This window comes from Vulpes vulpes, chromosome 8 (assembly GCF_048418805.1).
Source record: "Vulpes vulpes isolate BD-2025 chromosome 8, VulVul3, whole genome shotgun sequence".
NCBI classification, from domain to species: domain Eukaryota; kingdom Metazoa; phylum Chordata; class Mammalia; order Carnivora; family Canidae; genus Vulpes; species Vulpes vulpes.
The window spans coordinates 64,972,867-65,044,955 of record NC_132787.1 but is presented as its reverse complement, the minus strand read 5'-3'; positions in this window follow the sequence as shown (position 1 = coordinate 65,044,955).

Here is a 72,089-nt window from a genome sequence, read left to right as displayed (position 1 = left end):
TTAAGCTTCAAGCTTCCACATTTTCATCGATCTTTTCTAGAGAAGACTTTTGCAATATAACCATTTGGCCATTGAATTCTGTAAAATTTACAGAAGAAATATATTTTAACTGTGGCTGATTAAATCACTATATTGTTCTATTATGACTTCCTCTCTGTTATCCTTTCTCTTCTTCTAGTGTCTTCGGAGTAGCCATGGATGATTTGGATCTGTCATGAGGTCTTAACATAACAAATAAATAGATTGAACTCAGGACGTACAGGTGAATTGGGGTGAAAAAGTACATTTTTATGTTCACTGACTTAGCATTTTCCTTACCTATGAATTGAAGCATTGAACCACAGTAAATTGGTAATATCTGTGATTATATTCCCCTGATATCACATATATTTTATATAACTATAGAGTTGTAATAGTTAACTCAGCATATCAATTGTTTATCACTATTTGAAATCACAGGGGTAGGTCTTTTTATGTAATAATAAAGGCACAATATGTCAATATATAATCACTTTATTATTTTATATTTGCATTTCAATATAACTGGTTTGTTTTATAATATTATTATTTTATGCACTTATTCTGAAAAGCCAATAGGCTTCAGATTGCCAAAGAAGTCTATGATATCAAAAAGATTAAGAAGCCTTAGGCAAAGAAGAATTTTTTGTTTTAAAGATTTTATTTATTTATTCATGAAAGATGCAGTGAGAGAGAGAGAGAGAGGCAGAGACACAGTCAGAGGGAGAAGCAGGCCCCATGCAGGGAGCCTGATGTGGGACTTGATCGCAGGTCCCCAGATCAGGCCCTGGGCTAAAGGCAGAACTAAACCACTGAGCCACCGGGGCTGCCCAAGAAGAAATTTTTTTAATGAATACGCATAGTTTGGGTCTAGATGGATATATTTGTGTTTTTCCCAGTCACATAAGTTATAGCTCTCTACTCAAGAGTAGGAATAGCCTCCAGCATACTCCTGCTACCCATTGTGCTGACTCATAAGTATAGGGCTTGCAGGTCAAATCACAGAATGAACACATATTATAGCACTTGGCCTTAGAAATGCGTGGTTAGTGAATATGGAGGCAGATGCTAATCTGTACAAATTCTTCTAATCAGATTTGTAAAACTGTGTTGCTCAGAACTGAGGTCCCATGGAGCCTAATTTAAAAATATGTTTGATTCTGTCTGAAAATGCATTATCTATAATTATAGATATACTTTTATTTCTTTCATATGGGAATTAACAAATAAAACTGATTGCAATTGGGAATCCCTGGATCCCTGGGTGGCTCAGCAGTTTAGCACTTGCTTTCAGCCCAGGGCATGATCCTGGAGTCCCAGGATCGAGTCCTGCATGGAGCCTGCTTCTCCCTCTGCCTGTGTCTCTGCTCCTATCTCTCTCTCTCTCTCTCTCTCTCTCTCTGTGTGTGTCTTTCATGAATAAATAAATAAAATCTTTTTAAAAAATTGATTGCAATTACTTTATCTATAGAGCACAATTCTGTAGCAATAACACAAATAGGGAGATGCATGTGTTTATATACAAATGGTGTTAGAATCTATCTCTCCCACATCTTGACCTGGTGAAGGCTAGGATTCCACCTGTGTTACAAAAGAGCTTGAAGAAATAAATGTTTCTTTGAGAAATCTCTTATGTCTATTCATCAGTAAGTCAATACAGTCAATGGATACAGTTTAAGAGTAATTTGATTATGCAATTATGTTGCTCAGTACAACAGAGTGCCAATTTTAAAATGCATTTGGACTATTCCTGTGCATGTGTTAGTTTTAACTAATGTTAATTATTATTTCTAGATTTATTGATCACACCAGAATTCACACACAGTAAGAAAGAAGAATCTTAGTGAAAGTTAGACATGTGAATTGAAAGAAGGTTAGCAGAAGTTATAATACAGGAAACTAATGACATATTCTGTAGTCAATGAAAAGAATAGCATAGTTGTATATGAATAGATAGAGAATATATATAGTCATTAGGCTAAGTAAAATACATCTGGGGAAAACTGAAAAATATGCTATAATTTTTTGACAAAAAAACATGTACAAATGTGTGTAAGTTTGTGGACCATCTTGTCCAGATATACACCTGGTTTGAGTTAATAATGTCACCTCTGAGAACATCAAATGGGTAACTAGGAGGCAGGGGACAGACACAGATTTATTTAGTTTTTCATCTATACCAATGTATACCTTTTGAATTTTGCAATATCCAGAAGAGTTAACTATTTAATAAATACATGTGTGAGTAAATTTTTATTAAAATATAATTCTGAAAAAGGGGGTCAAACACAAAATGAATCTATATGGTAATTATGAGACAATCCACCCCAAAATAACTATAAACAGATTAGCAAAACTATATCAGGTAAACCATATTACCAAATCAATATTAATGGGCAAGTTAATAATCCAGGTGAAAAACTTAGATAAAGAGGATTATGTTATTTTGATTAAAATTTCACTACAGAGTGAAGATGCTTTGTCATAGGCATTCATACAATTCGATATATAGCATTCAAAAGCAAGAAGTTATTGCCCAAACACCAATTTTAATGGAAAAATTTGACTTAGTTCTATTAGGCTTGACAAATTCAAAACAGAAAAAGTAATTTTGAAAAACCAATGATGGAATTTTGTCTTTAATAATAATGTTTTAATAGTTTCATATTAAATGTTATATCCTACAGAAAATATATACCATTTTTGAATTTCTGTGAATGTTTTTAAACAGTGAGGTAACAAAGAATAAAGAATATCTTATTACCTTATCTGACTTCTAGTGGATGATTCCAGAAAGTAATAATGAAATTAACTGAAATAATCAAAGTACTTGGAAACTAAAAGCACTATTTTTAATAACTTTTGATTCAAAGAGAAATCAAAACTGCAATTACAGGCTTTAAAGAAAAAAGGAAGATGGCAAGACCATATATCAAACCATATGAGATGCAACTCAGGGTAAAATCAGATGAAAAATAGTAGCAACAAATACTTTCATTATGAAACAAGAAGCACTAACTAATAAATTCCACATTTAATTAAATAAGTAATAAGAAAGAACAAGATCTAGATTCCAAAAGACTGTAACTAAGAATATAGAGGAAAAAAGCTTTAAAAATATAAAGAGTAATAATAACACAATGAATACATTGGTAAACATAAACACTTAAGACAATGAAGAAATGTTGTCACTGGTTATTTGAAAAGATCAGTATGATGGACCATGATCTGATGGGGCAAGTCAGAAAACAGCAGTAAACAAAATGAATAATTAGAAATGTTATATAACTGCAGAGCACTGCAACTTGACATGACATGTGATAATTGGATTTTTCTTTTTTTTAAGACAGCAGAAGCTGGAGCACCTGGGCGCTAAGTCAGCGAAGGGGCTGCCTTCTGTTGGTCATGATCCTGGGGTCCTGGAATGAAGTCCCTGGTTGAGTTGCCTGCTCAGCAGGGAGTCAGCTTCTCCTTCTGCCCCTCCCCCACTCATTCTGTCTCTCTTTCTCTCAAATAAATAAATAGAATCTTAAAAAAAAAACTGGAAAATTTTTGAAGGAGAGATCCAAAGGAAAGAAATTTATTAAAGAAATACAAGAGGGGGAAATCAACAAGACAAGGTCTTCAAGAAATACAAGAGCATATGATGAGAAATAAGCTATAAAAGGAGGGATGACTCAGTTATAATAAATGAAAGAAAAAGTCGGTGGTTGCAGATTCAGGTAATTGGATAGGTGACATGGTAAGAAGTTAAGGGAATTAAGAGTTAAGAAAGCTCTCTTTCTTTGTGAAGAAGGTATCAGGTCATCTGCTGAGAGTGAGAGAAATCCAAAATGGGAGGTTTGAGAACAAAGGTGGAGGTTATAAATAGCTACTGTGAAGACTTTGGATGCTGGGCTCTCTAGAGGAACAGCACCTAATTGCTGGGTGGTGACAAGAGAAGGAGACAGCAAGCCTGTGCAGTGTGTTAGCAAGACTCCCCCCACACACACTGGGCCATTGTCTTTGCCAGTTGTACAGGTTAGAGTCCCCTGAGAGGTGAAACTATGGGGAGGCAGAGAATGAGTCTGCTGAATTCCTCTAAAGCCTATTGCCTGGGGAAGGCAGTTTGGTTCCCACCAGGATAACTAGGAAACACTGCTTTGCCTCAGACTTGATTTGGTACAGGCAATTAGGGGTCCTTCCAGTGGTACTACCTGGAAAGAGATTATCAGGGTGAGATGAGAGGATGCAACTTATAAAATACCTAGGAATTTACCTCACTATAAATGTATGATCCATGCATGAGCACTGGTCTACACATATCTTGCAGTACAGGAAACTTCAATAAAAAGGGAAGCGTTGGAGGTTACTAAAACTTGAAAATCCCAGAAACAGACCTAACAGAATACTGTAAGTGTATATAAATGATTATGCAAATATATATATATATGTATATGCATGTACATATATAATTCAATACTCTACAAAGTTGTCTTTTTCAAATTGGAGAAGTATATGTGTCATTCAACTATTTATATTGGGAAAATTGTGTCAACAACAACAAAATAAAATTAGAGTTTCTTCTTTACAACATGGAAAAAAAGAACCAAAGTGAAGATATTTAAATGTGAAATTTTAAATGATTTAACAAATGTAAAAATATACCAGTTAAGAGCACAAGAATAATATAAATGATTGATATTAGGAAAACTCTAAAGTCAGCACCATAAATTATCTATTTAATAAATATAACACTATAAAAGGAATATCTCAAAATTTAAAATAATCCTTTAAAAGAACATGCAACATAAAGAAATAATTGCAAGTGTATAATAACTTTAATATACAGAGTCCTAAAATGACAAATTAGAGGTTTTATTTATGTAACATCATTGAGATGGCAAAATTATAGGAATGGAGAAGAGATTAGACACCACTAATCCCTTAAGGGTAAGAGATGTTGAAGAGAGAGGGGTGGGTGTGATAATAAAGGGAGGGCATGAGAGGAAACTTTGCGGTGATAAAATGGTTGTGTATCCTGATTGTACAGTGGGTACACAGAATGATAAAAATGACCGTTAACTATAAACACACATTGTACCATTAATTTCCTGGTTTTGATATTGATTATTGTTATGTATATTTGGAAAACAAAGTGAAGTTTACATAAGAACTTTGTGTTATTTTTGCAACTTCTCATGAGTCTGTAATTACTTTATGAATCTGTAAAAATTTTAAAAACTAAATTACATAGAAAAATATGAAAATGATGGTCAGAGTTTTTTAAACACCCATTTCACATGCATATTCACATACGAATATACACACAAGAAATAAAAATGCCCAATAAACATGTTTTATCCATCAGTAATCAAATCAAGTCTAAAGCAAACAGAAAAGGTAATCTTGTTTTTTTCTTTATTTATTAAGTTGTCAAAGAAAAAATACCCTTTGGTGTGAGAGAATGGAAATTCTTACCCTACTAGTAGAACTCTAAATTCTGAGAAGTTAAACAGTAGATATGAAAAAAGTCTAAAATTGTATATCCTTCATTCTAATAATTCCTTTTGTCATTTATCATAAAAAAATAATAAATGTATCTTCATACATGTAATCTCAGCGTTAAATGTTAAAGTATATTTTATAAGTTTAAAATGACATAAACTCCAATAATATAATAATACAGAATTGGTGAAATGAATACTAAATATCCATTAGAGTAATAATGCATAATAAAATGTATGTGTGTTTTTATACATCTGAAAAGATATATATCAAGACTTATTTTATGATGGAATTATTAGTAATTTGTATTTTCTTCATTATATCAATTATCATCTTGTTTCCAGACTGTCTTACATAAATAACATATGTATTATTTTTATAGTTAGAAAAATAAGTAATTTTTTAGCTTAAAATATATAAAATAAAGAGACTAGAAAGACAAATAGCCACATCAAGTGGCTACTAAAAGCTCCTACTTTTAAAATGTATTCATGGCCCCCGCTCCAGGAGTTAAAATAACTTGACTTGATGTATATCAACATAATATATTATTAGCAATTTCATATTGATCAATGCATAAATGTGACATTGGACATTGTCATTTATTTTCATCTTAAATATCTGCTCGAAAGACTTGTTAGCTTTCCGCTTATATAATTTACCTGAAATGTTGTGTCTTTCTAGGAAGAAAGTGAAACCTTTCCTTCCTTTTCCTTACTTGTCTGAAACAACATCGTCAATCTAGTTAATGGTGAATAAGAATATTAGAGACATGTGTGACAATTGATGTGGAAAAATTAGGTTCCTGCTGGCAATTACCTATCAGGAGCAGGTTGACTGATTGCCAGAGTTAAAACACATGCAAACTGTCAGCCATCATACAGGGCAAATATCCCAGGACCCTGGTGCCACGTCAGGTAGAAATTCCATTTTCACTGCTGGGAGCCTGCCCTCCATGCCACACATTCATAATCTTCTCCCATCTAGCCAGGTCTACACATTCAGAGACGTCCATCATTCCAGCAGTCAAATATATGTCCTGTCAGATACATTCAATGGCTTTCATGATAAGTTGGACGAGAAGTGACATGCTACACATGATTGAGTAGAAGGGCATATCATATACAATTCCTGCTGTCACACTTTGTCATTCTATTTCTATATCTAGGTAAGATACTTAACCTTGACACCTAAGTTCAAATATCATGCCAATTAATAGACAAGACAAATCTAGAAAGTTTTTAATAAGTTCCATAGAAAACATGGCTATGATGATAAGGTGGGTAAGTCAAATATTTAATAAAATTAACTTGATTTTCAATTTTGAAAACATAATTCAATAACAAAATTTTGAAAATAGGAAGCACAGTGATAGTCACCTTCAAATTTTACCTCAATTACCACAGGCATTCTAAGGATTGACCACTGTCCTAATGTGTTGATAGATACCATCTCCTTTACTGTGCTAATAGGTTCCTCATTACACACATGAAATACCTCTAAATCAGCATTGTATTCAAAAAGTATTCCCTGAAACCCGACTTTGCGCCAAATCCTGGGCTAGAGAAAACAACCTATTCATCTGTGGCAGATAATACATTCTAAAATTAACCAAGTACTGGCCATGATGAATAGGTGGGTAGACACTTTCTTCACCTGAGATTTTTCCTGAACTTTCTATCAATGGAATTTAGTTGATATGATCTCACTTCTCCAGCTAAACTGTCTTTTTCCCTCTAGCTCAGGGACACAGGATAGGAGAAAGCATACGCTCATCATCTCTCTGCACCTCCTTTACAGTTGTTTTATAATCTTCCCTTTAAAAAAGTGTTGTGCCCAAGATTGCGAATCCAAGAAACCGCCAAGGAGCCGACACCGATGCAAGCCACGAGGGTTTATTAGCAAGCTCAAGTTTGGGTCCAAGTATACCCGACACAGCGGAGCAGGGACTTGGACCCCAAAGTGGGTTACAGCTGGGTTTTTTATGGGCTGGTCTAGGGGATTTTCAGAAGGGGTGGAGGAATTTCTCAAGTCCTGTTTACATTCTGATATGGGGCTTTCAAGGGCATTGAGCTCTGTTCTCATTCTAATATGGGACTTTCTACCACGTGGGCTCTGTTGTCTTTCTGATATGGGATTCCCTGCCAAGGACATTCTGCAGTTTTTCCTGTAAAGTTCAGCTCTTATTTACAGGGACCTAAGATGGTTGTACTTGTGCTAATGCTAAACTTCAGGTGGAATGGCCTTGATTTTTCTCGGCCTCCACAAAAGGAAGAAAAAAAAGGAAAAGAAGGAAAATAACTTAATCTCCTTTTGAGACCATTTAGTTATTATCCTGGCAGTTGTTACCTGTAAAATCCCACATCTATTGAGGTCTTCTTTAAGATCATGTCTAGGACTTAAACCTATATGTTAGTCATATAAAAACCTATATAGTTTTTAATATGATCTTCTGCCAAACACCCAGGGGCATTATCACTATGTGATCACCTTAATCCAGTCTCCTATATTGAGACAATTTTGAACTAGAGTACTCAGCATGGGATGTTAATTTCCAGTTCCTTCTTATACCTGCTATGAGCCCCTGCAGATCCTCAACCTAAATGGACCACTTTCCCACGCAGGTGAACTCAAAATTCCCATTCCTGTCTCCCTTGTTGCATGAGGGTCTCAGTAAGTTTCTGAAGTAAGTACTCTTTATTTGCTCCAATTTCTTTTTTTTTTTCTTAAGATTTTATTTATTTATTCATGAGAGCTACAGAGAGAGAGAGAGAGAGAGAGAGAGAGAGAGAGGCAGAGACACAGGCAGAGGGAGAAGCAGGCTCTATGCAGGGACCCCGAGTGGGACTTGATCCCGGGTCTCCAGGATCACACCCTGGGCTGACAGCGGCGCTAAACAGCTGAGCCACCGGGGCTGCCCTATTTGCTCCATTTTCTTTTTTTTTTTATTATTATTATTTTTTAAATTTTTATTTATTTATGATAGTCACAGAGAGAGAGAGAGAGAGAGGCAGAGACACAGGCAGAGGGAGAAGCAGGCTCCATGCACTGGGAGCCTGATGTGGGATTCGATCCCGGGTCTCCAGGATCGCGCCCTGGGCCAAAGGCAGGCGCCAAACCGCTGCGCCACCCAGGGATCCCTATTTGCTCCATTTTCACATGAACAACTGAGTCACAGAGAGGATTAGTATCTTCTCCTATGTCAAAGTTAACAAATGGCCAGTGGAACTGAGCCTGGAAATGAAGACTTCATGTCAGCTTAAAAATCTTTAGTAGGTGCAAAGTGACTTGGAGGTTGGTAGATTACAGTTTCTTTAAGGAAAGTTAATGCTTCGTGGTCCAGAACCTTTGGAAGTACATATTTTACAGATTCCTTAAAGAGAATTTGTGGAGGACAAATCAGGACAGTAGTGGCAGCCTAGACCACACCCATGCTATAGTACAGTTTTGTTATTTAAAGTACCTGTAGTAGAATATTATCTCTCACACTGAATGAGTAAACAAAGAAAACAATCCATTTTTAAAAAGTCCCTCGGGGCTACCTGGGTGGCTCAGTGGTTGAGCATTTGCTTTCAGCTCAGGTTGAGATTCCCGGGTCATGGAATGGAGTCCCACATCAGGCTCCCTTTGGGGAATCTGCTTCTCCCTCTGCCTGTGTCTCTGCCTCTTTCTCTCTCTGTGTCTCTCATGAATAAATAAATTAAATCTTTAAATAATTTTTTAAAAGTCTCTAAAAGTACTTTTCTTCAAATATAATTTTATTATTACAAATAATATTTAGTGGACCAAACTTTGAGTTAAATCAGACTGGCTATTCCCACTTTCTATTTCTGTGAAGAAGGAGGAAAAGAAGAAGGAACAAAGGTTTTTTATTTGTGTGAGTATGTGTGCATTTGTTGTCACTGATTTTACTAGTGTATGTTTGTCTTCCAAAGTTTGAAGCCAGAAAAATAAAATTGAAATCAACACTATGACTCAAAACATACAGAAATACTGAAAGAAGAGTGACCAAACAGTGAATTCAAAAAACTGAACGGAAAAAGAAAAAGATGAAAAGAAGAGAGAAGATGGGACAAAAAAGAAATGAGGGGATAACAAAAGAAGGGCAGGAAGGGGAGAGTAGTAAAATCAGGGCACAGAGCCAGGATGAGCTAAAAATAGGTGTGAACAGAGCCCACAGAGGAAAAATAATGATGGACGGAATAAGTTGACAAAAGGGAAATTGGGATAATATGTGTTTCATTTGTCCAAATTAAAAGTTTGAAGCAAGATCATAGATAAAGATGAAAGAAAAACTCTACAAAGGGAGGAAGATACAAAGATCTACCTTCTAGGTTTGGAGGTATGAGAAGCCCAAAGACACGTGGTCAGTGATCAGACTCTGGGTGTAAGATAAGAACTTTTTTTTTTTTCGTAATTTTGTTTGTAATATTCATTTTAGAATTGGAGGTGGAAGGGTATTGGGCTGCTGAAATAGATGGGCTTATGGCAGTATCTTCATGTCTTGTTATATAAACAACTGAGAAATATTTAAAAACAAAAACTTGAAGGTGATATTTTCAATTTCTGTGACTTACAGAATAACTGTAAGAAGGTATCAGAAATGGGATGCAGAGGTTGTACTGAATAATCCTTAAAGATGTTATTTTCAGTTCTAAGTTTTCTTATTTTTGTGACTATTGCTATACTGCTTCTTTGTCTTTTAAATATTAACTTGGTAGCGTCAAAAGAACAATTAGGTAGCAAGCAATTAAATAGGCTTTAAACAGCTGGATCAAAACGCTGTACTATTTGGGTTGTCTGACATTGCTCAAGCAGTCATCTCAAAAGATGCTAAAAGGAAAAAATAAAAATATAAGAAGGCTGGTCTTCTGAATCCAGGCTGCCTAACTGCTATGTTAAAATAATGCTGAAAACAGTATTATTTTAATTAAAAGGTAAGGACTGGCCTATAATATACTCTACTTTCCACTATTCCAGTGTTAGCAAATAATGCTTAACCGTTGGTGTCTCAGCCCATTAGCTTCTCCATCTGGTTATCTTATTATATTGGCTCAATAAATTAGTCAATGTTCTTATAACCTCCAGGAAACCCAGAACAGGTCATGTCTTTTGCTAGATTGACTGGAAATTGCTATCATTAGGTGGTGTGTCTGTATTCTCTCCAAGAGTTAATGGGCACAACTGTAAAATGCGTCTGGGCCTGCAGCCTGGTTGTTTTTCCATCTCTCCATGTAGACCCTGGAGCAATGCAAAGATGTATGACCAAAGCTTTTGCAGGTTTATTCCTGAAAATACTCCATTAGCCTCAACAGTTCAAACTTTATCTTAACACTGAATTGCACTTGTCTGTTAATATAAAACCTTGACTGTCTTGGTTCTGGGTTGTTGTGCTACGTGTAAATGCCTAGCAGAGAGCTTTTAAAAGTTTTTATCACTAGGTGCTGCCGTGTGGACTGCAGGTGATGTCATTTGGGACCAGATTACTAATAGCCTTTAAAATGTTCTGTGGCTTTTCTTCTTCATTTTTTTTTTTTTTTAAGATTTTATTTATTCATTCACTAGACACAGAGAAGGAGAGGCAGAGACACAAGCAGAAGGAGAAGCAGGCTCCATGCAGGGAGCCTGATTCAGGACTCAATCCCGGGACTCCAGGATCACGCCCTGAGCGGAAGGCAGGCACTCAACCACTGAGCCATCCAGGCGTCCCTCTTCTTCACTTCTGAATGAACATTGATCATAGTATTGCCAATAACTACAGTTATTGTGATTTTCTATAATAATGCTTCCTTTACTTTTAATATCCCTACCCTGTGTGCTAACAACATAAAGGTGGAAAATTCTAAAATTCCCAGGATATGTTATAAATTGTGAAGTATGAGAGACATGCTATAGTGTATACAAAAATTTGGAGAAATTTGAGTTGAAATTTAAGATTCAAAGGTGTACTTTGGAGACTTTTTATTGTGATAATCTATGTAAAATACCTAGTTCAGTGGTTAAAACACACAGAGGCAAAACAAGGTAAAAGACCATGGGGGAGAAGTTGGGCGTGATGGGCATGTGTTGCTGGATAAGAAGACACAACTAAGGGGTGAAAAGTCCTTGTGGCTAAGGAGTTTGGGATTATTGCTTTAATTTTGGGAAGCAAAAGGATTAAATCAGTGCCTTGGGAAGAATGAACTGGCAATCTAGAGGGAATTAGAGGTTTTTTTCTTCTTTGGAATTCAGGAAATGTAACATTACATTTGTTATACAAAGCAGTGGGAGATGGAACTGTAAAAACTTAAAATATAATTCACCTTGAAAACAAATAATAAAGTACTGAGGATGGTGTCCTTACTTGAATATCAATCACATTTGAAATTACAGTGTACCTTTTATTTCTCATATTGGTGTCTGACACAACAGGGAACTCTTAGAATGGAAAATATATACAAGGTCTAAACTCTCTTCTAATGTACCATTTCCTCCCATAATATCACTGTCTTTACCCAGTAGTGGTGAAAAGCTTATTATTTAACAAAATAGCGAGTCTTAGTGTGGATACATCTATTGGTGTTGGAGGGGGCCTCTTTGAAATGTTAAACAGCCACCTGTTAATTCTGTTTCTTTGCAACAGAATTTGCATTTATTTCAACTGCATTCTGTAACAGAGATGCTTTCCTGTGTTTGAATGGATACAAATATATATATTTTATTGATATGAATATACTTACCTAGATGTGTATGATAATGTATACATCAATCTTTTACAATATGAACAGAAACTTGGAAAATGAACACATAGTGGAATAAGTCATCCTGTTTAAAACCTACCTAGTTTCACTTCCTGAAATGTTGTGAAAAGGAACAGTGTGCTTTGTTTTACCAAATTGTGTCAAGTAGTTTTACTTCTCCAAACCTGCCACTCCGGTGTGAAGGATAGCAGCAGGCTAATGCACCAAAACAGCACGGAAGAAGCCCAGGGTTGGCTAAACCCAGTAACAATGCCAGCAGGGAAAGAAAACTTACCTCCACTCAAGGAGAATTCATTTGGCTGTAGCTATAGCTGTGCTTTAGGTGTAATTTCTGATTCTGCTGCATTGGGACATTTCCTCTGAGTTTTATTTTTTGGCATGTTTTGTTTTTATCCTTAATACTGATCACATGTGTTGTGCTTCATCTGATCACCTCATTCCATTTACCCATGACCGTGCCGCTGAGTACCCGAGCAGGAGGGCTGGGTGGAATAGAAGACTGCAGTAAAGAGCTGCATATCCCATGAACACACGTTCTCATTATGCTCCTAAAATGAGTGTAGAGCGAAATCGGGGTCAGTAAGGACAAACCGAAGCACTCTGCAGCGAACAGAGTTCTCCTACATTCACTATCTATTCTTTAGAACCTTGTATATATATTCTCTATGTTCTCCAGTCTCTCCTGCTCTGGAGATTTCTGAACTGAGTGCAATACCACTCACTGAGCAATGGCGGGAGGGCAGTGGGTAGGACTTCTGCTCTCGGAATGCATGCACCTTCATTCTTGTAGCGGAGTCTATCATGTCTCATTTGTGGTCAGAAATGTACTCATGGATCAGAAATGTACTCACAGCATAGATTTTTACACTGGTAATGACATGTTGATTAATTTTGCTTTTCTTGTACATAACAAACCAAAAGTAATAATAATAATAGCTACAAAAACTGAGTATCTCAAATGTCACCCTATCTTCTAGTACTTTCCTCAGACTTTTACATTCATTTCTGTTTTAATCCACAAAACAATGATAAGAGGTAAAGTCCATTACCCCTATGTTACAAAGGAGGGGACCAAAGGAAGAAATGAACTCTCTCAACCTCTAACAATGATTAAAGGAAGGAAGCAGTTGAATTGCATGATTATTCAAAGGCCAGGTAATAGTCTTAAGCTCTTATATGAGTGCCCTACGCCCATTTTTCATGGTGATTTTCCATTTGTGAGGTTTTTTTCTTTTATAAAAACTTTCTGTATGTTCAGTTTTATATATTTACACCAGATATAACATACATTGGCATAGAGATATAAATATATTTGTATATTATATATATATTAGAATAGAAAATTTCCTCCCTTCACAGCCTCCTCCAATTTTCTGTTTCCTCTTTGGGCCTCCAAATTTCACCTCAGACGTTTTCCTCGTATGCTATTAATCCTCGTTTTGTTTCTATCTAGAAAGCTCATGGAAGTGCTCTCACTATGGACTGAGATATGAGTTTCTCTGAAAGATCATCTCTCTGGGCTGTTTTGTTAAAGCCTATCTGCTAGCAGGGTCCTTGGGTTCTTCTTCTGGGGCTACTCTGATTCCTCAGGAGGACCTTCCTAATATCCTGCCAGACGGGTGCTGACCTGGTGAAGAATACTGGGGATGAGACCGGGAGAGGCCTGCTTGGCTCACCATTTGATGTATGTTCACGTAATTCTTTTCGTTTGTTGTGTGTATATATCTTCAGCCAACTGTGTCTTGTGCTAAGTTTTCCCTCTTCTGCCAGGATGAGAAAGGGGCAGTCTGGCACCTGCTGGCAATCTTATTTATCTATTATTTAGAGAAGCCCCTGTTTATAGCAGCCAACCTCCATTACCTGCCCTAATGTCTTGTCTTACTTGCAGCTCTGCTCGAGATTGGGACCCTTCTGTTTTTAGTCTCATTTTCACTCTGACTTCCAGAGAACCTATTGCTGACAATTTCTGAGGCTTTTTGGTGATTTCTGGCTTTTTGCACTTTGGCTCTTCTACCAAGTCAGGTAGCACTAATCCTTCTGCGTTTAGCTTCTAAAATATTAAGTCCTTTCCTTTTGTTTTAGGAGATTATGCCTTAAAAATCCTTTATTGATCTCATATGGGTATTCAAGAGGGATTCAAAGTTAATATGACTGTTTCATCTATCATTTTCACAAACAAGTACAAACGATCTTTTTTGGAATTCTGCAATAATTTTCATAAAGCTCCAATTCTGTAATGGAATACTAATAGTGTTAAATATAATAGGCCATAATATTATAATTAATTATATTTTCAGCTTCAGTTGTAACACAATTATCTCCCCAGCCAAACACGGTCTTGCATGGCTCAGCAGATTAAGAAAATATGCAATGAACTGGGACCTGGGGGGCTATGTCCTACCTGAATAACTGGTAATACCATTTCCATCTGCTGACATAGCATTTTTTCCTTCCAATGTATCCTACATGTCTCTAAAAGGAGCTCGCTCTGATGAGGATGAGATACTTGCTTTGAGGCTGGGGAAGTTTCTTCTAGAATTCAAACTGCTGTTGCAGCTAACTGCATTTCTTGCAGACACGATATCACATGGAGTGGAAAAAAGTAGAAGTTAGAGTCTGATGAGCAGGAAGAAGATTTCATCTTGGGATTTGGGGCAGTCTCATATTGTAAGACAGCTGAATCCATTCAGGCCAAGTCCTACATAGATATAAATACAGGTGCTACATAGTCCTTGATGAAGCTAGGGCTTTATTTCCAGGAACAGGAAAACATGACCTGCAGAACTTTAGTGGAACAATCTAGCTTAGTGGGTCCAAGCAGTGGGCAGCACTGAGTTTAGAATTCAAAGTTTTCTTTTTCTTTTGGGATAAGTGACTGACATGGTTACTAAGAACAAATAGAAGGGTATGCTACAGGAGAAAAATGGGATTTGAATAATATGTTGTACTGTCTTTGTACTAGCAAATTTCCAAAGCCAAAGATAGACACAGTTTTTAGAAGAGCACTTGATTAAAAGTCACAGCTTGAGGACGAACCCTCAGAAACAGCCCTAGGATACAAAAGTCTAGGGACTATTCCAAGTTCTCAAGAATATTGGAGCCAGGGAGGTTGCCTATTTAAATTCTGGGGATCTCTGACAATAAAAGGATTAAGACAGTTTCCTTTATACAGAGTCCACATCAATCTAGCACTGAAATGACAGAAAGACAGAAGCCGAAGGGGAAATAAAAGCTTTTAAATAAGGGAGATGAATACAATAATGAATGATATTTCCTCAAGAGGGCTGTTCAGAAACTAGTCTGAGATTTGATCATATTTAAGAATTCCGGTGAGTTTACAGGGCTGATGCGTTGATAGTCATACATGACATGGGTCATGCTGATTCACTGGAACATCAGAAATGTGGAAGACATGAGCAATTTGGTGTTCAAATGATCACTCATTACTGAAGGAGCAACAGTAGTCCCACTGAGCATGGCCCAAACAAAAGTGAGCAGAAGGGGAATTGGCAATATATATATATATATATATACATATATTTTATATTATATATATATATTATATATATATTATATATATATATATAAAAGAGAGTAGAGGGTTAATTTGGACATGATTATAATTTTAATTTACCTGCAGAAACAGAAGATTATTTATTTATTTGCTTGATAAAATAAAAGCCAATGTGGACATTTTTAGTGTATTTATTATAATATTTGGGACATCTGGCTTTTATTGGTTGATAAGCTTAGATATTTTAGCTCAGCATTTTTTGAGATGGCAGAAAGAGATGTGATTTCTTATCTTTGAATATAATTTGGGATATTATATCTTCAGTTACATTGACTGAAGACAGAATAGCATGGTGTTTTTGAGTACATACTCCAATGGTTAAAACCTAGGCTTCAATCCCAACTCCAGGGATATCAACTGATTTAAATATCTGTGCCTCAATATTCTAATCTGTAAAGTGGGAATAACCATTGTATTTGTATATAGGATTTATTATAAAAGTTATTGGAAATAATATACATTAAAATATTAACTCATTTAGGGGATCCCTGGGTGGCTCAGCGGTTTGGTGCCTGCCTTTGGCCCAGGGTGCCATCCTGGAGTCCCGGGATCGAGTCCCACGTCAGCCTCCCGTCATGGAGCCTGCTTCTCTCTCTTTCTGTGTCTCTGCCTCTCTCTCTCTGTCTATCATAAATAAATAAATAAATCTTTAAAAAAATATTAACTCATTTAATCACATAAGAGAGAGTTCTCCAAAGTTTTTGTACACAGGAATCACTTCTGGAACTTTCTTTTTAAAATTTACTGATATGCTAAATGGATTTCATGAGACATTTTAAAGGCCATACTGATCCTTGTTTTCTGTGAGTGAGCGGGGCTTGAAAGAGGTTTTATCAATACCATTGTAATAGTAAGAAACAAATGGCCTAAGGAGAATCTACCTCATTTATGGTTGCCAAATTTAGCAAAAAACAGAGTAAAAACAAACCCAAACCACTGAATGCCCAATTAAATTTAAACTTTAGATAAACAATAAGATAAATATCTCCCATGGCCAACAAGCACATGAGAAAATGCTCTGCATCACTTGCCATCAGCGAAATACAAATCAAAACCACAATGAGATACCACCTCACACCAGTGAGAATGGGGAAAATGAACAAGGCAGGAAACCACAAATGTTGGAGAGGATGTGGAGAAAGGGGAACCCTCTTACACTGTTGGTGGGAATGTGAACTGGTGCAGCCACTCTGGAAAACTGTGTGGAGGTTCCTCAAAGAGTTAAAAATAGATCTGCCCTACGACCCAGCAATTGCACTGCTGGGGATTTACCCCAAAGATACAGATGCAGTGAAATGCTGGGACACCTGCACCCCGATGTTTCTAGCAGCAATGTCCACAATAGCCAAACTGTGGAAGAAGCCTTGGTGTCCATCGAAAGATGAATGGATAAAGAAGCTGTGGTCTATGTATACAATGGAATATTACTCAGCCATTAGAAACGACAAATACCCACCATTTGCTTCCATGTGGATGGAGCTGGAGGGTATTATGCTGAGTGCAGTAAGTCAATCGGAGAAGGAAAAACATTATATGGTCTCATTCATTTGGGGGATATAAAAAATAGTGAAAGGGAATAAAGGGGAAAGGAGAAAAAATGAGTGGGAAATATCAGGGAGGGAGATAGAACATGAAAGACTCCTAACTCTGGGAAACAAACCAGGGGTGGTGGAAGGGGAGGTGGGCGGGGGTTGGGGGTGACTGGGTGACGGGCACTGAGGGGGGCACTTGATGGGATGAGCACTGGGTGTTATTGTATATGTTGGCAAATTGAACCCCAATAAAAAATAAATTTGTAAAAACATAATAAATATCTCCAGTGCAATATTTGAGATAAATTTGAGACCAGTAAAATATTTTTCATTGCTTAGATGAAATTCAAATTTACCTGGAATTCTATATTTCATCGAACAAATACCACCCTCACAGTATGAAAAGAAACATTTTTGGAAGAGGGTCTGATGTGTCAGTTGAGTAAAGGGGCTGCCATTAGCATTAAGCAGTTACTGATTTTCTCTGCTTAATACTTGATGAGTCAAAAGCGGTTTAATTAAAGTACATTTGATACCCAACATCCATACTGGCCCTGAACCTGAACACAGTGACCCCACAGTTACAGAGATTTCTTTCCATATATCATCTCAACAAAGGCCAGGTTGCATTGCATGGAACAGCTACATGAGCAAAGGCTCCGTTTAATTAATTGGTTGGTTTACCCTCCGTGTCTTACCTAACACCCTTCTGTCTAACGTGAGCCATACTTGGCATGAACATTACGCCCTCAGCTGTCTTTGGCTCTTCAATTTTATAACTTCGCCCACTCTTTGTAAGGAAGGATGTTTTCTGAATTTCCTAGGGATCCTTTTCTGAATCTTCACACTGGGAAGCTTGTGTTATTATTTCCTCTCTGTTCCTCCACTGACCCTTGGCACTCTAACCTTGTGCCTGCCACAGGAGTGATAACAAAACTAAGAGTTCAGAAACTAGTACATGTGCCACACACACACTCTGTGCCCAGCACTAGTGAGATGATTTTACAGACCTGTCTCATTTGATCTTAAAAAGATGAAAACACTGAGATTTAGAAATGATAATTTCCTTCGTGGACATGCAGCCATTGCACATCAGAGTCTGAATGTGACCTCAGGTTTGTCTGAATCTGAAAGTTGTAATGTACAGTGCTGTAGTATATTGTCCTTCAATGACAAAGAGACGAGCTATTTTATTTACCTGCTGCTTTGGTGCTCTAAGGATATTCCACACACATATAATAGATATTGTTTGTATGCTGAGCAGGGTATTAGGCTCTGTGAACACAAGATGAACATGACTTGGTGGTGTCTTCCATTTGTGCCTAGCATAAAGTTGGTATGTACTGGGTGTTCAAGAAATATTGCTAGAATGAACAAGTGAGTGCATTTCAATAACTTTATACTTAATGGATTTGATATTAAAATATTACATTAGGTTTATAAAATGCACATATATGATCAGATGATCATTATTGCAGATGTTATTATAATAAAATTAATAGAGATGCTCACTTAACATAATGAGCTTTTCTTTTTTGATGATACCTGACCTTGTAATGTCATTTTCCAAAGCTGGGTGATACATTTTCAGGACTAAGAATAGTTCTGGGATGAAAAGGACAGGTATGCAAACTATTCTGCTAGCCATGCTGTTGGGCCAGAGAAGCAGAGAAATCTGAAATTAGAAAAGAATTATGCAGCAATCAGGCTGTAGAGAAAGGCACCTAGCAGTGGAGAAAGGAGCCAATGAAAGAAGCATAAAGGACACACTCTTTTAATAAGTTACACCTGTGCCCAGGAGGAAAGGGGAGCAGTTTCCAATGAGGTGGAAAGGGAGCTGTGAAGAGTTTTCTCTTTGAAAATCGAAAGGGCAATAGCATGCATACAGTTCCTCTTTTGTAGCAGAATTGTGAAGAGACGAAGGAGAAAACATTTACTGGAACATCTGCTGTGCAAACCACTTTGAGAAAATAAGCATGAGGCAGAAGACACACATCTGCCTGACGTTGGGCACGTGTAGTGAGGATGTGAGGAGAGAGCAGTGAAGACATGGCGTAGTCAGGAAGGGCTTGGAAGGCACGTGTGTCCTTCAGGCTTCCCCCGAGCTCTGAAGGGAGGCAGTGAAGAAGGGTTAATCATCCAGAGAGGCTTTAAGATAGGGTTACACTCCTTCCAATCTGGCTGCCAAATGGAAAGGTGCCTGTGTAGAAAATGTAATCACAGCAAATAAAACAGGAGGTAGACTAAAGAGTCTGTTGATCATTGATCATTATATGTCCAGAAAGCACTGCACCCAATAGGGGACCTGGGGAAGCTCCCAGGACCTCTTCTGCCTAAGGGAGTAAGTCTGTCTAAAGGAACATGAGATGCTCAACCACATCAGAGTCCACCCAACATGGCTGAGGTCTTATGTCACCTGGTGGAACAAATATTTATATGGAATTTTAAACATCAATGTTCCTCCTACTGAGTGATGCACCGTTTTAAATATCAACAAATTTGGGGGGCTTGTCAAGAAGCAGAATTGTCTACAAAATAAATGACCTAGAATATTCTATGGGTTTACTGGGAGAGATGTTATCTGTGATCAAAGGCCCTGCCTTTTCCTACTTAGAAGACCATAAGTTTCCATAAACTACAAGTTAATACTTTGTCTCAGAAAATGATCTGAAATCCATTTATAATGGTCTAAAAAACAGATTGATCAAGAGACTTATAAGAGTTTTTTTTTTCTTTTTAATACTATTTTTGTAAAACTTCATACTTGGTCAATATCCTAATCCCTGGAATCTGTGAATATGTTACATGTATGACTATGTGTTACATGACAAAAGGGACTTTGCAGATGTGATTAATTTAAGGACCTGGCAATGGGGACAGTAGGCTAGATCATCCAGGTGGGCCCTTCCCGGCTGTGCTCAGAGAAGGAGATGCAACCTTGAAGGCAGGTTTTGAGGCTGGAGGGAAGGACCTCTAGACCTGTGGTGGACCTCTGACAGAGAGAACTGTAAGGTATTAAGTTTGTGTCATTTCAGATGTTCTATCTGTGGTTATTTGTTACAGCACAACAGGAAACTAATACAATGTTCTAGACAATTATTTGGGTAACATATATTCAGATGCACAAGAATCACATCCAGGAGTCCTTTTTCAAGGACCTCATAAATTCAACTCCATTTCCTGTATGGAAGTTTTGTCCTTATATTTAAGAAAAAAACAAAACAAAACAAAATAAAACTTCCACATGAGTAAAATAATCTGATAATTAACAAATGAAAAAGACTGCTTACCCAGCTAATCAGTGAAATATAATACATTTCCTTCTAACTTATGAGATTGCAGAAATTTCCTCACAGATGTGTCAAATATAGCTCTTAAATATTTCTGGGGTATTTGTGGAAAGATTCAATTCTATTAATTCTAACATAAATCGTTAAAAAAATATAGAGTAAAAGCCCTGCATTGGTGTCTGAATGAGTTTTATCTACATGCCAAACACGAATAATTTCTGCCAAATGCAGTAGCAATGGGAGAGCTTATGAAGAGAACTCTCAGTGAGCATGAAATATTGCCATTGCCAAAATGAAGCACGATGTAGCAGAATTCAATAGAGAATACAGGGGGTTGATTTTTTTCCCCAAGCTCCTAGTCTAGACAATCAAAGACTGGAGACAAGAAGAGTGACTCGTGTTGAGGGAAACCTACCTTTGCCCACTGAGCATGAGGAAGTTGAGGCAGCTGGAACATCAAAATTCTTAGATTTATGCCTAACGAAATGGGTGGGCGATAGGAAGCACAGAGATGCTTCCTAAGAATGTAGGTCTGCAGTAGCACCCGAAAAGATGGCAGTCACAATGATTGTTGTAAATACAGAAACCAAAACTCCTGGCAATGAGGTGGGCATGCTCAGGTGACCTCCCCTCCCCACCATTCCCTAAAGGCTAACAATCTGGCAACTAGAAACCAGCCCCATCTTCACTTCCCTTCCTCCCAGTAGAGTGCTGACGGGACAGCTTCTGAAGCCCAAGCTTTTACATGAGCATAAAGGTAACAAAACCCTTTTCAAATATTCTACTATCAGGAAATTTTCTGATATGTGACCTGCTTACTACATTATTTGAAGAAGCATAATAGCTAAACTACACATCACTATAGAAGAAAATCCTAAGATCCCAAGGATAGAGAAATAGTATTCTAAGTAGAATTAAGGTAAGATTTAGATTTATTTACACTAAAATAAATATTTATGTATATGTATATATATATATGGATAAGCATATTATCTGGTGTGTGTGTGTGTGTGTGTATGAAGCTGATACACCTGTTACTTATAATTTTTAGTTGCAATGTATCACATAAATAGGGAGATATGTATTTCCTGTTTGATTTTACCACAGGGAGGTTTTTGTTTGTTTGTTTGTTTGTTTGTTTGTTTGTTTTTTAGTAAATATTCAGATCCCTTAATTTGTTTAAAGTAATTCAACTCATACACAAATTTTAGTCATATGTCTACAACATAAAATGAGGTATAACTTTCTATTTAGCTTATTTACTCATTCAACAAAATTCATTTGTTTCTATTTAAAACCATGTTTGTTCTATTTAAAACCTATGTTTTCTTTTTTTAAAAATTAAAAATATATATCTAATACCTTTGTTATGAAAGAAAGGTGTGTGCATGGTGTAAAAAAAAACAAATATTACATGGAGTTGTAAAATATGAATTTTTCTACCCCTCTCCTAATGCCTCTCCTCAGAGGTGAATGCAAGATTTTATCTTTCAGTCTTTAAGAGGTAACCATTATCTTAAATGATGTGATATTTTTATTTTCCATGTAGCAATCAATTTATTTTTCTTTTGTCTGTTTTAAAATTATTTTTATCAAAGTAAGCATTTACATATTTTAAGTCAAATTACACAGGCCCTATAATATGTTGCCTATCTTGTTCTCAGAGTTGCTTACTTTAAATCCTTAAAATATTTTACCTGGTTTTTCTGACAATCTATTCCTAAATTTCTAGATAATGTGATCCTAGGCTGTTGATGCTTGATGTTCTTAATTTATTCATGATCCATCATGGGCTTCCTTCTGTGGAAAATGATTTCCCTCCACACTCTCCCCTCTAATCCCCCTCCCCCTCTCATCCTTCCCCTATACCCAGCTCAAGCCACTAACTACCTCCATTTTCCTCCCTTGTTTTTGGTTTGTTCATGTTATGTAAGTGTGCTAGCTTTTTTCTACATATCTCAGATTATACTTAAAAAAGAAATCCCCATTATACACCATCATTTTCAATGAATTAATAGACCAAGGTTAAAAAATCAAGGAATGAGAGATACAAAAATACAGAACTATTAGAGATGATGGGTATGATTATGTCACAAATCATTGCGATGATTCCATGGATGTAAATTTATCTGCAAACTCATCAAGTTATATACATTAAGTTTATACAACTTTTTGTGTGACAGTCATACTTTAATAAAATCATTTTATTTTATTAAGATTTTATTTATTTACTTGAGAGAGAGACAGAGAGAGCACAAGCAGGAGGAGGGGCTGAGGGTGAGGGAGAAGCAGGCTCCCTGCTGAGCCAGAAGCCTGATGGGAGGCTGATCCCAGGACCCTGAGATCATTACCTAAGCTGAAGTCAGATGCTTAACCAACTGAGCCACCGAGTTATAGCTAAATAAAATGATTTTTAAAAAGAACACTTCAAAATAAAATACAAAAGGCATGTATAAGCAAAGTCAAAGCAGTATATATAATATTGAAACAAAAAAATATAATTTAAATTTAAAATCATTATTTGAAACCAAAAAAAAAAACCCCAAATTATTTTATGAAATTTACATGTGCATATGACAGCTAGAACTGTCATCAAGTTTATTTAAAAAGGCAAAACTTAAAGTGGTTTTTCACAAAGCTTTCGAGAACCACCTGGGAAGAAATGGACAGAAAGTAGTAAAGACCTAAATACAGGTCTCTATATCCTTGACAAGACAAAAAACATGAAAGGCACAGTTATGTAAAAATGGAAAGCTCTCCTCTATTCTTAGAATATCCATTTACTAAAATGAATGGGGAAATAAATATTTCAACCTAAAGACTCAAAAAAGTAATTTATTCAGATAAAATTTATAAAAACAAAAGAGTTGTGGCACTTATGTGAAGAAACTGGTAAAAGGTAGACACCACACTAAAAAAAAAAAAAAAAAAAAAAAGCCAATGATCTTGGATAACATTATCTAACACCATAAGTGCTACTCTTTTTTTAATTTATAAATTTAATGCAATTGCATGTACATGTTTAAATGACTTGTTCTAGTACTTGACAAAGTGATTCTTGAGAAATACTGTAGTAAACTCTGAGGAGAGTGACAGATTTACTTTATTCTGCCCACTATTACAATGTATTCTATAGCAACAGCTGGTGTCAGACAGACAGGCAAGCAATGAAGGTAAGCACAAATCTTAAAATACCAAAAAGGATTATACTCAAGTTAGACTGAAGAATTAACTATTCAATAATTTTGCTTATATATTTAGCTACTTTGAAAAAAATATTAGAGTCTTTAACTTGCTGGATATGCCAATCTAATTTAAAATAGTTAAACATATATAATAGAACCATGAATGGACTAGGATAGAACATGGGAAATATTTTTGTTTATAACCTTCATAAGGAAATCCATTCTAAGGGTAATAGCAAAGGGTAACTATAAAGAAAAGGGCAGATTTTTTAAAAATACATTCTGAATGTTAAAAATCATCATAAATAATATTAAGACACAAACGATGAGCTGAGAGTTATGAGAGGGAGACGGTGGGGAAGGAATCCATTATAGAAAATGAGCAAAAGTCCTAGTGGTAAATATGACACACTGGCCACTCAAATGCTTCCAAACCCTGCAACTACCCTTAAAATCTTAAAAGGTTGGTAGGGACTGGAAAGCTGAAGACAATGTTCATCAGACTTCATTGTGCTTGGGGTCCAAGCTTCTGCAAAAAAGAATACAAAGTACTTCTTTTGTACATAGTAGAAAAATGTTAAGAGACCTGTGAGATGGAAGACATGCATTTGCTGGTCTTGCTGCTTCTGCAGACAATTTCGTTTGTGTAGGTGCCTGGTTTTGTGGCTGCAACAGTAGTGATGGCACTAATGTACACTCTAATAGCTTTATATATTAAAATACAACATCTAGGGGACACCTGGGTGGCTGAGGGGTTGAGTGTCTGTCTTGGGCTCTGGGAGTGATCCCAGAGTCCTGGGATGGAGTCTCATATCGGGCTTCCTGCATGGGGCCTGCTGCTCTCTCTGCCTGTGTCTCTGCCTCTTTCTCTCTGTGTGTCTCATGAATAAATAAATAAAATCTTAAAAAAAAAAAAAAGATACAACATCCAGGGGGTCTGCTTTGCATATATATATATATTGGAATTTGAGGAGCACTGGGAAAGCAGCCTTCCTGACTCCGAAGCTTTTTAGTTAGCCCACCAGCCTTTCTGATTGGCCAGTTTTGCAATATTGTTCTCGTGGTTATTGTCTTTAGTCAGGATCCTTAGAAGCAGAGCCAAAATGGGGATTTTTCTGTGAGTGGTTTTCTGATGGAATGTTCTTAGGGAAAGGGGGATTAGAGAAGCAGAATGGGGCATAGAAAGCCTAAGTAAGAATGTAGTCAGTACCTGAGGGGAACTGTAGCTTTGAGGGGAATTTGGGGTATCAGTTGCACCACCTTGAGGCAAGGGATCTGGCCTTTCAAACCTCATATCAATCAGTTATTGACTGCTGGCTTCTTCTGGGGAAGAGAATGATCTGATCTCCAGGGAGAGACAATTCCCATTCAGCCAAAGAAAATTCTGGGGAGGAGTGGAGAGCTGCAAGCCATTGTCAGAGAAACTGGGGAATGGTCCCTTGATTGCTAAGGGGAGTCTGGTGGGTCATGAGTAGCCCCTACTCTATTGTGCATGTTCGGCCTACAGTTTGTGTTTCCAAGTCTTCTAATTATTTTATAAGCTTATAATACCCTGTATTATATTCCAATTACTTGAAAGAGTTGTAGTGGTTTTTGTTATGTGCAGCTAAATCCTAGGAAAGTCATGAACAAGGTTCATGGAATAAAAAATAGAAATTGCCAATAAAATTAATAGTTGTTTGGTCTCACTAGTAAACAAATAGCATAAATTAGAGGGAACTTTTCTAGAAGAAAACTTGGTAATAAAAAGTTTTAACAGTATGCATCTACATTCTCTTTGACCAAACAACTCTACTTATAAGAATTTTAAGGAAACTATTTCAGTTATTTAGAAAATTTGAAACATTGTTATATGAGAAAATTCATCACAGCGGTATTTAAATTAAAACATTAGAAATAACTGAAGTGAAATACTAACGCTGTCTGGAATTTAGTATGACATACTTAACAGATGTTGTTAATTCAATTAAATAAGGAGGCCATTCGACTGAGATGGCTGTAATGCCATGATGGCCTATGTAAGCAAACTAAAATCGAAGCCTGTAAATCCATGAAAGTTATGAAATGAAAACACTAAGGACAGCCAATCACAAAACAACCAACTAGGTTTTCAGCTATAGCCAGTCAAATACTTTCCTTTCTTTGTGCACATTTCTCTATGTAAATCTCCCCTAGCTTCTGGCAGTGAAGCGCTGCTGCTCACCACTTGCAGTTTGGTGAAGCCCTACTCATAGATAAATGCTCAAATAAACTCTTAACATTTATAAGATGCCTCAGTTTATCTCTAAGCAGCATATATAATGTAGTAAGAAGTATATATCTATACCTATATTATATTACACTACTACACTAAATGTGCATATAAGCAGTACACAGCCATCACAAATGGTAAGAATCTAATGACAATGAAAGTTATCAAGAAATGTACATGGAACAGCAGCCCACAAAAGCATAAGTATAAAATGATCTCATTTTTGCAAATATACTTATGTGTATATAGAAAAACACCAAGAAAAGCTAGCACCAAATGTTTATAGTCCTGATCACTAGGTGGTGGAATTATAGACAATTCTTATTTTATTCTTTTTTTTATTATCTTTGTTCTGTTTTATTCTATTATAGGCCTATATTACTTGTGTAATTTTGAAACACATTACACTTGAAAGTGTGGGCCATTTGCTTATTAGAACAGTCTTGGTAGTTGCAGGAGTCAGCTTGCTAAAATAACCAAAATTGGATGTAGGCTTTGAAATTTTTTTGGTTTTCCTTTGCTCTCCCTTGGTTTGCTGATTCTGATACAAAAGACAGAAGGAACAAATGACTTGTCAGTATTCTTTTTTATGCCTCTTCGGATAGACTTCACACCTAAAGCTGCAGTGTTTATCTACCCAGTGGACCCAAAGAAATACTGACAGGAAAATACAGGGTTCTGAAAGGGTGTGATGATTCAGGGAATGTAAATCTTTATCGCCTATCAATAGATTTGGCAGTTCAGAACGCTAGATAGCCTTCAGGTTATGATAGAAATTTGAACTGTGTGTTTACTCCTTGTATTATGTTTTACTTGTTCATTTTGACTGAATGAAACAAAAGCTGAAAATTAACCACCCCTCTCCCAACCCCCACTTGATATTGTAATTTTAGCCTTATTCTCTGTATCAGCTATTTCCTGTGGTTGATTCAAAGCAGGAGCAAACTGTAGATTCATACTACATAAATTCATCGGCTCCAAACTTATGTAGCTATTCCAGAACATTCTGCAGGGTTGTCTTTTGTTATGACCTGCTATAAAACCTGATGGTGTGTGTACTGTAAACATAGAAAGGTCTAGCTAACAAATGGGTCTCTAGTTGTTCTAAAAAACCCACTTCTACTTTAAGATATTTTACTTCTGTGTTGGAGCATGCACTTTATTTAGAAGTTCCTTTATTATTATTTTTAGGGTTTTAAAATTATTTTCTTCTCAAATGTCATAGAATGTCTTACCGCCCATCTGCTCAAGAGGCATAATTATGAAACTGACAGTCTTTTTTGACACCTCCCTGAAGTGGGAGGAATGAACACATTTTCATTCATTTTGGGAACTCAGATTTTGGCTTTCTTCTTTTTCTTGTAGGAATGAGCCTTTTGAACAAGCTCCACATTACATAAGTATTTTCAAGATGTGTAAGAAAGTAGGGACTCTGCAAGGCAACAGCCGTGTTGACACGTTTAACCACTGAAGCCACTAATGAATTTGGTAAATCATCATTTCATCCAACTGCCTAATTCCAGCCAAACATATAGGCTACTTTTACACAGAAAAGTTGTCTACATATGTGCCTATTCAGAACAATGCAAGCAATTATGACACTGAAGTATTTTGTTAAGTTCTAATAGTAATTAATATTTATAAATAACCTATAAAACAATATGAGAAATGATATTTCCTTTAAAAATATTGAACCATCAGGGTGCCTGGGTGGCTCAGTCAGTTGAGTGTCCAACTCTTGATTTCAGCTTGGGTTTGGTCTTAGGGTCCTGAGAGGGAGCCTGGTGTCATGCCTCTGTGCTCAGTGTGGAGTCTGCTTGTCCCTCTCCTTCTGCTCCTCCCCTCCAGGCCCAACTCTCTCTCTCTCAAATAAGTAAATAAAATCTTAAGAAACCTATTGAACCATCATTGATTCTAATCTACTGTTAAAGAACAATACAAAATTTCTCTATTGTAAGCACTGTGCTTTTAAGGATCTTCATCTCATTCACTAAAAAAAAAAAATTATTAAGATACCTGAGATGCATCAGCCATTAAAAGATCACTTTAGGGTAGTCTGATGATGTGTGATCATAACAAGCTGATCCCATTCAGTATTTCCTTTAGTCACCAATGACAAGGTGATAATTCAGAGTGGCTTTTTAGCACCAATAAATCAGAATTTGGAGGACTGTGTATAGTTTCAGAAACACCCTTTGCTGTAAGACTTGACAGATTTTAATTCTTGTAGCAAAAGTTCTAACAAGTTATCATTTGTAAAATTTTTAAAAATAAAAAATAAGAGTTGTATTTTGGGTACACCAAACAATAAAATAAATAAAAAGATAGAGAAAGAGATATGGGCAATGATAAATTATTTTTGAATTTTAAAATATTACATTTTTTTTAAGAATGTGGCTTATTTTAAAACTACATGTCAGATGAAGTCAATCAAACTTTTTTAGAAGCCTATAGTTTAGCATTCAGCAAGGAATGAAGCATAATTCCTGAGTTCACTTTATATTGTAATTAGGAAAACATAACTATTCAAAAACTATAGAAATTACATAAGAGTTAAAGACTGCAAACATTTGAAATGTTACTGATACCTTTGCATTATCAGCAAAGACTTAAAACTGCTTTAATGATATTATAAGAGGAATTTATGGTGAGAACCTAAGATCACATGAATAAAGCTCCTTGCTCTTTTTACCTAAAGGCCTCTCTCTCTCTCTCTCTCTTTTTAAAGATTTTATTTATTTATCTATTTGAGATACTGAGGGAGAGAGAGAAAAAGAGAGAGAGTTAGGGAAGGAGCAGAGGGAGAAGGAGGAAGAGGGACAAGCAGACAGAGGGACAAGCAGACACCCCTGCTGGGCATGGAGCTTGAGGCAGGGCTTGATCTCACAACATTAGGATCATAACCTGAGCTGAAACCAAGAGTCCAACCCTCAACCGACTGGGCCACCCAGGCACCTCCCTAAAGGCCTTTTATATGATGGAGTCTCTAACCAAACAACTTCTGCCCAAGCCAGAAATATTCAGAGGTGATTAAAACCACAGGTATGATATAACTGGAATGAAAATGATGATGACAGGAAGCAACTCTTTATTGAGCAGCTATTATGCCAGTCCCTACTGATACATGAATGTTCTCATGTAACTCTCTCCCAACATTATAGAGTAGAATTACTGTGCCCATTGTTCAAACTAAGAACAATGAGAGGATGTCACTTACAGAGAGCTAGAATGTAGCAGAGTGGACCTATGTGACCCCACTCTGTCATGTTTCTTTTGATGAAGTATGGTTGAGATAGAAGAGTCTGTTTAGACATTAAGGATGATTTATAAGTAAGAAAAACATATGCCCACAAATAGAGCAATGATAATATTAGTTCCACTGTCAGTTTTGCCCTTGTTTTTAGCATGCTTTTGGATTTAGATTATGGGTAAACCAACCAGAAGGGTGGTTTACAGTGGAGCAGCCAAACAGATGTATGCACTGGGCAGTTAAAATGTGGATATGTATGTATGGAGGTATGTGATAAATGCCTCCATAGTTTAGTTCTTCAGACCAATAGTTTAGTTCTTTACACCAATAGGAACATGAAAAAAATAGTTGTAGATTGATCTGCTCTGATGCCAAGAGTTCTAGAATAAACTGTCTTCTTGAGCTACTGAGATATTTTTAATTCCAAAATAATTCCTCATGTTCTCATCTCCGTGAGAGCAAGAAGGAGATAAAAGACAATATGTGGTATATAGCTTAAAGCATTTCATAAGTGTAGGTTGAGATCAGGGACATAGTAATCTCATTGTAGTACAGTATGGCTTGTATGAGTCAGAATTCAGTACAAATGAAAACTTGTTTTTGAACCTGAAGTTACATAATCCTGAATGTATAAGCTCACACATATCATTGGAAAGGCTGGCAGAGCAGGATCAGGGCTGAGACTCAACAAAGGACCCACAAAGAAAATCCATAGAACTGGTCTATCAAAAGAAGTAACCATTGGGCCACAATCCAGAATCCTGAAAAATGGTCAGCTGACTGCTGAGTCAGCTGCCTGAGTAGTGGTCCAGGGATAGGGAGCTACTATTAGAACTCTTGATCCCGGAGCCCATAAAAGGCTGCTTGACATGCAACAGTGAAATGGATGTTTTGAGGGTTATTTCCCATCTCCCTACTTTAATTACAGGTTCAGTGCTCAGGCAAGTGTATCTAAGTGTGAGTCCTAAATAACATCTGGAACTTTGTATGCAAGGAAGTCTGGGAAATGTAATATTTTGTTGTCCAGCCTCTTCAGTAAAGGAGGACCCTTAAAGGAGTTTGGAATAGATGGAAAACAAGGCAATATAGCATATATACAGCAACAGACAAGCATAATGCACCAGAGAATTCCTCTAATGCATGTTACTGCAGTAGAAGGGAGAAACTGGCATTGGCAGCCAGCTTCAGGTATATAATCATTGAGGACAGCAATGATTGCTGAGCTCTGAGCAGCCTTGGAAACCATTAGCATAATGAGAAAGACATAAGAATTGGAGAATTTTATAAAACCTTAGTGTAAACTTGGAGCCTTCATCCCCATCCTTTCCAAGATTCCCTTATGAATTGATATAGTGCCAGAAATAAGACTGTCTCAGACCAAGGCCAGGGCTTTTCTGGATCATAACTCTTTCCTCTTTTGTATAAGTAAAGAAGGTGAAGAACTCCATTAAAGAGATTGAGTGGATTGATCCTAGAACCACAATGATGAAGTTTATTTCAACTGATCTTTCCAAATCCAATTGTGCTGTATGTTCTCGATGCACTTGGAAAATGATCATTCCATATGATAAATTCATGCTGCAAGCCCTGTAATGTGCCAAATGAGCTTTTATGTGACACAGTAACTTTTAAAGCTTGCCAAAACTTTGAAATGTTGGAAAAGGTGTTGCTAGCTTTCAACATGTGCTAATTGGGTTTGCCTACCCAGATGGCATAGAAAAAGAAGGGGGGAAAAGTTAAAAAAAAAAAAAAAAAAGGTTCCAGCTCCTAAAGTGTTCTAATCAAGAAGAAGAATAAGGATAACCCATACAAAAACAAATCATTTAACCTCCTTTTTTTCTTTGGTGGATATAATAGGGTGATGTTAATTTTATTTATCATGTTGTGAGGATTTTATGTGTATAGTGACTATTTAAGGGAGAAATAGAATCAAAGCAGCATAAAATAAATAATCGAGCTCCCATAGAATTCCGAGCACAGTTTCCAGAATTTCTAACTTAAAGTGAACCATCTATATTTTACAATTATATAAATGGATCTGATGTATCTGCTTAAACAGAGTAACTTCTATGTGAGAAAATCGGTAGGATTTTCTTGTTTCTCTGTATGATTTCTGTTTTAAGTTTCATACCAATAATCACCTTTTTTTATTTTGGGGGCTGGAGTTGATAGTGTTTGAAATCTACCAAACTGAGATATAGCTTCTTTGTCACATGTAAGTGACTAAGAATCAGTTATCTGAGGAGAACATGCCATTTTTAGTTTTAAAGTTCTGTGCTGTGCTTCTTGATGTTCTTATTGAATTATCCTCATATATTTTATTAACTGTTTTATGTGAACAGTTTACATATTGTCATATATCTTTAAATAATTTATAGCATTCCAATTTTTAACAATTTTTTTTTTTGCCAAATCAGTCACTAAACCAATTAAGCTACTTCAGTATCACTGGCCCTTCTTCCTGATGTTATCTGATATTAGACTCCATTAGCTTAGCAATCTGACCAAGAACTAACAATTAGGAGCTCTGATATTCTTGGAAATGTAGTGTACGATTGATTTGGAAAATAAACAAGACACTTCATTGAAGCCAGTGGCATCCATGATAAAAGTTTAACTCTGTCCATTAAGTAAAACTTATGGAAAAATTCATTGTGATAAGAAATAAAAAATTCACTAGAATCTGTTTTTATATATGCCTGAATATAGAAATAGTTCTAATTTGAAGCATCTAATAAAATCATCAGAAGAACACAGCTTCCCCCATGCTTTCCTTGAAACCTTTGAAATGGGCAAAGGAAAAGAAGAAAAGGGCCTGAATCACTTTTGGAATCCACTAAAAACTTATTATTTTTAGAGTGAATCTGATATATAGGTTAGCCTTGGGACAGAATTAAAACAAATGAAAGAGAATACCAAGAAGACTCATAACAACTTTCCTTCTGTGAGAGAAATGTGGCATTGCAGGAAGCTAGTAGAGAAGATTATTACAAACCCCCATTAGTGGTCTGTAATTTGAAAAGCCAAGAGCTAGAAACTTGCCATGGACTAAAAGTTTGTGTCCCCTCTCCCCACTCCCACAATTCCAATGTTGAAATCCTCATTCTTAATATGATGACATTTAGGGAGAGCCTTTGAGAAGAAATTAAATTTAGATGAGGTCATGAGGGTGGAGCCCTCATGATGGAAATTTGTGCTTTTATAAGAAGGAGAAGGGACACCAGAGGTCCTCTCTATAGTTTCTGCTATGAGAAGATACAAAGAGAAGATGATTATCTTCAATCCAGGAAAAGGATTATCAACACACCAGCTATCCTGGCACCTTAACTTGAATTTCCCAACATCAGAACTATAAGAAATGTTTGTTGTTCAAGTCACCCAGTTTATGTTTTGTGCTAGCAACCTGAAGTGATGGAGACAAGATTATATCATGTCCTAGCACAGACAGTGATTTTTGCTACTGTGGATTTAGCTTTGGGGTTGCAGTTGTGTATAGGGGCTTAAGGCCAATGTTGTACCAGAATGAAGGCCTTCATCATGACACCAATTTTTTTCTGATGTAATGGTCATAGGAACCAAAGTTCTGAATTCTAGTTCAAAACTAACTTCCAGATGGATGATAAAAGTATATGTAAGATAAATGAAAACACACACACACACACACACACACACACACATCAGGAAAGAAGAGAGAGCATAAGACTATTAAAATAAAATATAGGTTACCATTTATTGTGATCCTTTATTTTTCTTTTTTTTCCTAATCACACCAGGCAAGATGGAATCCAAAAAATAAAATATAGATACATAGGTACATAGAGATAGTTGAGTGTATCAATAGTACCTGTTGGTTAAGAAGTCCAAAGGCTAGTTTAAAAAGAAAGTACATATAGGTTAACATAGTTTAATATAAAAAGCACTTACTTCAACAAATGGTGCTGGGAAAATTGGATGGCCATATGCAGAAGAATGAAACTGGACCATTTTCTTATACAGTTTACAAAAATAAACTCAAAATGGAGGAAAGATCTAAATGTGACAGGAATCTATCAAAATCCTAGAGGAGAACACAGGCAGCACTCTGTGACCTCAGCCACAGCAACTTCTTGCTAGACTCTGTTTCCAAAGGCAAGGAAAACAAATGCAAAAATGAACTATTGGGATACAATAGTTGAGATACAAATCTTTGCACAACAAAGGAAACAGTCAACAAAACAGAAAGACAACCAACAGAATGGGAGGAGATATTTGCAAATGTCTTATCAGATAAAGGTATCCAAAATCTATAAAGAATTTATCAAACTCAACCAAAGATCAAATAATCCAATCAAGAAATGGCAGAAGACATGCAAATGGCCAACAGACATGAAAAAATGCTCAAAGTCATGGAAATACAACTCAAAACCACAATGAGATACCACCTCACACCAGTCAGAATGGCTAAAATTAACAAATCAGAAATGACAGATGTTGATGAGGATGTGGAGAAAGGGGAACTCTCTGACACTGTTGGTGGGAGTACAAGCTGGGGGAGCCACTCTGGAAAACGGTATGGAGATTCCTCAAAAAGTTGAAAATAGACCTACCCTATGACCCAGCAATTGCAATACTGGGTTTTAACACCAAAGACACAAATGTAGTGATCTGAAAGGGCATTGCATACCCCAATGTTTATAGCAGCAAGCCAAACTATGGAAAGAGCCTAGATATCCACTGAGAGATGAATGGATAAATAAAATGTGACATATATATATATATATATATATATATATATATATATATATAGTATATATAGTAGTGTGTATATACACACACTACTAGTATATATAGTATATATAGTAGTAGTATATATAGTAGTGTGTATACACACACACACACACACACACAGAATGGAATACTATTCAACCATCAAAAAAATGAAAGCTGGCCATTTGCAATGACATGGATAGAGCTAGAAGGTATTATGCTAAGTGAAATAAGTCAATCAGCAAAAGACAACTATCATACTATCATATGATCACACTTATATGTGGAATTTAAGAAACAAAACAGAATCACAGAGGAAGAGAGGAAAAAATAAAACAAGATGAAATCAAAGAGGAGACAAACCTTAAGAGACTCTTAATCATATGAAACAAACTGAGGGTTGCTGAGCAGGGGATGGGGTAACTGGGTGATGGGCATTAAGGAGGGCATGTGATGTAATGAGCACTGGGTGTCATATAAGACTAATGAATCACTGACCTCTACCTCTGAAACTAATAATACATTATATGTTAATTAATTGAATTTAAGGAAAAAATCTATTACAAAAATAAAAAATAAAAAGCACCTATGAAACAATTAGAAACACCCCCTATTTATCTTTATAACCACAAAAAAATATTTAGAATTTCTAAGCCTTTATTTTCTTGTTTTTAGAAGAAAGTGATAAACCTATTGTTTCTGTACATATGAGGTAATTTAAAATATATAAAACTTATTTCAGTTGTCTGGCACATAGTAACCATCCAATAATAGTTACTTAAAAAGATTATTTTATACCCTGATTAATTATAATCTCTTTACCATGGTCCATAAAGTCCTATATGATCCCACCCCTTCCTATCTCACAACACTCCAGCACTTGAGGATGCCACACAATTTGTTCTTTTACACTTGGAGATCTCTGTATGGTTGGCTTCTGCTCATCATCCAGGTCTCAGTCCAGTGGTGACTTTCCCAGAGAGGTCTTCCCTGGCTGCGGCATCTAAAGTAAGCCTTCCAACCCATCCTTGACCACTTTCTATCTTGGAAGTTGAAATTCACACTATCTCTGTGCTTCCTTGTATTTGGCACAGTATGGTGGGTTGAACTGTGACCCTCTAAAGGCTGTATTAAAGTCCTAAGCCCCCATACTTATGAAGGTAACCTTATTTGGACATATGGTTTTTGCAGACATCATCACGTTCGGATGAGGTCATACTGTTTGGGGTGGGCTCTCATTGAAATGACTGATGTCTTTATAAGGGAAAGGAGAGAAATACTAGAGGGAGAAACATAGAGGAAGCACAGAGGAAAGATGGAGGCAGAGATTGGCACGATGAGGACACAGATCAAGAAGCACCTGGGGCCACCAGATGCTGGAAGAAAAGGAAGCTGACTCCCCTATAGCTGTAGAGAAAGCAAGGCCTTGCTGACACCTTGATTTCAAAAGTCTCACCTTCAGAACTATGAATAAATTTCTCTTCTTTGAGCTGCCCAGTTTGTGGTAATTTGTTACAGCAGCCCTAGGAAACTGTTACACGTGGGCTGAAGTTAATTTGTTTATTTTTGAAGTTCTGTTTATCTGTCTCCCTTCAGGAGCATGTGTACCTGTGACAGCAGGAGTTTGTCATGTTCACCACTGTGTTTCCAGTGGCTGAAATAATGCTGCCTGCAACACAGTTGGCACTTATCAAATGAATGGATGAATGAATGAATGAATGAAATGAATACAATAAAAAATAAAATGTAACTTATTACAAATGACCAATAACTATATTGACAACTTCTCCACTTTAATAATCAGTAGTAATCAGAAAGATCTTCAGTTAAATTAAAAAGAGATAAAATCATTAATCTATTAAATTGATAACTGTTTAACAGTCATGATAATAGCCACTCTCAGCAATGATATAGTCTTAAACAATTCTTTCTTACTGCTGCTAGGTGTTAAATTGGTATAACATTTTAGAAAAAAGAATTTAATAATACATATTCTTTGACTCCTTTAATTTATTCTTAGGGAACATTCATAGGGATTGATACTGGTTTTTTTTTTTCTATAAGCATATTCCTGCTGGAATTGTTTATAATAGTTTAAAACTTGAAACAAATGAAATAAATGATATTAGAGGATTGGCTAAATAAATGTTGATACATTATGAATTTTATATCTATAAATATAACTTTATATAAAATATTTTAATAACAAGATGTGTTCCTGTTTTATTTAATGAAAAAAATATTAATCTATAAAAAAGTAATCTACTACTGTCCCAATTTTGTGAAGATATAAGTGATTTTGCATATTTTATATATGTATATTTAGATACTGAATATGTTAATGGTAGTTATCTTTGGGCTGTGAGATTCAAGCATCTTTTATTTTTTTCTTTGTGGTTTTCAGTATCTTCCTACATTTTCTACAATGAACAGTTATTACATTTACAGTCAGGAAAGTTATAAAATAAGAATTGAAGAAATCCCTCTTTCATGGCTCAGCTATAACATGCCCTTGGATAATGCTATCGTACCCTCTAAAAATGATAGGCTTGAATTTTCCTGTCATTAATACATTTAAGTGTAAAGACTTTCTATAGCTAATGATGTAGCACACAAAATAATTAGCTAATATACAAGTCAGAGTTCATTTACACTTCTCTTGGGAAGCCTAATAATGTGTTACCTTAACCTGTACCTTGATTATACCACAGTTTGATAAAATGCAGAATAGGAGACAATCCAGCTGTAAACACAGCAGTAGGAAGCTCTCACATATTTTCTGTTCCATAGAATGGGAATGGCTTTAATGAAGGCTGAACAGTTGATCTAAAATTATTTTCCTTAGGAGAAAAAATGTCCTAATTAGTGAATTTGTTAGTATTGTTGACCACTTTTTTTAATTATAAAAAAGGGGGAGAAAAAAACATGAGTTTAAGAATTTAGAGTTTCATATAGAAATCTAACATTCCTGACCACATTTAAAGGCACCATGGGTGTTTTGTGAAGATAGAAATGAGAAATGTAGTTAGCAAAATCTGTGCTCTAAAATAACTGGAAAAATGATGCCTTTGTCATTCCCCTCCACTGGTAAGAAGGAATTACAGACTCACAGAGAGTCTCCTGGGGGTGGGGGGCAGGGCTGACTATAAGGGATGCCAGCCTGCATGCCAGCTTGGTCTCTGCCAGGTGCTGGCTCTGCACTCTTGTGTTATTTATTTAATTCCCAAGGATCCTTTCCTCATCCTTAAAATTGCCTAATAGTATTATCTGAACTTTCTTTAGTGCTTAATAAGTACTTTGAAAATTGTAGTAACTGCCCTTTCTCAGGGGAAAAGAGTGCATATCTTCATTCTCGACTCCCAACATTCTGCCATTATTCTTGCTTAGCAACACACCCATTGCTTTTGGAGCAATTCACTTAACTATGATCAATTTACCTGGTAGTCCCCTCCTGTTGGGGCAGAGTTGGACTCCTCTGTTGAGATCTTAGGAGAAACCTGCACCTTATTGACTTACTTCAGCTATAATTACCAACCAAGAAACCCATGCCTCCCAAGTCAAAATAGAAAGTCAAAGAAAGGTCAAAGACCAAGTCTTTTCCTATCAACTGAGAGTTAGTGTCATTCTCAGTGTTTCTTCAAGCCAGATTTATCTCTCCTCTGTGTTTGAGCTGTCTCTCGGGTTTGAGCCATTGGTTCTCTAAAGCAGACAAATCAATGGTCTTTAAACTCTTTGGCTGGAAACATTGGCACTTAGTGAGTTAGTGTGAAATGGTCCTGCATTAAAACAACATTGCAAAACGAAATGTTAGTTCATCATATTTATAAGCTATTGTTTTTTTTTTCCTGGTGCTTATTCCTACATCTTCTTTGTACTAAATTATGTTGTACTTGCACTTGGTAGAATAGTATGACATGCTGTTTTCCAAATTAAACCATGGTTCACTTGAAAATTTTTAGATCTTTTAACGTTATTGCACTGTCTTATCTTTCCATCCTTCTTTTTGACCTATTTCTTTTGGCAAGGCAAAAATTAATTATAATTGACAAGGTTTTCCTTATGGTTCTACGATGAAGTTCAGAATTTTGAACCCTCTGAGGACATTCCACACTCAAAGACAGCATCTAAGTACCCAACACATATTTTCTACTCACTTATTATTTACTAGCTGAACAAACAAATGAATGAAATACTGAACATCAGTGACAATCATGTCTTAAACTTTACATCAGATGTAGTAATACAATCCCAAAATTGTGAGAGTGATTATGGAAGAACAACCAGAGTTCCCCCTACTTAGGATGCCTTTGCAGCTGTGAAAGAGAAGGAACAAAAATCAGCTTCAGGGCTCTTTTTCAGGCTTTGGTGAAGGGACAAGGTAAGAGCTGATTTGGAATTACAACTATAGTACATTCATCAACACAGTGCTCTGGTCCCAAAGGACACTCAGAAAATGTCCTTTCTGATTTTCTTCTAACTTTCACTTTACTTTCTATCTCATAGGCATACCAAAATGAACAACAGAGAAACAAGTCTCACACATAACAACCTACATTTGCCAATCAGTTTTGTACCTTTGTGTTTCACCTAGACATTTTTCTCCACATCAGCTTACACATTAGAATTAATCTGCATGTATCTCAAGGGTTACTCAAGTATGAATAAGCTTCGGTTTGGGGACAGTGTTTTTCTAAGGCTGAAAATAAACCAATTTTAAGAGCTACACCAACTTAATAGTTATCATAAAGCCCCAGAGGCAACATGAAACGGAAAGGCAGTGACCTAGAAAAGTTTGTTTGCTTTTGTTGAATAATAACCACTTTTAAAAAGCATTTTGTTTTATTTTGAGCTGAGGAAGGCTTGCTTTTCTCTTGTCGGTGTGTTTAATATTTTATACAAGTCAAATAAAATGAAGTGATTCTATAAACTTTTCTTTGAGAAAGCTCTTGCCTGAATCCATACTGAGCAGAGTGACCCCAGTTGTGACAAAAGTACTAGGAAAATGTGATATGATATTGTCAATTTCAGTGTCATGAGAACCGTATTAGAAGTACATTTTAAATATATGCATTGTGTGTCATGCTATTTTAGGAAAATATAATAATGCATCACCCCCTATGAAGGATATTTTGCTATTTCCTATCCTATCTCTTGAACTTTAATCACCTCTCAAAGGCCAGGGCTCTTTGCCTTTGGATATTTGGAATCAGTTAAGCTGCTGAATTAGTCTGTGGTCAAAATAGAAGGATGAAAGAATTGAATTATATTTTGAACTGTGGGACCTTATTGTCCTTTCCATCCTTGCTATTAGCAGGAATGTGCATTGGCTTTTGCAAATGAGAGTGAAATTTTGAAATAACTGCAATTCACTCTATCAGATGGACAAGTGAGAGGTGCTAGAGAATGCTCATATACGCACATGCCCAGAACACATTACATGATTGCAATCTTCTTTCATGTAGAAAATATTTCATTCACCCTCAATGTACAAGAAAACACTTAAGAATATGGCAAAGTGTGAGTATGAGGGCTATTAAAAGATCAGCTCAATATCTTCTTGCTGAAAACTCACTGTGGTATTGGCCTTGACATGACCTATAGAATTTTGTGTTGGCAGGAAACCAACTTTGAAATTTGTTCTGTAGCAAATCATTGTGGCAATATACTTCCAGGAATTAAATCCTTTACATCGCATGGCAGTGTTGCCAGAGAGCATGTAGGGTCTCTTCTGATAGGAACCATGAAGGAGGCTTTGGCCAGAAATTTGAAGCCATATGTTAGCCCTGTCAAAAATGATATGGATCTGCTTACAAAAACCTTGCTCAGTGGCTTTGCCAGGAACCCTGTGGCTGTGTCCTGCCGGAAAGCCATTGCATGCATTATCACTGCCAGAAATTGATGCTGCCCTGGGATAATCTAACAGCTCTAAAAACCCAACCTCTGGGTTTCTACTGCCAGACTTTAACTATTAACAGAGCCTGTGAGTGTATTACAGGGAAATAAGGCCTATTTGCCCTCTCTAGGGGTGAGGGTGGGCAAACCTGTTGGCTTCAAATACTTGAAGTTAATTAGCTCTTTGGAAAGAATTCCGGGCCAGGATGATATTAGTTATTTGTTTCCTGATGTTAATGGACTTTAGCTAATATTTTCCCAGGAACAGACTTGATGATAGTTTTATTTATAGAGGGAAAGCGGACAGATAAAAGAAAAAATCAAGGTATTTTGTCATATCTTGTTATAACAGAGGAGTTAGTACATTGTAAAATATTCTGAATATCAGCTGAGTGTTTGCTACGTAAAAGCTAGGATAACAAGAGTCCTCAGCCTTGATATTTGTAACACAAAACCAGTTGATGACAAACAATTCCCATATTCGGAAGTGTAGTCAGTATTACACATGGACATTTTACTTTGAGATGAATAATACCAGAGTGGAAAACACTCCAAGTAAGCCCATTTATATATTTGGCATATTTGGGATTCAAATTTTTAAAAAACATTTCAATTTTGAATTAATGAGCATGTTTATCAAAGTTGTGTAAAACTGTGTTACACAAAGTATGGTCCATGGGCTGATGCCAGTTTCTGAACTGTTTTTAATCGGCACACAAACAAATAAGTACGGAAAATCAGGGGAAGTGCTTAGAGAATATACAGCAATTTGATACTGCTGAAATTTTTTTTATTGTATTTGTAAAATGCCAGTCTGAGATAGATTGGAGATTGAAATACAAAAGCTCTACACCACAGATAGCTTGAAGAGCACCTGCCCTAGAGATGGCAAACTAGTTACCACACTCTTATCTCATAATTAGACATTGCTAATAATGGATTTAACCATTCCTTTATTGCTGTTCATGTAGGCTTCATCCATCATTTTTCTAATAGTAATAACTCTGTCCTACAATCTTTGTACATTAATGTTTGAGTACCTTGAAACTTCTGTAAAGAAATGTTAATGGGTCAGCCAGTGACTCCAATGTGAGTCACTTCTAATTTATTTCCATTCTGGAGAATGCAAAGCAGGATATTATTTTGTAGAAACTGTGGAATTCTTGTGTATAAGCTTCCTTACCTATGTGGTTGGCCCCACTGGAAGAACCAATACATAATTTTTCTTATTAATATTAGATATAAATTAATTCACAAAACTTACTTTGACCTTTAGTCTCATCAAGGTAAAATGATGTTGGGTTCATGGTCACATGGCTCAATGAGAATTGGGTCCCATAATTTCTACATCATCCATCACCTCTTACCTTTACCACTCAAATTCTTAACAAATCTGTGTTTCAAATCCTGCTGCTGACCCCCACAGACCATATGCATTTTGTTTTCAAAATTAGGTATCCTTAAGGATCTAGTACATCTCTATCTTTTACCCAATAACTACTTTTAGAGAACCCAACCTTAGCTGGATCCTACACTGGGCCCTGGGATTACAGCAGGAAAAATGGTGGAGAACATCTTTGCTGTCAGAGCACTCACTATGTTGCAGGGGAGAAAAAATGTTAACAAATAGCTACACATATTATTATATAAATGACAAAATGAAAAAAAGAGACTAACTGAAATTTAGTATAAGTAATGGAATTATATGTAGTTATTTAATATGATGACATACACCTATATTTCCAGAACATACTGTTTGGAGAAAAGCAGGTTATCAGAGCAACATATATAAAAAGTAAAAACATATTCTTGCAATTGTATATGTATCAATGCATAGAAAATAATATTTGGGAGGAAATACACTAAAATGCTAGTTATGTAGTAATCTGTGCAGAAGAACTTGGGAATCATTTTTCTTTTATTCTTTGTACTTTGCTGAAGTGTTTCAATATTTTACTGTAAGCCTTATAAGTTCTACAAAAGAAAAAAATGTTGGGTAATTTTGAATTGAATGTTTTTTTTTTCTAATTTTTGTTCGTCTTTTAGTTGTGTTTTTAAATATAGATTTTAATTTACCAATATTTTCCCTTATAACTTCTACCTTTGATGTCATGTATAGAAAGACCTCCAAAAAATGGTATATTAATAATCGTATTCTGAATATTTAAAGCTAACTTAAAACACCACCCCATTTAAAGACTAAATAGTTACATATCCTGATTTATTTCTAGGCTTTGTGTTTGATATACTTATCTGTCCAACTGTGGTGAATATTATCTTATTTAAAGTATTTTGAATGTAGACATAATTTTATATTCTTTAATATTAGCCTTCATATGATCTTTATATTTCCTTTCTATTATTTTTTTTTCAAATTCAGACATGAATATTTCTTCCTTGGAATGAATAAATTACATAAAATTATTTGAGAGAGAATTGCCATATTTGTTTAAATTGAATTTGGAGGAATTTTAGAATAATTTTGTAAAATTATATAAAAATACATAATTAGGATTTTTTTTTAATTTTTTTTTTATTTATTTATGATAGTCACAGAGAGAGAGAGAGAGGCAGAGACACAGGCGGAGGGAGAAGCAGGCTCCATGCACCGGGAGCCTGATGTGGGATTCGATCCCGGGTCTCCAGGATCGCGCCCTGGGCCAAAGGCAGGCGCCAAACCACTGCGCCACCCAGGGATCCCCATAATTAGGATTTTGACTTAAGCTAAATTCAACTAATTTAGGAATTACTTTCATATTTGTATTATTCAATATTTCTATTCAATACTAACTTCATACAATAGCATTATTTTTTTAAATCAATGAAGTATTGCAATTCTTTTAATATTTATCTCACAGATTTATTTTTATCATTTTATTATTTTGATTTTCTTATGTACTTTACATATCTTGTAATTGTGCTTCGAATATTTATTTTCTATCAGGTATCCATTGTGTAAATACCTGTTGTTATTCGGTGCACAATCTTTTAAATATTTATTTATTTATTTGTTTATTTATTTATTTATTTATTTATTTATTTATTTATTTATGATAGTCACAGAGAGAGAGAGAGAGGCAGAGACACAGGCAGAGGGCGAAGCAGGCTCCATGCACTGGGAGCCCGATGTGGGATTCGATCCCCGGTCTCCAGGATCACGCCCTGGGCCAAAGGCAGGCGCCAAACCACTGCGCCACCCAGGGATCCCCCGCACAATCTTTTAAAATTAAAATTACCTGTTAGTTGATGATGATATGCCACGTAATTATTCAAGTGAGGAATTTTTCATATTTTTCTGAGCTATAGGAAAATTTATTTAGTAAGACCCTTTCTCCTCCTTCTCTTTATTTTATCTTTCTCCAATATGAAATGAACATCTATTTCTTAAAAGTAGGTATCCGGCCATCTCCCTTTCTGCTCTTTTCCATTCTTTAGATTTGTGGTTTCATATTTGATCTATTGTTCTTTCATTCCTAGAGCCATTTTGTCTCTCCACAAGGAGCCAGAGAAAAAATTCTGTTTCCCCTTTGAGCACTGGATTTAAAAATTAGATAAACCATTATTAGCACAACCTCACAGCATGGGACTGGATGAGAGGCACCATATTTAATAGATGAGTGCAAATTAGTTCAGGGCCTTAAGAACAGGTTTCCAAAATGTTGAAAATTTTAAGACATATTTTTTCAGGCTTAAATTTAATTGTTTTAATACAAGTTACAGCCCCATCTATTACTGAGATATAGTGGTATAGCCAGAGAACCCACATGGAATAGGCTTATATACCATTCTCAAATAGCTTTATGTTTATTTCCTCAAGTATGTGGTATATAACAGCCATTTTCTTTTTTTTTTTATAACAGCCATTTTCAAATGTAAAGTTCTAGCAATTCTAAAATCTGTCGTTGAAAATTAAGTGATTCAGTTTTTCTTTGTATTTCTACTTTTTAAAAATCAAGTGATTTGGTTTTATTTTGTACTATTATTTTTATTAAATAATTATTTTTGAGTCCTTTCTATATGCCAAAAGTTGTTTATATTACTAACGATATCATGGTGATCATACCAAAATATTGGCCTAGTTGAGTGTATATTTGGAGGGTAAATCATAAGTACTTAAACATATACATATATTGGATAATAAGTATCTCAAAAATATAAAACAGAACAATGAGTTTAGAGAGTGATCAGTGGGGTGCTGCTACTTTAGCTAACATTGTTATATGAGGCCTCTCTGAAAAGGTTGAATTTAAGGCAAATATTGAAAGGCAGACAGTCATGCCAAAAGTATTCCAGAGAGAAGAGAGTAAATGCAAAGAACCAAAGGTAGATCTAAGAATGGCCTTCTCTAGGGATGGAAAAGAAACTTGTCTTTCTGGAGCATATAAATAGGAGGAAATTGACAGGAGCTCTCAGAGATAGCCTGGAACCTTGTCTATTGTGTAGGATAGCATTGAACTCCATTGGTTTCCCTCACAAAGATCATGCTCTATCAGTCATAGCAATCTGTTGCCTACCTAGTAACCGGTAGATATTCAATAAATGTGGCTTGAAATAAATATAGTTTCTCAAAAGGAGACTATATCTTTAATTATAGCTATTGTTTTAAAATATAAACAGAAAAAGTAAAACTAAAATTTGATTATGAATATTGTTGTCTTCTGTGTAGCAGAATATATGCCTCAGAAGCTGATTTTTCCCTCTTTTCTCACAAATTCTAGAAAATGAAATATAATTAACTCTCAATAAGTTTTCCATTTGGCTAGGAGAAAATACTGACAAACAAAATTAAATTTCCTTTAAAAAGTAATTGTTTCATAAAGAAAAACCTAAACATTAAGGACTGTTCTTATTTCCAAGAATAATGAGTCACATTTTTATTCTGTTAAAAGCTACTGAACAACTGTAGTGTTTTGAAATTTCAAGAACATCATTTGCATTCAATTTATGACTTTTCTCTTTTTTACCCTACTCCCATTATGGATGGAGTGTTTTTTCCTTTACTTCTCATAGTCAGAGTCCTTTTATGTATTGGATAAATTCTGCCTATCTTGACTAAGAGAATGTTTCATCACAACTACCATCATTACCCTCACCACCTCCATTACTACCACTTGCTTCTATGGCAGGCCCACACACTGGCTGCAGCAGTTGTTATACTGTGGAAATGCTCCTTCATGATTTGCTAACACTTGGATTCCCTGGACCTCCCCACGAGGCTCCTGATGCCCTGGCCCCTTTGCTGACCTTGCTCAGTATTTACCTCCATGAGGGCCAATGCCAGGCCCCCAAGATCCTGCTCTAACATCAGAGTCTGAATCTGTTCTGAATGACTGGTGACTATGATATGCTGATTACAAAATATTTTAAATATTCCCCTGCTTCTATGAATCAAATACTCACATTAGTAAGCAATGTGCCTACTAATATACTTAATATATTAGACTACCACTGATATACTAATATATCAGATAATAAGAAAAAAATCAACATCCCTGTGTAGTTAGTATTATCCCCATTTTATGGATGGGAAAACTGAAGCTTAAAAGATATTGAGTGACTTGCCCTAGAGCACATTGCCAATACTAGCTTAGCTAAAATTAACCCAGGACTGTCTGATTTGAACACTTGCATTATCAACCAGGTTTTGCATTTCTCTGGTATTAGAAGCTGTGTCGGTATTTGTGGTACATGCATATATCCTTTATCATCTGCAATAAAAGGAAAAATCAGAATCTGTTTACCAGCCTGAAATCTACTGGATGTGGATGTGGGAGGGACTTTCTGGGAAAGGCTGATACCTATAGGGTATAACATTTCATGATTAACCCTCAAGGTCTATTGGTAAAATATCTGTTTCCATTCTGAGCTCTATTTAGAGATTTTAATGTTTACTAGAGGAATATTTCTAGGAAGGACACAACAATACTTCCCCTGAACTAAAATCTGAGTGAGACTATTGCCATGCTATTTTGTTCATGTTAGTTGATAAATATGCTTAACAAAATGTTACGATGTTGTCCAAGTAATAGATCTTAAATATCAAGGGATAATTGAATTGTTGTTATGCTGCTATGCTGGGGTCAAAGAGGAATACAAATGACATTCTTGGGATTCCCTAAGGGACATGATTTTACTGCTAGGTTTAAGAGCAACAAGCAACAAAAGACAACCGCAACCCTACACAGGCACAACCACAGGTTCAGATCTATTAGAAGTGAGGTGTGCGCCATCCCACTGAGGACAGATTGCTGACCATCTGAAGTGGTGGGTGAGAAAAAAGCAACCTTCAGCTGTTACTAGAGAAGGGAAATAATAAATCCATTTCATAGCTAGTTTCAGAATTAAGTCACAGAATTAATGTACCATATATATGTGTTTCCTTGCTTTCCATGTATAGGATGGATGTGTGTGCGTGTGTATCTGTGTGTGTGTGTGTGTTGAGAGATAGAGAACATATTTCAGTTTCCCTCATTTTACCAATCGTTGAATATAATGGGTTCTGCTACATTTATGACTCAGTAGCTTGCCCATGTACAGATGGTATTCAAGCAGAAGTAAGGAAACAGTACTATCAGTAGATCATGTTGACACGGTGCAAAATGTGAGTCTCCTTACAAGGTTATGAAGTGAGAATTTTGCTTGTAATACATGATAGTTGCATTATGGTAGGTAAGACCATAATTTTGAAATGCAAGAAACATATATATTAATGTTGAACAACCAAATTTTTAGATTGTAGGTAATATTTATCATTTTCACAAGTCCATTATTAGAATATCATTGCATGTTTGGGAACTTTCTCTGTTTTGCCTTGATAGGAATTAGAATCCTCTGTTTCCTAAGGAAACTGAGAAGTCAGCCTCCTTTGCAGCAAAAGGGCAGATATACGATGCAGACCCTAACATTTAAGCCCACCTACTCCACCTTGAAATGGGAGTTTGCAATTCATAAAAGTGGGAACACTCTATATTCAATTTTGGTGATGGTGGCATTGGTACAATATCAATTTTCCAGATGCAGCAGTACACGTGTGGTATCCTACATTCTGTACATCAACATCAATGGAGCAAACTAGAACATCCAGCATTCAGTGAAAATGGCAGTGGATAGACCTCACAGTATATAGTCACCCTTAATTCCAACTGTTTCCTTAGTGTTATATCAAGGATGCTTGATCATTCTGTGGGTGATTTAATATCCTTTCAATAAATTCTGTTTTTCCTTATTGCTCCCATTTAAATACTCTGGATGATACATTGGATTTTCCCACTGTAGTTGGTCATTTCAGTGCAGATGTGGCAAGATGATGTCATATTAAATATTCTGACTCTGATTTTCATCATGGACAGTGTTGTGCCCAAGATCGTGAGAGGTTCCAAATTTATTGTATATCAGAATGGCCAACCTTTGACGTAGGATGGCCCCAGGAAGGAACTTTTCACCTATCTATTATCTTACAGGTTAAGACCGTGATCCTGAGGACAAACCAGACGGCCACTCTGACCAGGTTCCCTACATCCTGATCTGGCAGGACATGATGGAGAATCCTCCTCCTTGGCTAAAACCTTTTTTACCCCCCAAAACAGGACCCACGGAGATTCTAGCCCTGCGGAAAGCCAAAAAGGAGACCGACTCTATGCCTGAAACACCCCTTCATCTGGTCTTCCAGGATTCCTCCCCGGAGGACCTGATTCTTCTGCCGCCCTACTGGGCATCCCTCCCTGCTTCTGCTCCTCCATTGGAGCCATCGGGGGCTGCAAAAGGGGCACCACCCCTCCCTGACAATAGTCCCTGTGCACAGGCCAGCAGCGGGGACATGCGGTCAGACCCACCAGATGGCCCCACCTCCAAATGTGGGGCAGACCGACTCCGCCGCCCTTCCTCTCTGCACCATGAGGCCCCCCCATGAGACTGGCGAGCAGCTAATGTTATATTGGCCGTTCTCCACCAGTGATTTATATAATTGGAAAACCCAAAATGCAAAGTTCTCTGATAATCCGAGAGATCTAATCGGGCTCTTAGACACTGTTCTCTTTACCCACCAGCCTACTTGGGATGACTGCCAACAGCTCTTGCAGGTTCTCTTCACCACCCAGGAAAGAGAATGAATTCAGGTGGAAGCCCTGTCCTCTTCCAGGACAGACAGCCGACTCAAACCCAGACCTCATAAATGCTGCCTTCCCTTTATCCTGCCCCACCTGGGACTACAACTCAGCTGAAGGTAAGGAGAGACTCGGGGTCTACCGCCAGACTCTAATGGCAAGTCTCAAGGCTGCCGTGTGCAAGCCTACCAATCTGGCCAAGGTCTATGATGTGAGGCAGGGTAAGGATGAGAGTCCAGCAGCCTTCTTAGAGAGAGTCATAGAGGCTTTTAGACAGTACACCCCTATGGATCCAGAAACTCTGGAAACAAAGGCCGCTCTGGATATTAAAAAGAAATTACAAAGAGTAGACAGACTGGGAGAGAAAAGCTTGCAGGACTTAGTGACAGTGGCAGAACGAGTCTATAATAATAAAGTCCAGAAGAACAACAAACCAAACTAAGTGACCGGCAGACCCGAAACCTGGCCAAGATCCTGCTGGCCATAACCATGGACGACCCACAGGAAACACGGAGGCACCTCAAGAAGCTGGCTTCGGGGACAGGTGAGGAGGATGGCCCTGGTCTCCCTTGGGAGCGCCCTAAGCTGAACAAAAACCAATGCGCCTATTGCAAAGAGGAGGGCCATTGGGTGAAAAGCTGCCCTAACAAAAGATCTAAGGTCCCTGCCAAGATCTTAGAAATGGAGGACCTGAACAATTAGGGGAGTCAGGGTTCGGCACCCCTCCCTGAGCCCAGGGTAACTCTTAAAGTGGAGGGGCAACCTGTTGAATTCCTAGTGGACACTGGGGCACGACATTCAGTTTTATTACAACCCTAGGGAACTTGGCAAACAAAACTTCATGGGTGCAAGCAGCCACGGGCACCAAACGATACTCATGGACTACCCGAAGAACTGTGGATCTCAGCATGGGCCGGGTATCCCACTCCTTCATGGTCATCCCTGAGTGTCCCTACCCGTTGTTAGGTCGGGATTTGCTCACCAAGATGGGGGCACAAATCTGCTTCCACCTCAAAGGGGCAAAAGTCCTAAACAAGAAGGGGCACCCAATTCAGGTGCTTGTCCTGAGTTTAGAAGACGAATATCGTCTCCACCAAATGCCCTCAGCGCCAATGGCTGACTTGACCATTGGCTGCGGGAATTTCCCCAAGCGTGGGCAGAAACTGGGGGATTTGGGCTGGCCCAGGATTGACCGGCCATATACATAGAACTAAAGCCGGGGGCAGACCCTGTCAGGGTCCGCCAATACCCCGTGCCTCTAGTAGCACGAAAGGGAATCACACCCCACATACGTTGACTACTGGACTCGGGCATATTAAGGCCCTGCCAATTGGCATGGAACACTCCCTTGCTGCCGTTTCAGAAACCGCACTCTAACGATTACAGAGCAGTCCAGGACTTGAGGGAAGTCAACCGGTGAGTAGACGATATGCACCCTACGGTCCCAAACCCATACACCCTCCTCTCCACCCTGCCTCCAGACAGAACTTGGTATACAGTATTAGATTTAAAAGATGCCTTTTTCAGCCTGCCTTTAGCACCCAAGAGCCAAGACCTCTTCATCTTTGAATGGACGGACCCCGAGAAAGGCATCAATGGCCAGCTCACCTGGACTCGACTACCACAAGGATTCAAAAATTCACCAACCATCTTCAGTGAGGCCTTACACGAAGACTTGGGTGAGTTCTGTTCCGAGCACCCGCATTTAACTTTATTACAATATGTAGATAATATCCTGTTGGTGGCAGAGGACCAGGACACATGCCTACGAGGCACCAGGGACTTGCTCCAGACCATAGCAGCCCTAGGATACCGGGCCTCAGCTAAAAAAGCCCAGATGTGCAGAACAGAGGTGCACGGAATCAGAACTGATCTCCAGGACCAGCCACTGCTGAATGCGGACACCACCTGGTACACGGACGGCAGCAGTTTTGTCCAAGAAGGACTCAGATATGTGGGGGCAGCTGTAATCACGGAGTCAGCTCAATGGGCAGAACTGATCGCACTGGCCAAGGCGCTGACCATGGGGGAAGGTAAATGAATAAACATCTACACCGACAGCAGGTACGTCTTTGCCACCGCTCACATCCACGGAGCCCTTTACAGGGAGAGAGGGCTTCTGACAGCAGAGGGAAAGACTGTTAAAAACAAAACGGAGATTCTTGAACTCCTGAGGGCCCTCTGGCTGCCCAAGGCCTTAGCCATCATCCACTGTCCAGGGCACCAAAAAGCAGACACACCAGTAGCCAGGGGAAACCGGCGAGCGGATTTAAAAGCAAAGGAGGCGGCCCTTCTGGTGACCCAGGTCTTAGCTACCACACTACCTGATCCGGGGGCACCAACCCTGCCTGACACCCCCAACTATACTGATGCTGACTTACACTGGATCAAACGCTTGCCTATGACCCAGTGCTTGCGTGGCTGGTGGAGGGCCGCAGACTCCAGCATCATCCTGCCAGAGGAACTAGGATGGCGAGTCCTATCCAAAATGCCTCGGAGTACTCACATGGGGACAAGGAAGATAGAAGACCTCATACGACATGCAAAGATGACTATTAAAAACTCTCGAGCAAAGATCAAACAGACTGTGGCGAGCTGCTGCGCATGCCAATTAACAAATGGCTCCGCCCATGGATCTAACCCCGGGCACCTGGCCCCGAGGGGACTGCCCAGGAGCCTACTGGGAAGTGAACTTCACTGAGGTGAAACCTGGAAAATACGGGTATAGGTATTTACTAGTGTTTGTAGATACTTTTTCAGGATGGACAGAGGCATTTCCCACCAAACATGAAACGGCACAGATCGTGACCAAGAAACTGCTGGAAGACATCGTACTGAGGTGTGGCCTAAGCTAAGGGCCCTCTAGGAGACTGGGCCACCCCCGGACCCCCATCAATATCGGCCAGGTGACTGGGTGTACGTGCCTGGGTGTACATGCAGAGATACCAACACCAGACACTTCAACCTCGCTGGAAGGGACCCTACCTCGTGATCCTGACCACTCCCACCGCTCTCAAGGTCGACGGGATTACTCCCTGGGTCCACTACACACACGTCCGGCCAGCTGACCCACACACCATTCTCACGGACTTTGTTCCAGAATGGAAAAGCCAACTGGACAAGGGCAATCCCCTAAAGCTAAGACTGCGCCGTTCTCACTTATTTCCCACCTCCAAGACTCCCTAGTCCAAGGTTGTCCTTCAAAATAGAAGGGGATTAGAATTAGTCTTCTTACAACAAAGGGGGGGGGGGAGGTTATGTGCTACCTTAACTGTAAATAAGAGCGAGAACAGCAACAAGGTTGGTGAGAATCCTGGTTTAATCATTCCCCTGGCTCACTCTGAGAGCAACCTGGACCCATGATTGGGTCTTGCATAGGATCCTCTGAAAAGGGGGGGAATGTGGGACCCAGGAAATTTAACAAAATCCCCTACCCCTGGACAAGCAGAGCAGGACTGACTCTATTTCGGGCTGCACCCGCCTTGCGCTGACCTGCTTATTACTTAGGGCACTGCCCCGCCCTAATCAAAGACCAGGACACACCCTAATCGGAAATCCTGCTCAGCGGACCAGCATGACTGTGCAACTTTCTGCATATCCCATTGGCCACTGGTCCCTATAAAGTTGCTAAGCCTCTTAGTCTCAGGGTCCAAGTCCCTGCTCCGCTGCGTCGGTACACTTTGACCCAAGCTGGAGCTTGTAAATAAACCCTCCTGTGATTGCATCGGTGTCGGCTCCTTGGCAGTTTCTCGTAATCGCGATCTTGGGCACAACAGACAGGGAGTTCCTGTTATATTCTCACTTTGAATTTTTATTGGAATTCTAAATACATCATTAATGAATTCTCTCCAGAGAAATATGACAGGCTCTAGCTAAAGTTTGAAAAGTCAATTCTGATCAAATGCATCCAGTCCAAAAAAAAAAAAAAAAAGCAACCAGTCCAGAATGTCACTTTATTCTGTTTTGCCCTAGTGACCATAAATGTTTAAGATTCTTTCTGCCTTAATTTAAATTCCCCAGTTTGGTTTCAAATAGTATCCTTGTGAAAACAATTTTTCTTCTTCTGTAGTTGAGGCTTTCAGTTATAACGAAACCAATTTTTAGTGTGTGCAGTGGAAGTTTCCAATTAATGAGATTAAAGAATCTGAGGTTTCACCTCTTTCTCTTAACTAGATTTCACAATGATTTTTAAAGGTTAACTCATCACTGCTTCGGAGATCCATGTTTTAGGTCTATTGTCATCTTATTACTGAAGTAGATTTCATTATATCCAGACTCATTATGAATTCCAAAATACTATACTGTCTTCAACTCCTTCTCTAACATCTGGGGTGCCATAATTGTTCATTAAACAGCCACCTCTGAAAAGCTTGCACTTTATTAAGTAGCACATTAATCTGATTGCTTGGGGCATTGAAAAATTGTATGTTAATATCTGTTGACCTTGCTTTTCCTGTTGTGTATTTTCGGCAACTTGTACCCACAATGATGACACGGTCATCAAATTCTTTTACTGTTTTCTTAATATCAGAAATCTCCTTACTGGAAAAATGCTTGCTATTCATCACTAGATTTTTTTTTTTTTATTATTTTTCTAAAAAGAAATGTCAGCTTCTTATTTGGAACATCAAGACATTTTTAGTAGTGTCTTAAGAAAATTATTTTCAATGTCTTTCCCCAAGGATTTAGTGGCTGGCTTGTATCATGCTCTGATGAAATATTTACCTAGAATAAGCCTGTTTTTTTTAAACTGGAATTGGAAGGGGGTCAATTCTGAGGATAACCTAATTTAAAAACCATTTCACTTCCTTTTTAAAGACTTTTGTTTTTGTTAAGTTTATTGCAAAATCACATATTTATTTAAAAGAACTAAATCTTTAAAAAAATGCAAATAAGTAAATGGAAGAAAATAAAAATCATCCACAATTCCCTGATAGCAAGAAGTAACATTCTGGTCTCTCTCTATCCTTCACCCGATCATAGACTTATCCATTCAATCAACAAATGTTTTTTGAGTGTACATTAATGCCAGGCTCATGTCCTGGCAACACAGTAGTAAACAAAACAAATTAAAAAACAAACAAACAACAAAAAAAAAAACTCTGTCCTTTATAAGATATATAATCTATTTGAGAAACAGATACACAAATACACACACACACACACACACACACACACCATCTTAATACATATTCTGTTAACAATATGCATGTTCAGAATTTTTCACATCATAAAATATTTAAAATGTGTTTTTAAAATTGCAGTGGAATATAAGTAATTGAAAATCAACTATTTAAGAGCATACCATTCAGTGGAACTCAATACATTCCCAATATTGTGCAACCACCACCTCTGTCCTATTCTAAAATGTTTTTATCACCTCAAAATAAAAACCTCCTCTCAATTAAGCAGTCACTTCCTATTCCCCACCCCTTTGCCCCTGAGAAACACTTAGCTGTTTTCTGTCTTGACTTTTCTGAATATTCTTAACATTTCATAAATGGAATTATATAATACGTTACTTTTGTGTCTGACTTTTCTCCCAACTAGCATAATGCTTTTGAGGGAACATCCATGCATTGACACGCATATCGTTATTTCATTTTGTGTGTGTGCTGAAAATACTCCGTTGTATGTAAATACCACATTTTGTTCATCTATTCAATAGATAATGGGCATTTGAGTGCTTCCACTTTTTAGTTACTGCAAATAATACTGCTATGAATATTTTTTTTTTACTGCTATGAATATTGATGTGCAAGTAAATGTTTCTGTACTATTTTTTAGGGATATATATCTAGGTGTAGAATTGCTGGATCATATAATAATTCTATATTTAACTTTTTGAGGAACTACCAAACTCTTTTGTCAGGCTGCATTATTTTATACACACACCAACAATGTACACATTTTTGGTATCTCTATGTCCTTGTGAATACTTGTTATTTTCAATTTTAAAAATTATAGTTGTCCTAGTGACTGTGAAGTGATATCTCATTATGATTTGACTTTCATTCCCCTATTGACTACTAATATTAGATATTTTTTCATGTGCTACAGGCTATTGTGTTCTTCTTTGGAGGAACATCCGTTGCCTATTTTTTGAGTCATCTCTTCCATCATTGAGTCATTAGAGTTCTTTTTTGTATTCCAGATACCAGACCTCTATCCGAGATGTGATTTGCAAATAAATCCTCCCATTCTGTAGGTTGTTTTTCCACTTTCTTGATGATGTTGCTTGATGCATAAAAATTTTTAGTTTTCATGAAGTCCAATTTATTTTGTTTCCTTTGTTGCCCAGGACTTGGTGTCATATCCAAGAATCCATGCCAAATCCAAACACATGAAGACTTACCCCTTTGTTCTCCTCTAAGAGTTCTGTAGTTTTAGCTCCTAGATTTAGGTATTTGACTTATTTTGAGAGAATTTTTGGTATATATGTAAAGTCGAAGTCTAACTTCATTCTTATTTATCTTGTAAAGTCCTACTATCTCCTTCATTTTTTGAAGAGTTTTACTGGACAGAAAAATCTTCATTGACTGGTATTCTTTAAGCAGTTTAAAACTGCCTTCACACTTTCTTTTGTCAGTCTTATTGAAGGCCACTTTGATGTGATGAGTCGCTTGTCTCCTGCTGTTTTCAAGATTCTCATTTTGTTTTTGGCTTTTGGTAATCTGATTTGGAGGTGTTTTTGATGTGGATCTTTTTTAGTTTATTCTTGTTGGTATTTGTTGAGCTTCTTTGATGTGAGATTTATCAAATATGGGGAGTTTTCAGCCATTTTTTCTTCGAATATTCTCTCTGCCCTTTTCTCTTTCCCCTCTCTTTTTGGGACTCCATTATGTATATGTTAGTATGATTATTATGTTAGTATGATTATGTTCCACAGATCCTCTTAGGCTCTGTCCATTTTTTTAAATTTTTTCTTTCTGCTCCTCAGACTAGATCTTTTTAATGGACCTTTCTTCAGGTTTGCTGACTCTTTCTTTGTGTGCTCAAATCTGCTATTAAAACCACCTAATGAGTTTTTCATTTCAGTTCTTGTAGATTTTAGTTGCAGAATTTCTGTTTAGTTCCTTTTAAAAAAATATTTTGTGATAATAAAATACATATAAAATTTACCATCGTAGCCATTTTTAAGTATACAGTTCAGTAGTATTAAGAACATTCATGTTGTACAATAATCACCATTATCCATCTAGCTTACTCATTTTATCAAACTGAAACTCCATATCCATTAAAAAATAATTCCCCATGATTTCCTTCTCATAGCCTCTCTCAACCACCATTCCATTAGTTGTCTCTATGATTGTGGGTACTCTAAGTGAAATCATACAGTGTTTGTCTTTCTGTGATTAGTTTATTTCACCTAGCATATCCTCAAGGTTCATCCATCGTGTAGCATGTCAGCATTTTCTTCTTCTTTCAGGCTTAATAATATTCTATTGCATGTATATACCACATATTGCTTATCCATCCATCCATCAATGGATGTTTGAGTTGCTTCCACATTTTAGCTACTGTGAATAATGCTACTATGAACATGTGTGTACAAATGTCTACTCAAGACCCTGCTTTTAATTCCTTCAGGTATATACCCAGAAGGTAATTGCTAGATCATATGGTAATTCTATTTTTAATTTTTGAAAAACCGTCATACTGTTTTCTACAGTGGCTGTACCATTTTACATTCCTGCCCACAGTACCAAGATTCCAATTTCTCCACATCCTTGCCAACACTTGTTACTTTATTTTATTTTATTAATTGTATTTATTTTTCCTGATAGCCTTCACAATGGGTACGAGGTAGTATTTCATTGTAGTTTCAATTTGGATTTCTCTAACAATTAGTGATATTGAGCATCTTTACATGTGCTTACAGGAATTTTGTCTGTCTTCTTTGAGAAATGTAAATTCAAGTCCTTTATTCATTTTTTAATTAGGTGGTTTTATTGTTGAGTTTTAGTAGTTCTTTCTATATTAAGGGTATTAATCCCTTATCAGATATATAATTTGCACATATCTTCTCACATTCTGGGTGATACCTTTTTACTTTGTTGATATTGCCTTTTGATGAACAAAATTTTTAAATTTTCATGAATTCACAATTTGTCTATTTTTCCTTTTGTTGCCTCTGCCTTTGGTGCTATATCCACAAATTATTGCTAAATCCAATATTGTGAAGTTTCTGCCTTCTTTTTCTTCTAAAGGTTTTATAGTTTCAGTTCTTAGATTTAGATCTTTGATTCATTTTAAATTGATTTCTGTTTATGATGTTAAGAAAGGATACAGCTTCATTCTTTTGCTTGTGGATATCCAGTTTTCTTACTATCATTTGTTGAATCAACTGTCCTTTTCCCATTGAATGGTTTTCATGCCCTTGTCAAATGTACCATTTGACCATATATGTATGAGTTTATTTCTAGGCTTTCTATTACATTATGTTTTTTCTGTATATTTGTCTTTATGCCAGTACCACATTGTTTTCATTACTGTACCTTTGTAGTAAGTGTTGAAATCAGGAAATATGAATCCTCCAGCTTTGTTCTTCCTTTCCAAGATTATTTTGGCTATTCAGAGCCCACTGAGGTATCATATGAATTTTAGGGTGGATTTTTCAATTTCTGAAAAAAAAAAAAAAAAAAAAAAAACAGGTCATTGGATTTAGATAGGGATTGCATTGATTCTGTAAATCTCTTTGGGTAGTACCAACATTTTAACAATATTAATCTTCAAATCCATGAGCATGAGATGTGTTCCTATTTATGTCTTCTTTAATTTCTTTCAACAAAGTGTTGTAGTGAAAGGTTAGGGTCTTAGGTCTTTTATGAGCATGTGTTGTGCCCTAGAATATACATGCTTTTAAAATTCTCTAGTATACATGGGTACTTTGGAATTTTAAAACAAAACAAAATAAAACCTCTCTCCCAGTTTTTTTCCCCAGGATTTAGATGTTTTATTATTTGCCATAACTATAATCTTTAGCTACAGGCCACAGCAAGTTGTTCATTTGCATTACAATGTATTTGCGGAATGTCCACAACTTTTCTACATGTATGAGTTCTATGTTAGGCAAAATAAAGTCATGCACTTTGTGTCAGTCTTCAGGTAGCCCTCAGACATGTTAGAACACATAAACACAATTCCACTATAGAATCACAGACAAGGATTCCATGCTGGGAAGTAGGCTGCCATCTTTAAGACTGCTCCTCCAAAGGAGAGGATGGGATAAATGCAAACAAATACACCACTTTTTTTTTTTTTTTTTTACTGTTTTTAAGTTATGCTTTTGTTGATTCAGTGTTGACTTGATTGCTAGAAACCTCTGACTATTTTCCAAAGTCTGACACAGTTGGTTCTGACAGTTTTTGCTTGATTTTTCAATGTTCCTATGGATGGATGGACTTCTGGAGCTACCTACTGTGTCAGTTTTGTAGATGTCCTCATCTAAAATATTCTTTTTGATAACTGCAATTATCTATTCAATGATTTGAACTACAGTGTAAGTAATAGGTATTTAATTTCTCCTTATTTAAGTAGTTTCTAATTCTTTGAGAAAAGCATGGGAAGCTCTTCTAACCTATCCAGACTGACATATCTGAATTTAAATGTTTACTCTTCCATTTCTGCTTATAGGATGTTTCCTTAAAAATCTTTAGATCTTAGTTGTATTTCCTGGAAAAATAGGATGATCATTCAGACCTCCTTCCATTTTTGTCAGTATTAAATAAAGAATGTGTGCAAAGTGCTTAGTTCTGTGCTTAGTGCACTGTAAGTGTTCTAAAAATGGTATAGAAAATAATTGCTTCAATACTTCTTTGCTTATAGCTATGATTATTTCTTTAGCATGAATTTCTAGAAGAAAAATTGCTGAAATAAGTAACATGCACATTGCTTAGCATTTGAATTAATATCAACAAATTAGGCTTTACAAGAGATTGTGTCATGTTATTCATCTTTTATGAAAAGGTTTTATTTTATTTATTTATTTATTTATTTATTTGTTTGTTTGTTTGTTTATTTATTTATTTATTTTACCAGCCCACCAGTTAGCTCTGTTGTACTCACATTTGAGGAGGGACATAAAAAATGACAATTTCCACATATTCCTTCTCTATTCACTTGGATTTGCAGTGTCATTTTAGACCATTTTCTTTTACTTCTGCTTGATTTAATAGTGACAATTCAATTTTGTTTAGTTGTTTCTACCCAAATGCAGAAAATTACTAGAGCATGGATATGTGGAGAAAGAGCCCTTCCATACTGTTATAGACATCATCTCAGAATAAACAGGTGGTTCTCTATTTCCTGAATGCTTTAGGACCTGTATTTCTGAAACATAAACAATAGAAAGGTATCACATATCCCTAGAAGTGACAATATAGTTGACCATCAATCTGAGACACCTTTTTTGGTCAATATTTCATTACAGAAATGTTTAAATGTACAACCTCAAGACACTTTTAAAAGTAAAAGGATATTATCTCTGGCAAACTGGGACACTACACACACTTGGTTATTTGTTTACTCCTCAGTATAGCTCCATCAATCAAGAGTCTGGCATTTGGTTGGTGGTCACTCTTAATTTTTTTTTCCTTTTTGAGGAGAGGTATGTATTTTCATAATTATTTTATTGGGAAATAATATGAAGCTGCATGATATATTCAACTCTAAGTCCCTCTTCCAGCATATAGGTCAATGTAGTACGTTGCATCACGGTTCAACGTATTTGTTGCCCCTTTGTGAGCACCTTGTTTATAGTAATGCTCCCTTTGGAGTATAATCCCAGATTTTTTGGTCTCAAGTCTGAACACATAACTTACTTTGGCTAATCAATTATTAGTGAGGTTGTTAAGAAAATATTAACACTCATTTTCCACAAATTCTGTATTAACTCTGACTTACATTTTCTACATGAAGTTGGTAATATTCTAAATTAGGACTCCTTTGTAAGCCAGAATACTGGAGCAAGACAACATGAAACAGAGTCAGAGCCAGTTTGTGGTAGACCTATAACTTCAAAGAGAAATACAACTTGGTGGTGAGTCACTGAGATTTTAGCGTTGTCTGTTACAGCAGCATTATTTAGCCTAAACTGACAGATATAGTTCAACTCTCAGGAAATGGTTTACCTTATGCTGAAAGAATAAAAATAAGTTTTAGTATGAATTAACCTTCATTTGATAATTTCTTCATTTATTTGGCCTTGTCTCCTTCTTGCCTCATTACTCTTGACCAGATCAATTTCAGTTATGTATTTATGCCATATTCATTCTTTATATATGCACAACTAAAGATAAAAACACCCTACCTATTGACGATCTTCAGCTCTAAACTGGGTACAATTCATAAAGACTGGTTCCTTGTCTGGACTTTATAGCCTACATATAGGAAAACTTGGGGAAGGATATCTTGACCTCCATGGAAGGACAGAATGATTATCTCTAGTGGTTCCATTTAAATCAGGGATTTTAGTTCTGTCCTGATGCCAAAGTTAGAAGTTTGATAGGGAACTATGATTCTAGATTTCTGAAATTTGAAGCACTAGAGAAAAATATCTGATAGTTAAAATGTTAAAGTGAATATACTATGGGATCAAATCATGCAGAATAAGTATCTTAAATAGATTCTCAAAATTTGGAGGCAAAAGGACAGGAAATCAATTTCAAACTATAATCATCAGCTTTACTTAAAGTACTATACAGTGGTAAAATTTATCCAGATTTTATCTTAAGAGGCATGCGTTATAATCTGTGGGATTGGACATCTCCACTCTATCTATCCCCTCTCTTACAAGCATTCTCATATAGAGTGAGATAAACCAGCCCTACAAAAACTTACACTTATTGAGTTGCATGTTTTAAGACCTGAGTATAGGATGGGTTATACAAACAATACAACCTGATTTCTGTGACTTCCAAAAGGTCTTTTTTTTCTCCTTAAATTACCCCTTCCACAAGCTACTAGATGATGCTTGGAAATATTCCATTGGAAATTTTGATGAAGTTTTATGGAAAGAACACTAGATTGGAAGTTAGGTTACCTTAGTTCAAGTCCTGAATCTATCCCATTAACCTTTTGGATTTTAGTTTCTATTCTTTATAAAATGAAAATTATTTTATTTTATTATTTTTTTTGTCACACAACCCCCGCCGACCTCCCTTTAAAATGAAATTACTTTGGGAGGAGGGGCAAGATGGCGGCAGAGTAGGGTCTCCAAGTCACCTGTCCTCAACAAATTACCTAGAAAACCATCCAATCATCCTGAAAATCTAAGAATTCGGCCTGAGATTTAAAGAGAGAACATCTGGAATGCTACAGGGAGAAGAGTTCGTGCTTCTATCAAGGTAGGAAGACGGGGAAAAAGAAATAAAGACACAAAAGGCCTCCAAGGGGGAGGGGCCCGCGAGGAGCCGGGCTGAGGCCGGGGCGAGTGTCCCCAGGACAGGAGAGCCCCGTCCCGGAGGAGCAGGAGCTGCACCAACCTTCCTGGGGAAAGGCCTCCCGGGGAATTGGAGCAGGACCAGGAGGGCGGGGATGCCCTCGGGCTCCCGGGGACAGTAACAGAGGAACTGCGCCCCGGAGAGTGCGCCGAGCTCCCTAAGGGCTGCAGCGCTCGGCGGGACCCGGAGCAGCTCGGAGGGGCTGGGGCGGCGGCTCCGCGGAGGGGGCTGCGGGGCGGGAGCGCGAATCCAACAGCGCAGGCCCCGGGGCACAGGGCGCCGGGACACAGCCCAGGATCCGGCCTCCCCTGGGGACAGGCAGAGGCCGGGAGGGCCCAGGACAGCAAGGACGCTCCTGCCCCGAGCTGAGCAGATCAGCGGCCTCGCCCGGGAGCCCCCAGGCCCTGCAGACGGAGAGCCCCGGAGCTACTGCGGGAGCTGACTCCAGGGTCCCAGAGCTGCCCCCGCCACTGTGGCTTCCTCCCGGGGCCTCACGGGGTGAACAACCCCCACTGAGCCCTGCACCAGGCAGGGGCAGAGCAGCTCCCCCAAGTGCTCACACCTGAGAATCAGCACAGCAGGCCCCTCCCCCCAGAAGACCAGCGAGACGAGCCAGTTCCAGGGGAAGTCAAGGGACTTAAAGTACACAGAATCAGAAGATACTCCCCGTGGTTTTTGTTTTTGTTTTTGTTTTTGTTTTTGTTTTTGTTTTTGTTTTGTGTTTTGTTTTGTTTTGTTTTGTGCTTTTTTTTTTCTTTCTTTCTTCTTGATTTCTGATTGCTTCCCCCACCCCACCCCCCTTTTTTTTTCTTTTTTCTCCTTTCTTTCTTTTTCTTCTCTTTTTCCCTTTTTTCCTTCTTTCTCTTTTTTCTTTTTCTCTTTTCTTTCCTTCTCTCTCTTTTTCTCCTTTTCCCAATACAACTTGTTTTTGGCCACTCTGCACTGAGCAAAATGACTAGAAGGAAAACCTCACCTCAAAAAAAAGAATCAGAAACAGCCCTCTCTCCCACAGAGTTGCAAAATATGGATTACAATTCAATGTCAGAAAGCCAATTCAGAAGCACTATTTTACAGCTACTGGTGGCTCTAGAAAAAACCATAAAGGACTCAAGAGACTTCATGACTGCAGAATTTAGATCCAATCAGGCAGAAATTAAAAATCAATTAAATGAGATGCAATCCAAGCTAGAAGTCCTAACGACGAGGCTTGACGAGGTGGAAGAACGAGTGAGTGACATAGAAGACAAGTTGATGGCAAAGAGGGAAACTGAGGAAAAAAGAGACAAGCAATTAAAAGATCATGAGGTAAGATTAAGGGAAATAAATGACAGCCTGAGGAAGAAAAACCTACGTTTAATTGGGGTTCCTGAGGGCGCCGAAAGGGACAGAGGGCCAGAATATGTATTTGAACAAATCCTAGCTGAAAACTTTCCTAATCTGGGAAGGGAAACAGGCATTCAGATCCAGGAAATAGAGAGATCCCCCCCCTAAAATCAACAAAAACCGTTCAACACCTCGACATTTAATAGTGAAGCTTGCAAATTCCAAAGATAAGGAGAAGATCCTTAAAGCAGCAAGAGAAAAAAAGTCCCTGACTTTTATGGGGAGGACTATTAGGGTAACAGCAGACCTCTCCACAGAGACCTGGCAGGCCAGAAAGGGCTGGCAGGATATATTCAGGGTCCTAAATGAAAAGAACATGCAACCAAGAATACTTTACCCAGCAAGGCTTTCATTCAAAATGGAAGGAGAGATAAAGAGCTTCCAAGACAGGCAGCAACTGAAAGAATATGTAACCTCCAAACCAGCTCTGCAAGAAATTTTAAGGGGGACTCTTAAAATTCCCCTTTAAGAAGAAGTTCAGTGGAACAATCCACAAAAACAAGGACTGAATAGATATGATGACACTAAACTCATATCTATCAATAATAACTCTGAACGTGAATGGGCTTAATGACCCCATCAAAAGGCGCAGGGTGTCAGACTGGATAAAAAAAGCAGGACCCATCTATTTGCTGTCTACAAGAGACTCATTTTAGACAGAAGGACACCTAAAACCTGAAAATAAAAGGTTGGAGAACCATTTACCATTCAAATGGTCCTCAAAAGAAAGCAGGGGTTGCCATCCTTATATCAGATAAATTAAAATTTACCCCAAAGACTATAGTGAGAGATGAAGAGGGACACTATCTCATACTCAAAGGATCTATCCAACAAGAGGACTTAACAATCCTCAATATATATGCCCCGAATGTGGGAGCTGCCAAATATTTAAACCAATTAATAACCAAACTCAAGAAATACCTTGATAATAATACACTTATACTTGGTGACTTCACTCTAGCTCTTTCTACCCTGGATAGGTCTTCTAAGCAAAGCATCTCCAAAGAAACGAGAGCTTTAAATGATACACTGGACCAGATGGATTTCACAGATATCTACAGAACTTTACATCCAAACTCAACTGAATACACATTCTTCTCAAGTGCACATGGAACTTTCTCCAGAATAGACCACATACTGGGTCACAAATCGGGTCTGAACCGATACCAAAAGATCGGGATAGTCCCCTGTATATTCTCAGACCATAATGCCTTGAAATTAGAACTTAATCACAACAAGAAGTATGGAAGGACCACAAACACGTGGAGGTTAAGGACCATCCTGCTAAAAGATGAAAAGGTCAACCAGGAAATTAAGGAAGAATTAAAAAGATTCATGGAAACTAATGAGAATGAAGATACAACCGTTCAAAATCTTTGGGATGCAGCAAAAGCAGTCCTGAGGGGGAAATACATCGCAATACAAGCATCCATTCAAAAACTGGAAAGATCTCAAATTCAAAAGCTCACCTTACACATAAAGGAACTAGAGAAAAAGCAACAAATAGACCCCACCCCCAGCAGAAGAAGACAGTTAATTAAAATTCGAGCAGAACTCAATGATATCGAGACCAAAAGAACTGTGGAACAGATCAACAGAACCAGGAGTTGGTTCTTTGAAAGAATTAATAAGATAGATAAACCATTAGCCAACCTTATTAAAAAGAAGAGAGAGAAGACTCAAATTAATAAAATCATGAATGATAAAGGAGAGATCACTACCAACACCAAGGAAATACAAACGATTCTAAAAACATATTATGAACAGTGGTACGCCAATAAATTAGGAAATCTAGAAGAAATGGATGCATTCCTGGAAAGCCACAGACTACCAAAACTGGAGCAGGAAGAAACAGAAAACCTGAACAGGCCAATAACCAGGGAGGAAATTGAAGGAGTCATCAAAAACCTCCCAAGACACAAGAGTCCAGGGCCAGATGGCTTCCCAGGGGAATTCTATCAAAAGTTTAAAGAAGAAATCATACCTATTCTACTAAAGCTGTTTGGAAAGATAGAAAGAGATGGAGTACTTCCAAATTCGTTCTATGAGGCCAGCATCACCTTAATCCCGAAACCAGACAAAGATCCCACCAAAAAGGAGAATTACAGACCAATATCCCTGATGAACATGGATGCAAAAATTCTCAACAAGATACTAGCCAATAGGATCCAACAACACATTAAGAAAATTATTCACCACGACCAACTAGGATTTATCTCCGAGACACAAGGCTGGTTCAACACTCGTAAAACCATCAATGTGATTCATCATATCAGCAAGAGAAAAACCAAGAACCATATGATACTCTCATTACATGCAGAGAAAGCATTTGACAAAATACAGCATCCATTCCTGATCAAAACCCTTCAGAGTGTTGGGATAGAGGGAACTTTCCTCGACATCTTAAAAGCCATTTACGAAAAGCCCACAGCAAATATCATTCTCAATGGGGAAGCACTGGGAGCCTTTCCCCTAAGATCAGGAACAAGACAGGGATGTCCACTCTCACCACTGCTGTTCAACATAGTTCTGGAAGTCCTCGCCTCAGCAATCAGACAACAAAAAGACATTAAAGGCATTCAAATTGGCAAAGAAGAAGTCAAACTCTCCCTCTTCACTGATGACATGATACTCTACATAGAAAACCCAAAAGCCTCCACCCCAAGATTGCTAGAACTCATACAGCAATTTGGTAGCGTGGCAGGATACAAAATCGATGCCCAGAAATCAATGGCATTTCTATACACTAACAATGAGACTGAAGAAAGAGAAATTAAGGAGTCAATCCCATTTACAGTTGCACCCAAAAGCATAAGATACCTAGGAATAAACCTAACCAAAGAGGTGAAAGATCTATACCCTAAAAACTACAGAACAGTTCTGAAAGAAATTGAGGAAGACACAAAGAGATGGAAAAATATTCCATGCTCATGGATTGGCAGAATTAATATTGTAAAAATGTCAATGTTACCCAGGGCAATTTACACGTTTAATGCAATCCCTATCAAAATACCATGGACTTTCTTCAGAGAGTTAGAACAAATTATTTTAAGATTTGTGTGGAATCAGAAAAGACCCCGAATAGCCAGGGGAATTCTAAAAAAGAAAACCATATCTGGGGGCATCACAATGCCAGATTTCAGGTTGTACTACAAAGCTGTGGTCATCAAGACAGTGTGGTACTGGCACAAAAACAGACACATAGATCAATGGAACAGAATAGAGAACCCAGAAGTGGACCCTGAAATGTATGGTCATCTAATATTCGATAAAGGAGGAAAGACAGTCTCTTCAATAAATGGTGTTGGGAAAATTGGACATCCACATGCAGAAGAATGAAACTGGACCACTCTCTTTCACCATACATAAAGATAAACTCAAAATGGATGAAAGATCTAAATGTGAGACAAGAGTCCATCAAAATCATAGAAGAGAACACAGGCAACACCCTTTTTGAACTCGGCCACAGTAACTTCTTGCAACATACATCCACGAAGGCAAAAGAAACAAAAGCAAAAATGAACTATTGGGACTTCATCAAGATAAGAAGCTTTTGCACAGCAAAGGATACAGTCAACAAAACTAAAAGACAACCTACAGAATGGGAGAAGATATTTGCAAACGACATATCAGATAAAGGGCTAGTTTCCAAAATCTATAAAGAACTTCTTAAACTCAACACCAAAGAAACAAACAATCCAATCATGAAATGGGCAAAAGACATGATCAGAAATCTCACAGAGGAAGACATGGACATGGCCAACATGCACATGAGAAAATGCTCTGCATCACTTGCCATCAGGGAAATACAAATCAAAACCACAATGAGATACCACTTCACACCAGTGAGAATGGGGAAAATTAACAAGGCAGGAAGCAACAAATGTTGGAGAGGATGCGGAGAAAAGGGAACCCTCTTACACTGTTGGTGGGAATGTGAACTGGTGCAGCCACTCTGGAAAACTGTGTGGAGGTTCCTCAAAGAGTTAAAAATAGACCTGCCCTACGACCCAGCAATTGCACTTTTGGGGATTTACCCCAAAGATTCAGATGCAATGAAACGCCGGGACACCTGCACCCTGATGTTTCTAGCAGCAATGTCCACAATAGCCAAACTGTGGAAGGAGCCTCGGTGTCCATCGAAAGATGAATGGATAAAGAAGATGTGGTTTCTGTATACAATGGAATATTACTCAGCCATTAGAAACGACAAGTATCCACCATTTGCTTCAACGTGGATGGAACTGGAGGGTATGATGCTGAGTGAAATAAGTCAATCGGAGAAGGACAAACAGTGTATGTTCTCATTCATTTGGGGAATATAAATAATAGTGAAAGGGAATATAAAGGAAGGGAAAAGAAATGTTGGGAAATATCAGGAAGGGAGACAGAACATAAAGACTCCTAACTTGGGGAAACGAACTAGGGGTGGTGGAAGGGGAGGAGGGCGGGTGTTGGAGGGGAATGGGTGAAGGGCACTGAGGTGGACACTTGACGGGATGAGCACTGGGTGTTTTTCTGTATGTTGGTAAATTGAACACCAATAAAAATTAATTAAAAAAAATAAATAAAAAGAAATTACTTTAACTAAAATTTTCAGATGTTGGCCTATCTAGTAAATTCCATGTAGGATTCTGGCCATATCAAACTCCTTCTCTCACTGAAAGCTCCAATGTTGGATTTAATTTCCATATTAGTGTTATTTTTGAATGAGAAAAGACTTAAAGAGTCACCTAATCTAGTAACTTAATAGATGAGGTCTTGCCTTGGCACGAGGGACTGTAAATTTGATAGCAGAGGAAGTTGCATAGTTCAGTCCTGGGCTAGAGGATGTTTTTCACTACCACTACTGCATCTCTGTTCTTATTAGTTTATTTATAATAAGCTGGAACACTGTTATTTTCTCCTACTTTCTTGTCCCTGTCTGCCAGACCAGGCTTTTTTCATTAAATACAATGCCTTTCTGGAAAAAGAAGGAGCGTAAGGAAGGCTTGTGAAACAGAAACAGACACTGGCAGTAGCGACTCTGCTGGCAACCAGGGGCAGGGAGGGGGCTGGGAGCCTGTCAGTGTTCACAGCTCCAGTGAATGGTACAGAGCATATGCAAGCCTTGCACAGTTCCTTATCACTTACAGGAGAACTGGTGGATTCAAGTAAACTCAAGCTGTCTCTTTCAGGTAGAGGGGGAAGATATTTACATAACAAAGAGAAGTGCTGGGACCACTTATCAAGGTTTGGAGTATGAGGTAAGGATTACTCCAAACGTATCAGTTTTGCCTAAACTTCTGGGAAATTGGAATGGATATTATGAGACCAAGCTTGCTTGTACTCTTAGTTCTTAGAAATTTTATTTTGAATCCCTCTAGTATAGCAACATGGGATACAATTTATGAGAGAGAGAGTGGGGTTTGGGGAAGGAGGGGTAATGCAATTAAACAGAAAGTTTTTCTTGGGCATGATTTGGTGGCTTAAAATCTACCAGACCTGCTTTGAAAGACTTTCCTATTACTGAGGACAAATCATGTCTTAACCAAGCACTTCTGTTAGTAATGATTTGTCAGGCAAATGGCTCAGAATTCTTTTAGAAGAGAGCAGTCCAGAGCCAAATCTCTCCTTCTGATCAGAGCTCTTTTATTAGAAATCTGAAGATTCATATATCTTGGAAGACCATCAGATGTAGTATTTTCCTGAAAATATATAATAGTGTTAGCTTTGACTTTAACAAAGGAAACATTTCCAGCAGTACCCAATAAGAATAAGATTATATATATGAATTCTTCTAATTGCAGGGAATATCTTATAATAGCGAAAATTTACTATTTTATGAATAGGTAATCTCATGGAGGAAAGTTTAAATGTATTATTTAATTCAATGATAGTTACTGAGCACCATCTCTGTGCCAGGTTTATTTTTCCATACAGTATGGTCTGAACTAGAATCAACAAAAATAGATAATAAAAACAATAGCTAGCAATTACTGAGTGCTTATGATGGGACAGGCATCTTTCTGTTTACTTATATATTTGGCATGCATTAACTCATTTCTGTTTCTCAATAACCTGATGAAGTACACATTATTATGAACACCCTTTTACTCATGAGAAAACTTAGGTATAGATAATAAATATCTTTCTTAAGATCATTCAACAAGTAAATGTCAGAACCAGGATTCAAGTCAATAGTCATACTGTAAAAAAAATATTTAGAATATATTCTCTGATGTATTCAGATAATTACATCATTTTCTTCCCAGCACACTGGATCATGTCTGTTGATCCTACCCATTGGCTATAAGGGAGTGGCTGAAACTCTGGAGGCTGGGCACGCATGTTTAATTTCAAGAGGCTAGAGCTACCTCTAGTCTACTAATCCTTGGAGTCTATAATGTTAGGACAAGCAGAGCTAACCCTCAGTTGTTTCCTTGTTCCTCTTTGCCTGGCCTTTGCCTCCTCTTGGATCACTAATTTCCCTTGACTTGTCAGACAAGCAAACGTCTCTCGTTTTTTTTTTTTTTTTTCCTTTCTAATACGGCTTTTTTCTAAAGTTTTTTTAAAAATTTGAGTATAGTTGACATGCAATATTACATTAGTTTCAGGTCTACAACGTAGTGATTCAACTTCTCTAAATGTTAATGCTATGCTCACCACAAGTGTAACTACCATCTGTCACCATACAACACTATTAAAATACCACTGATTATATTCTCTATGATGTATATGGCTATTTGGGGGGACAGGATTAAGGTTCAGAGGCTAGGTTAATCTCTGGCATCTTTAACCCTGAAAGCAGATGCATGCATACTATTGAAAACTGTTTTAAGTGTTAAAAATGACAATATTATAAAATGTAAAATGTATCATGCATTTCTTCTATATTAAAAGCAGGATGAATTATTTCTGAGAACCAATTCTAGAGCTTAGAACCCAATATGAAAGGAATCAATTAAAATTGTTAAAAATATTTCAATAGAAAAAAATTTTAAATATATGAAACTTATGAAAAAGAAAACAAAAACATAATTAACACATCTTTTAATATGTCATTTGAAATAATTAAAAGTCCTAGGAAGATTTATAATGAGGCACTTCACAGTGAGAGTTCTAGAGTAAAGATGGTCTTTTAAATTCAGATTTCATCTTTTCCTTTCTGCATAACCATGGACAAGCTTCTTCTTGTTATGGAGCTTACTTTATTCATAAAATGGGACCAGTGCAGTGTGTTTCTCAGATTGATGCTGTGAAGACTAAATAAGCTAATGCAGGTGAATTGCTCAGCACAGTACCTGGTAGCACTAAATAGATAAATATAGAGAATTCAAGACAATACACCAGGAATGATGATGAAATCACTATAATTAAAGACCATGGACATATTGTAGCTTAGAGTAGTGAAACACCACAAGATATTTCTAGCATCACACTTGCCTGTTGTTTGCTGGGTATTTTCCACCCTAATTGGATCTTAGCCCTGCACCTTTCCTCAGAAAATCCCTACATGTTGAGCCAAAAATCCTGCCAATTTCTGACTCCTATGGTGTTTACAAGGCATGTTATCAAAATCTTAGTGCAAGTGACAAGCTTTAAATTTAGTCCTGTCATGGATCTACCTGGAATGAATAGTTGATTGTTTTAAGTAAGATTTGTATAGCCCTTCACAGCATTAAGATCCTCTCACCATTTGATATAATAATGCATTTGCTTCTAATTGTCCAAGCAATCCTATAAAGAACCCATAATTATCCACATTTTAAAATGTGACATGTAAGAGAAGCTCAATCAAAATTGAACCCAGATTTTTGGATTCCAAATTCTTTGCTTTTTCAACTTCAACTAGTCTATCCAGTAAATATTTTTTTTAATTCAATATAATTTAAAATAGATGGTTTAGTCAATGTGATAAAGCCTCGGAGAATGCTGTCAAAGCTCAGGCTGTCTGTATTCATCACAGAACTGATTTGAAACCTCAGCTGCAGGCAGTGTGGTCCTATTGGAATTTGCCTAATATCTATACCTGACTCATTTATTTAGTTAGTTTTTTTTCTCTCTCTCTTTAATAAGTAACCTGTTGAGGGAAATTTGGGTATAGTAGTGGTTATATCCTGCCAATGGAGTGGAGAAATACTGAGATATCATGCACAATCAATCATACAAATATAACATATGTCCATATGTCCAGGGACCAGAAGAAATCACACCACACCTTGAGCATGCCGTACATTCTCACTAAATATTTATTCTTGATTGATGAATTGCTTAAAATATGACCAGGTCACTGAGAAATCAGGCAGGGAGCCAGTCAGAATTTTAATAATCGATCTTGGCTTTTTGCCCACTACAACAAGAATGCATGCCCTTTCTTCCCTACTAAAATGTAAGGTTCTGAAACAACCTTCCATCTGATTTCCTTATTTAGCCCCCCCCCCTTTTTTATGTCAAACTTATAAATAAATTCAGTTCTCTTGACTCTCAGTAAATGTTTTTTAATCTATGGTACACATAAGGGTTAGATAAGCAAACAAGGGGTAACCTTATTAAAAACACAAATTTCCCACCAGGTCTCACATGAGAGATCTGTGCAGTTTCAACACAAGTGCATTGTTGGGTCCACACTGTAAGAAGACATGTTATAAAGAAATCTTTATGAGGTGCTGGGTGACTCAGTTGGTTTGGTATCTGACTATTGGTGTCAGCTCAGGCCATGGAGTCTGCTTGAGATTCTTTGCCCCTCCCTCTCCCTCTGCCCTTTCCCTGACTCTCTCCCTCTCTCTCTCCCTCTCTCTCTCTCAAATAAGTGAAATCTTTTTTAAAAAAGAAATCTTGGTATGCCTGGGTGGCTCAGGAGTTGAGTGTCTGCCTTTGGCTCAGGGCATGGTCCCAGAGTCCTGGGATCGAGTGCCACATTAGGTATCCTGCATGGAGCCTGCTTCTCCCTCTGCCTATCTATGTCTCTGCCTCTCTCTCTTTGTGCCTTACATGAATAAATAAATAAAATCTTAAAAAAAAAAGAAATCTTTATTTACCTTTGGAAAGGGACAGAAGGTATTAACAAGACATAATATTTGTTCTAATAAAGTGTACTTTTTTAATAGTAACTTTAACACAAATCCTATCATTATGCCCATAAGATATTTGATGATTGCCAACACCTTTAGGTGGTTTTGTTAATCAATTATGGTACCACCTCTCTGATCACTTGCCCTACAAAATAACTTTTGGGTTCACGTCAGTGATAGTAATCAGCTTTGGTCATCCATCATTAATGTGGAATAAGTAAGTATTCAGGCCTTTAATTCAATGAAATAAGGAATTTTAATAATTAATTCTGTGTACATAGAAATTTATCATTTTATTTTTAAACAATATTAAATGTATCTTTTACATAAATCACAAATAAAATAAAGAAAAAAGGAGTCATAGGGTAGAGGAGAAAAAAGAAATAAATTTTATAATTTATTATAATAAGTATCCCAAAAGTTGATTTCAAGTAAAATGTAAAGAAAATTTAGTTATCTGGTGAAATACTGAGATTCAGTATTTAAATATCAAATTGGAGTATGGAAGCCACTAATGAGTCTCAGTATTATCACCACATCAAATGTGATTTTGAGTTTGGCTATCAAATTTGAATATAATAAAGCATCTTCTATCGGGATTCTGTTTCACCTGTTCTGATATTAATGATGGTTAATTGGACTTTTCTTTCTGTGATTTTTTCTTAAATTACTTGATTTGTTTTAAATAAGGGTTAATATACATGTTGGTACTCTATTACAGTCCTTTAACAGATATCTCTATCTTATCAAAGTTGGTTGCATTCAGTTTTCTTATAACCCAGAAATATATTAAGCTATCTCATCTGTTAAAAGCTCTTAGTGGGCACCTGGGTGGCTTAGTTGGTCAAGCGTCTGACTCTTGGTTTTAGCTCAGGTCATGATCTCAGAGTTGTGAGATGAGACCCCTTGCTTAATATTTTCTCTCTGCCTTTATCTCTGCCTCTCCCCCCATTGCTTGCTCTCTCTCTCTCTGGAAAAAAAAAAAAAAAAGACTCTTAGTTGTGTATTGTGGTCTGTTTAACTCTGGTTCAGGAACAACTCACCATTTCTACAGAGCTAGAAGGTGTGTCTGCCTCACAATCCCTCTTCCTGGTTGTAGCTAATTGGTCAAAGTGTAGACTCCTGGGTAATGCAAAGCTGAAA